The sequence below is a fragment of the Oryx dammah genome, unplaced genomic scaffold, assembly GCF_014754425.2.
Source record: "Oryx dammah isolate SB20612 unplaced genomic scaffold, SCBI_Odam_1.1 HiC_scaffold_16, whole genome shotgun sequence".
In the NCBI taxonomy this organism is placed as follows: domain Eukaryota; kingdom Metazoa; phylum Chordata; class Mammalia; order Artiodactyla; family Bovidae; genus Oryx; species Oryx dammah.
In genome coordinates this window covers 66261932-66334020 of record NW_024070200.1, presented here as the reverse complement: position 1 = coordinate 66334020, position 72089 = coordinate 66261932, and the positions used below count along the sequence as shown (strand labels likewise).

Sequence of the window (72089 nt, the reverse complement as noted above, 5' to 3'; positions counted from 1 at the left end):
ATAATAGAAAAAAGCAAGAGAATTTCAGAAAAACATCTACTTCTGCTTCACTGACTATGCTAAAGCCTTTGACTGTGTGGATCACAACAAACTGTGGAATATTCTTTAAAGAAACAGGATGCAAGATACAGGATGCTTGGGGCTGGTGCACTGGGATTACCCAGAGCGATGGGATGGGGAGGGAGGTGGGGGTGGTGGTGTTCAGGATGGGGAACACATGTACACCTGTGGTGGATTCATGATGATGTATGGGAAAACCAATACAATATTGTAAAGTAATTAGCCTCCAATTAAAATAAATAAATTTAAATTTAAAAAAAAGAAATGGGAATACCAGACTACCTTACCTGCCCTCTGATAAACCTTTATGCAGGTCAAGAAGCAATAGTTAGAACCAAACATGGAATAACACACTGGTTCCAAATCGGGAAAGGATCACATCAAGGCTGTATAATGTCACCCTGTTTATTTAACTTATATGCAGAGTACATCATGTGAAATGCCAGGCTGGATGAATTACAAGCTGAAATCAAGATTGACAGGAGCAATATCAATAACCTCAGATATGCAGATAGCACCACCTTTATGGCAGAAAGCAAGGAGAAACTAAAGAGCCTCTTGATGACGGTGAAAGGGAAAAATGAAAAAGTTGGCTTAAAACTCAACTTTCAAAAAACAAAGATCATGACATCCTATCCCATCACTTCATGGCATATAGATGGGGAAACAATAGGAATAGTGAAAGATTATTTTCTTGGGCTCCAAAATCACTGTTGACAGTGACTGCAGTCTTGAAATTAAAAGATGCTTGCTACTTGGAAGACAAGCTATGACAAACATAGACAGTGTATTAAAAAGCAGAGACATCACTTTGCTGACAAAGGTACATCTAGTCAAAGCTATGGCTTTTCCAATAGTCATGTATGGATGTGAGAGTTGGACCATAAAGAAAGCTGAGCCCTGAAAAATTAATGCTTTTGAACTGTGGTGTTGGAGAAGACTCTTTAGAGTCCCTTGGACTGCAAGGAGGTCAAACCAGTCAATCCTAAAGGGAATCAACCCTGAATATTCATTAGAAAGACTGATGCTGAAGCTCTAATACTTTGGCCCCCTGATGTGAAGAGTCAACTTATTGAAAAGGTGCTGGTGCTGGGAAACACAGACGGCAGGAGAAGGGGACAACAGAAGATGGAATAGTTGGATGGCATCACCAACTCAAAAGACATGAGTTTGAGCAAGCTCTGGGAGATGGTGAAGGACAGGGAAGCCTGGCGTGCTACAGTCATGGGGTTGCAAAGAGTCAGACACAACTGAGCGACTGAACAACAGGGGCCTGCTGCCAGGAGTCTTATTGAAAAGATTCCTCAGAATAGACCAATGTGGGTGCCAGCAAGATCTGTCTTGGAATACTTAGGACTATGCTCATACTTTCATGGTCAAAGCTGGCTTGTGGCTGCTGTCAGTCCCATACAGCTGTGTTTTTCTCCCTGCTTGAGAAGCCAGAAATGGATGCACACCTGAGCTCTCGACATATTGAAAAATTTCCTCAAGGAAAATTTTCCTTGAGTGAAAATGATAGCAATTATTTCAGTTAAGATGTAAGGTACTTTTACACATGTACCCTGATGTTCATGGCAGTACTGTTTACAATATCCAGAACTTGGAAGCAACCTAGATGCCCATCAACAGATGAATAGATAATGACGTTGTGGTATACACACACACACACACACACACACACACACACACAAAGGAATATTCCTTAGCTATAAAAGGGAATGAATTTGAGTCAGTTGAACTAAGGTAGATAAACCTAGAGCCTGTTATAGAGTGAAGTAAGTCATAAATAGAAAAACAAATATCATATATTAACACATGTATATGGAAACTAGGAAAATGGTGCTGTGGGGCAGCAATAGAGACATAGACATAGAGAACTGACTTGTGGACATAGCAGCAGGAGGATAGGGTAGGACAAACTGAAGAGTAGCACTGAAACATGTACATCACCATGTGAAATAGACACCCAGTGGAGTTTGCTGTATGATCCAGGGAGTTCAACCTGCTGTTCGGTGACAAATTTTCAAGTTATTGACCCAGCTTATTTTTCATCAAAGTATAAAAGTGTAACTTGCCTCAAATCTTCACCAATACTTGGTATTGCCAAACTTTGCATTTCACTGATGAGTAATGATAGTGAAAGTGAAAGTGAATGTCGCCTAGTTGTATCCAACTCTTTGCGACCCCATGGACTGACTATACAGTCCATGGAATTCTCCAGGCCAGAGTACTGGAGCCTTTCACTTCTCTAGGGGATCTTCCTGATCCAAGGATTGAACCCAGGTCTTCCGCACTGCAGGCGGATTCTTTACCAGCTGAGCCACAAGGGAAGCCCAAGAATTCTGGAGTAGGTAGCCTATTCCTTCTCCAGTGGATCTTCCTGACTCAGGAATCAAACTGGGGTCTCCTGCATTGCAGATGGATTCTTTACCAACTGAACTGAAGGAAGCCTGATGAGTAATGATGATGAACATTGATTTATATGATTATTGGGCATTTGGATATACTCTTTTGTAAACTGCATGTTCAAGTCTTTTGCCCGTTTTCATTTGAGTTGTTCATATTTTTATTGTTCATAGGAATTATTTATATATTCTAGATGAGTCTTTTATCATGTTTATTTATTGCAGATATAGTCTTCCATTTGTCTTGACTTTTTCTTTTCTTAATGATGTCCTTTGTTGAACAAAAGGCCTTCATTTTAGGAGTCCAAATTGCCATATTTTTCTTTTGTGGTTTGTGCTTTCTATAGCATTATGAAATTCTACTATACTTTCTCCTAAAATTTAGGGGTTTTTTAAGTTTTTATGCTGAGATAAATGATCCATCTTGAATTAACTTTTGTTTAAAATGTGAGATAAGATTTGAGGTTTATTCTTGTCAAACAGATAGCTAATTGATTTATTTATTAGAAACACCATCTGTTTCTGACTGACTAGCAGTGGCACGTTTGGCATAAGTCATGTTTGTGTCTATTTTTGGACTGTGTATGGGTTATGCTTTTCTCTATCCATCTTCCCTCCACTACCACTCTATCTGACTTCCTGTAACATTAAAATATCTTGAAATTCTTGAATTTTGCTTTTATTCTTTAAGTGTGCTGTTTCTTCTAGTTCCTTTCCATTTTCACATACATTTTTTAATGAATTTGTCTATTTTCTTCCCAAGAACAAAAACTACTAGGATTTATTTGAATTCATCAAGCAATACGGCAAGAATTGAAATCCTAACAAGTGATCTTCTCAATCTTATGAACATGGAATAGCTTTCCATTTATTCAATCTTTTTCATTTCTTTTAGTGAGATTTTCTAGTGTATTAGGAAATTCTCCAGAGAAACATAACCAACAGGAAGTGTGTGTGCACACATTCACACACATATAAAGATATTTATTTTAAGGAATTGACTCATGTGATTGTGAAGTTTGGTAAGTCCAAAATTTGCAGGGTTTCAGTTCAAACCTAAAGACAGTCATCTGGCAGAATTTCTTCCTGCTCAGGGGAAGTCAGTCTTTGTTTTATTAAGGCTTTGATTGACTGGATGAGGTCCATTAACATTATGGCATGTAATCTGTTTTACTCAAAGTCTATCAATTTAAATGTCAATTTCATTCTAAAAAGGCCTTCAGAGAAATATCCAGCTATTTGATCAAATATCTGAGGGGTATGATCCATCTAAGTTGACACATAAAATTATCCATCACAATTTCACCCATTGTCAACTTGGCACCCATATGAATTTCCTTAAACCATGTCATTGTTTTTGTTCAGTTGCTCAATTGTTGTCTGACTCTTTGTGACGCCATGGACTGCAGCATGCTAGCCTTCCCTGCCCTTCATTGTCTCTCAGAGTTTGCTCAAGCTCATGTCCATTGAGTTGATGACACCATCCAAACATCATATCCTCTATCATTCACTTCTCCTCTTGCCCACAATCTTTCCCAGTACCAGGGTGTTTTCCAATGAGTCAGCTCATTGCATCAGGTGGCCAAAGTATTAGAGCTTCAGCTTCAGCATCAGTCCTTCTAATGTATATTCAGGATTGATTTCTTTTAGGATTGACTGGTTTGATCTCTTTGCAGTCCAAGGGACTCTCAAGAGTCTTCTCCAGCACCACGATTTGAAAGCATCAATTCTTTGGTGTTCAGCCTTCTTTATGGCCTAACTCTCATATCCATACATGACTACTAGAAAAGCCATAGCTTTGACTATATGAATCTTTGTTGGCAAAATGATACATTTGCTTTTTAATACACTGTCTAGGTTTGTCTTATCTTTTCTTTCAAGGAGCAAATAAATGTCTTTTAATTTTATGGCTGCCATCACCATCCACAGTGATTTTGGAGTCCAAGAAAATAGTCTGTCACTGTTTCCATTGTTTCCCCATCTATTGGCCATGAAGTGATGTGATCAGATGCCATGACCTTTGTTTTTTAAATGTTGAGTTTTAAGCCAGTTTTTCACTCTCCTCTTTCACCTTCATCAAGAGGGACTTTAGTTACTCTTTGCTTTCTGCTATAAGATTGATGTCATCTGCATATCTGAGGTTACTGATATTTCTCCCAGCAATCTTGATTCCAGCCTGTGACTTACCAGCATGGCATATTGCATGATATACTCTGCAGATAAGTTAAACAAGAAGGTGGCAATGTACAGCCTTGGCCTACTCCTTTCCCAATTTTGAACCAGACGTGCCAAAGCTATCAGGAAAAAAAAAAATCTAAAGCTAAAGGCATAACCATTCCAGACTTCAGACAATGCTAAAAGCTACAGTAATCAAAACAGCATGGTATTGCCATAGAAATAGACATAATGATTAATGAAACAGAATTGTTGTTGTTTAGTTAATAAGTCATGCCGACTCTTTCGTAACTACATGGAATGCAGCCCACCAAGCTCCTCTGTCCATTGGATCTCCCAGGCAAGTGTACCAGAATGGGTTGCCATTTCCTTCTCCAGGGAATCTTCCTGACCTAGGGACTGAACCAGCCTATCCTGCACTGGCAGGCAAATTCTTTACCACTGAGCCACTAGGGCACAATAGAATGTTCAATTCAGTTCAGTCGCTCAGTTGCATCCGACTCTTTGAGATCCCATGAACTGCAGTTCGCCAGCCTCCCTGTCCATCACCAACTCCTGGAGTTTACCCAAACTCATGTCCATTGAGTCAGTGATGCCATCTAACCATCTCATCCTCTGTCATCCCCTTCTCCTCCTTCTTTGAATCTTTCCCAGCATCAGGGTCTTTTTAAATGAGTCAGCTCTTCTCATCAGATGGCCAAAGTATTGGAGTTTCAGCTTCAACATCAGTCCTTCCAGTGAATATTCAGGACTGATTTCCTTTAGGAGTAACTGGTTGGATCTCCTTGCAGTCCAAGGGATTCTCAAGAGTCTTCTCCAACACCACCAATCAAAAGCATCAATTCTTTGGTGCTCAGCTTTCTTTACAGTCCAACTCACATCCATACATGACTACTGGAAAAGCCATACCTTTTGACTAGAAAAACTTTTGTTGGTAAAGTAATGTCTCTGCTTTTTAATATGCTGTCACCATTGGTCCTAGCTTTTCTTCCAAGGAGCAATCGTCTTTTAAATTCATGGCTGCAGTCACCATCTGCAGTGATTTCAGAGCCCCCCCAAAATAAAGTCTGTCACTGTTTCCATTGTTTCCCCATCTATTTGCCATGAAGTGATTGGATTGGATGCCATGATGTTAGTTTCTTGAATTTTGACCTTTAAGCCAACTTTTTCACGCTCCTCTTTCACTTTCATCAAGAGGCTCTTTAGATCTTCTTCACTTTCTGCATAAGATTGGTGTCATCTGCATATCTGAGGTTATTAGTATTTCTTCCAGCAATCTTGATTCCAGCTTGTGCTTCATTCAGCCTGGCATTTTGCATGATATACTCTGCATATAAGTTAAATAAGCAGTATGACAATATACAACCTTGACGTACTCCTTTCTTAATTTGGAACCAGTCTATTGTTCCATATCTGGTTCTAACTATTGCTTCTTGACCTACATACAGATTCCTCAAGAGGCAGGTAAGGTGGCCTGGTATTCCCATCTCTTTAAGAGCTTTCTACAGTTTGTTTTGACCCACACAGTCAAAGGCTTTGGCATAGTCAATAAAGCAGAAGTTTTTCTGAAACTGTCTTACTTTTTTGATGAGCCAACAAATGTTGGCAATAGGATCTCTCGTTCCTCTGCCTTTTCTAAATCCAGCTTGAACATCTGGAAGTTAAGGGTTCATGTACTGTTGACACCTGGCTTGGAGAATTTTGAGCATTATTTTACTAGTGTGTGAGATGAGTGTAATTGTGTGGTAGTCTGAACATTCTTTGTCATTGCCTTTCTTTGGGATTGGAATGAAAACTGACCTTTTCCAGTCCTATGGCCACTGCTGAGTTTTCCAAATTTTGCTGGCATATTGAGTGCAGCACTTTCACAGCATCATCTTTCAGGATTTGAAACAGCTCAGTTGGAGAAAACATATAACCCCAAAGTCAAATTTGTAAAACACACTAAACTGAGAACAATCTATTGTTTATTTTGTATTCAAAAATATAAGCTTACATATACATACATACCTATATATTACATGTAATATGTATATATTTTACCTCTACCCTTACCAAATAAATGAAGCATGCTACATGGGACAGATTTTTTCCATCTTTCTTTTCCCTTAAAAAATACATCCTGGAGTTTACTCTCCAGCATAATCTCTTTTAATAGTAAGACAGTACTCCAATTTCTGGATGCAGCATCTATTTATATGTCAGGATTTGGATGTACCACTCAGCTAGGACTCCTTATATCCTATTCAAAGCCTAAGGTTCCTTTGGCACATAGACAGATCAAAGGCAAGCTGCAAGTCTAGGCACAGGTTTATTTATGTCCACTTCACTCTCACCCTGGAAGTGTTGGCCTTTAGAGCCCTGATTCTGTGTCGATGTAGTCTATTTGCAGTCCTATTTTAGGAGGCCTGGAGTTTTTACTTGAATTCCTTCTGACCTAAAAATCAGTTTTCTTGCTGTTTGTGTATAGAGAAGATTCTTAGGGGAAAATACCTCTGAGTCTTTGGCTTACCTTTTCTGGTTTTTGTCTTTTTTTTAAAGTGTGGTATGAATGGTTCTTTACTTTCTAGTTAGCTCTTGGATGGGGCTTCCCAGGTGGCACTAGTCATGAGGAACCTTCCCATCAATGGGGGAGACATGAGATCTGGTTTCAATCCCTGGGTTGGGAAGATACTCTGGAGGAGGGCATGGCCACCCACCCTAGCATTCTTGCCTGGAGAATCCCCTGGACAGAGGAGGTTTGTGGGTTACAGTCCATAGAGCCACAAAGAGTTGGACACAACTGAAGTGACAGCGTGCCCACATATATAACTCTTGGATGTTTTTAAGATGATATGTCTTAACACCATCCAGATAGTTTAGTTTTTCCTAGAACAAGAGCTGGTCTGAATTGCTCAGTTTATCATTGCTAGAACAATTTATTACTTCTATAGTTGGGAAAAATTAAACAGAAACATTTATAATAATTTGGGTTATAAATGTCAGTTCTGACTATGAATACTGAATCAAAAAAGTCATGTTAGCATCTTCTCTCTTTGTGTAGGGGCTTCCCAGGTGGTATGGTGATAAAGAATCAGCCTGCCAATACAGGAGATGCAAGAGATGTGGGTTTGATCCCTAGGTCAGAAAGATTCCCTGAAGTAGGAAGTGGCCCTACTCCTGTATTCTTGCCTGGAAAATTCCATGGGCAGAGGAGTCTAGTGAGCAACAGTCCATGAGGCTGCAAAGAGTAGGATACAAATGAGCAACTGAGCACTCTTTGTCTATATAGTTCTTTTCAATCGTATAAGTTTAAGCACCTTAGAAAATAAAGCTTCTGTATGAGCCTTGGGATGTTCCAAAAGAAGTTACAGGTTAATGGACCATGACTTGTAGGGAGGTACTGCAGATATTTTTAAAGAAAGTCTTCCAGTACATCCAAATCTCATTATCCAAAGCTGAGAGAGACTGCAGAAGCAAGGCAGTTTCAGAGCCCAGCCATCATTTCTCAGATAGAGATGTGAGGAAATGAACAGATATATAGAAGGAAAAAACCAGAGGTCACTTGTTTCTAGGCCTGAACTTCGCAAAAAGGAGCCCAGTGCTACACGTGACCTGAGTGGTCGCTGGGAGAACATCAAGGACAATTTACATGGACTATGCATGCAATTAACATGTGCCCAATTGTGCGCCTCATTTTCTACACTAAGGCCCTCTTCAGGAGATGCTGTAACACTTGATATAAAAAGTCATGCAGATGACCTCTGCAGAAGGGCCTTTTGTCCAGTGCATCTGTGCCTAGGACCAGAGTGAGGTGAGAGACATGGGCCCACAGTGTAGCCAGTTGTCTCCCAGGAGAGCTTAAGGGAGTGTTAGCAGCAGCTGCTGAGGAGGGAGGAAGCACAGTGAGAACAGAACTGAGTCAAGCCCCATCTGTCCCCACCAGTATCCTGGGCACCATGGACCCCAGCAGCAGACACTCAGCCTTGTTCCCTAGACCTGAGTTTCCATGCTATGATGGTCCCCAGGGCTGAAAGAGCACTGACAGCCAGGGGTCAAGAAGAGCAGGAACAGTAAGGCAAAAGTGTGTCTAATTTTGTTGAAAAGATATGCAGGGCCCCATCTGGTATTTGCTGCTGATTCTATATGGCAGAAAAAGTGGCATGTGAAGGGGCTTGTGGATGGTGCAGCATCTGTGTGAACACCAGCTCCTCTGTGTGACTCCAGCTATTATCCACGTGGTGAGCAATGGAGTGAAAATTAAAACAGTGGAAGAAGGCCATGCTGGTGTTTGTGATCTAGTCTTGCCTCAGGAGGAAAGCTCTCTCATGCTGAAGTGACTTCTGTTTATAGTCCTCCTTCTCAGCCACCCATGTCCTGCTTGGTGATTGCTGCTGTCCATGGAGAATCAGAGTTCTGTTGGGATGGTATATGGGTCAACAGCTCCCTGAGCACCGTGTCTGGAGAACATCTTAACCCCAGATTCTCAGATCTTAAGCTGGGTGAGCAAAGTATCTCTTGTTGTTCAGTCCCCAAGTTGTGTCCAACTCTTTGTGACCCTATGGACTACAGCACACCAGGCTTCTCTGTTCTTCACTATCTTCCAGAGTTTGCTCAAACTTATGCCCACTGAGTCAGTGATGCTATCCTACCATCTCTTTGAATACTTTAGCATTGCCCTTCTTTAGGATTGGGATGAAAACTGACCTTTTGCAGTCCTGTGGCTACTGCTGAGTTTTCCAAATTTGCTGGCATATTGAGTACAGCACTTTCACAGCATCATCTTTCAGGATTTGAAATAGCTCAGCTGGAATTCCATCACGTCCACTAGCTTTGTTTGTACTGATGCTTCCTAAGGCCCACTTGGCCCACTTGACTTTGCACTCTAGGATGTCCGCTTCTAGGTGAGTGATAACACCATCGTGGTTATCTGGGTCATTAAGATCTTTTTTGTATAGTTCTTCTGTGTATTTTTGATCTCTTTTCTTAATATCTTCTGCTTCCATTAGATCCATGACATTTCTGTCCTTTATTGTGCCATCTTCACATAAAATATTCCCTTGGTATTTCTAATTTTCTTGAAGAGATCTCTAGTCTTTCCCATTCTATTGTTTTCCTCTATTTCTTTGCATTGTTCACTTAGGAAGGCTTTCTTATCTCTCTCTGCTATTCTCTGGAACTCTGCATTCAGATGGGTATGTCTTTCCTCTTCTCCTTTGCCTTTTGCTTCTCTTCTTTTCTCAGCTATTTGTAAGTCCTTTTTAGTCAACCACTTTGCCTTTTTGCATTTCTTTTCCTTGGAGATGGATTTGGTCACCGCCTCCCGTACACTGTTATGAACCTCCATCCATAGTTTTTCTGGCACTCTATCAGATCTAGTCCCTTGAGTCTATTTGTCATTTCCATTGTATAGTCGTAAGGGATTTGATTTAGGTCATACCTGAATGATCTAGTGGTTTCCCCTACTGTCTTCAATTTAAGTTTGAATTTTGGATTAAGGAGTTCATGATCTCTGGATGACTCTATGTTCCAGAGTGAATAATTCAGTTTCTCCTATTTGCAGAGGCAGGCTGCTGGCCTTCCCTGTCCTGTCTCTGGGTTTTAGGACCACCCCCCCACCTTGATCATGCAGAGGACTGGCTGATTGTTCCCTACCTTCCTGCTGCAGAGTTCAGTGACAGCTTTCAGAGTATCTGCTGGCATTGGAACCCACTGGTTCCAGAGAAGTAGATACTTACAGGGCATATACATACATGTAAAGCTATCCATTTACTTATTAGATTCTGGTTCATCTCCATTTCTTTTGTTTTCTTTGTTATTTTTTTCCTCCTTCAGATTTCAGTTTCTTCTCCTCCTTCAGAAATCCTTTTTCCAGCAACATAAAAGAGTAAATTCCCTCAGACTAGTCTGAGTAAAAACCAAAAATGAATTAAAAAAAAGAGAGAGAGAGAGACTGGCCCAGTTTCTGACATGCTGAGTTCTCTGTTGCCGTCATTAAAAAAAAAACAGGCCAGTATAACATAGAGAGTTGCATTCTCAAAGTCGGCATGATTTCTCCCTGAGTTAGCATATCTGAACCAGTAGCTAAAATTTACCTCTTTTCATACTATTAATAACACCTTTGGAATTTGTACATTGCTGGACCTGGCAGCTTTGATGAATGTTTTTGTCATCTCTTCTATTGATTCTCATAATTCACTGTCCATCTGCCTGGACTATTCCCTGCAGATTGGCCCACTTTGGAAGCGTTTACATGGGTCCTAATGAAGATTATGCACCAATCACTGAGATGCTGGTCTCAGAAACTGAGATCAAGAAGCTGCTTCACAGATTCTATTTACCTGAGGAAAATATGACCTTAACTAAAATGTGCAAATTGTCCTTGTGATTTCTTTAATATTATGTATAGAAATTTCACCATACTTTTATTTGCCACACTTAAAGGTTATGATTATCCTCAATAAGTTTATAAAAAACATAAAATTACCATAAAATCCATCAATTCCACTTCTAGGTATATACTGCAAAGCTTTAAAAGCAGGAACTCAAACAGATATTTGCATGTTTATGTTCATAGTAGCATTACTCACAATAGCCAAAAGAAAATAATTCAAAAGATAAATGGATAAACAAAATGCGTTCTATATATACAATGGAATAGTATTCAGTCTTAAAATAGAATGGCACATGCTACAGCATAGATTAGCTCTGAGAACTTTATGCTAAGTGAAAATTAGCCAGTCACAAAGGGACAAATATTGTATGATTCCATTTATGTGAAGTACCTAGAGAAAACAAACCCATAGAGATAGAAAGCAGAATGGTTGCCACGGGATGGGGAGTGAGAAGAAAATGGGGAGTTGTACATTAATGGGTACAGAGTTTTAGTTTGGGAAGCTGAGCAGTTGGAAGACAGATGATTGTTGGTGATAGTTACATGACAATGTGAATGTCATTGCTAAAGAAAACTCAAGAAGCTAAAGTGCTAAACTGAAGCTTCAGGGTTATTTTGATTCAAAAACATCTTGGAATCCATATCTGCACTGTTCCACCACCTAGAACAGTGGTGATGTTCGTGGATTTTTCAGTGAAGTAATTTACCATAGTTCTGACACTCAGACACAGACAGAGGAGTCCAGAAGATGTTCAACATGGCTACATGACCTCATTGTATTCTTGGGGCTATCAAACCCAATTTGGCAGTTTTAAAATGGGAAATATTTTAGCCAAGTTAAAGTATTCTTGATGGAAATGTCTACACTAAATCCAAGTGCAGCTTTTGTTTTGACTTCTAGTTTATAGGAGAGTGTCAAAAGATGCCACAAATGACATCACCATCAAATCTGGAACTTGGACATCTCATGAGGCAATTGTCCTAGTCTCTTCCAAATATCATGATCAAAAAGGACTGAGAAGATGCAGTCACCAAATGCAACATGTCAATCTTGGTTGCATCTACTTTTTTTTTTAATTGAGCTATAAAAAATATTTCAGAGGGGGGTGGTCCCAAGATTGTGGAGGAATAGGATGGGGAGACCACTTTCTCCCCCACGAATTCATCAAAAGATCATTTGAATGCTGAGCAACTTACACAAAACAACTTCTGAATGCTGGTGGAGGACAACAGACACCCAGAAAGGCAGCCCAATCTCCTCAACAGGATACAGGATGCTTGGGGCTAGTGCACTGGGATGACCCAGAGAGATGATATGGGGAGGGTGGTGGGAGGGGGGTTCAGGGTTGGGAACTCATGTACACCTGTGGTGGATTCATGTCAATGTATGGCAAAACCAGTACAGTATTGTAAAGTAAAAAAATAAAATTTAAATTAAAAAAAAAAGAAGGTAGGACAAAATATAAAAAGACAAAAAAAGAGACAAAAGAGTTAGGGACAGAGACCCGTCCTGGGGAGGGAGTCGTGAAGGAGGAGAAGTTTCCAAACAGCAGGAAACCCTTTCACTGACGGGTCTGTGGGGAGTTTTGGACTCTCGGAGGGCAATGTAACTGGGAGAAGGAAAAAAAAAAAAAAAACCCGCAGAATACACGCCTAACCACAAGGGCCAGTGGAGAATTAGCCCAGACGCTCGTGTATGCCACCTGCGAGTGAGAGGGCTGGACAGAGAGGCATGGGCTGCATAATCAGTGCTTAGGATAAGAACCGGGCCTGAGTGCCCTGAGGACAATCTGAGGGAGCCAACGTGAGACAGCAACCCAAACTGTGGGATTGCCAGAGAGAAAAGAAAGAGAACTTTCCCGAGAAAGGCTCTAACGTGCACACTGGCCTGCTCACAGAACAAAGGATTGCTCCAAAACCAAAGGAGAGCTAGCCAGCTGCATACAGGCCCCTCCACCCCTCACTCTATCCCACCCCAGCTGGAGGCTGAGAGGCAGGAGACCCACACTGAGAGCTAGAAGGCAAGGGGCTGCTGCAATCTCGGCCTCAGAGACTGGCATCCTCCACCAAACTGTGAGCAGGCTCCCAGTTGTTAACCACATCTTCCTGGGATCCTAGACGATTGACATCTGCCAGTAGGGTCACAGCCCGAGATAAGCTCCCCAGAGGAGATACACATCACATCTGAGACAGTGCTCTCACAGTGCACCCTGGAACCAAAGTGGCTGGAACAGGGGAGGTGATTAAGATGTAGGGACCACCTGCAACAGTACACTCACCAAGCCCCTGGTCGCCTGAGCTGCTCGGACCTGGGAAGGGCACAAAACGCAGGCCCAACTGAGTCTGTGCCCTTGTGGATTACCCAAGAACCTGAACCTGAGTGGCTTAGACCTGGGAAGTGCACAAAACCCAGGGCCCACTTTGGACAGTTCCCCTGCAGAGCAACCTGGAGCCTGAGCAGTGTAGACTGGGGAAGCACACGCCCTGTGAGTGGGAGCAAACCCACTGTGGCCAAGACACTGCGAGCACTCCCCACACATACCAGTGATAATTTCTCCCTCCCCACAGCGCAGCTGAACAAGTGAGCCTAAATAAGTGACCAACTTTGCCCCCTTGTGTCAGGGCAGAAATTAGACACTGAAGAGACTTGCAAAAAGAGGATCCAAAATAAACAAAGAAGAAGGAACTTCTCTGGAAGTGACGGATGCAGATTAAAACCCTCTCATTAACATTGACTAAAGGAGCTTATGCTTGAGAACAAGCACAAGCTGGAACAAGGTAACTATCTGAAACTGAACTGATCCCACACTGCCCAAAACAGCTCCAGAGAAATTCCTAGATATATTTTTACTATTATCACTTTAATTTTTTAAAACATTTAAGTTCTTTATTACTCCTTTAATTTTCATATTTATAACCTATTACCTTGCAAAAAAAGACCCTATTTTTTATGATGCTACCTATTCAATTTATTAAAAATTAAAATAATCAAAATAAACAAACTTATGCTCCAAACTTATGCTGCTCCTGTGGAAGACACAATAGAGGCTGCCTTGCAATAATAAGTACAAATTCTTACTACAGAGATGGAGAAATAAAAGGACAATTCTAGTTGCCCAAAAGAAAATTCACTGTACACATTTTATTTACAGTTTCATACACTGTCTTAATATGACTGGGACTGCCCTTCTACTTGACCCAATTTTTTAACCAAAACAAAATAACTTAAGTAATACAAAGTGTTAAAACACAGCATAAAGATACAAAGACAGACATACTAATTCTAATTAGGAATGAATTATGATGTTACATTTTTTTATACTCCACAATTAAGTTTAGGAAATCACAAAAACATAGATCACTGATTTGAATGAAATGCATAAGTTTTTAGCAAAGTGTTGTAGTTAAGTTACAAAAGAAAATTACCAAAGAATGCACAAAATTGATGTTTATTCCACTTTTGTGTCATATTTCTGGATCCTTCACCAATGTTACATGAGAAAGAAAAACTAAAGCAAAACAAATGGAAAAACTGAAATCAGAATCACTAATCTTATCAAGTGGGAAAAAATAAATTAAAATCTAGCAGCCATCAGCAAGAGTATAGCAAGGATAATGCTGTAAAAAGAAACAAAGAAAATTGCCAGAAAACGGTATGCATCATACTGTTTCAAACCAGCAAAATATGCTCCTGCATACAATGGAATATAAACAAAATCATTTTCTTGTCAGTAATAGAAATGAAAGCTTTTTTTTTTTTTTTTTACTATTGTAGATGGGGCAAATGTGTTTGTAATGGTTAATTCTATTAAGCTATTACAGAGTGGACCAGGAATACATTTATGGATTCTGGGGATGATGTGTACTGTAATTCTTTGATTGGAATAATGGACACTCTAAAAAAAAGAAAAGAAAAGAAAAGAAAATATGGACACAGAAGTACAAGACAAAGGCAAATGAGACTTCTCTTGTATCTTAGTCACATTTAGGTGGAAATCAAATTTACATGCAGTCCACGCTTCTTTTGAAGAGGATTTGGTTCAGCTCCAAAATCTCAATTGCTTGAGGCAGTCTCCTATGAGACTACTCAGAAGGTGTGTTCTTAAACAACCAACCTATTTTTAGTGGTGGAGCCACTCCGAGTAGCTGTGCCTGCATGGGGCTGATAACCAATCACTGTCATTGGAGGAAGTCCTAACCTTTTCTTGTACACCTTCTCAATGTGTGTAGCAGCTTCTCTGTTTTCACATTCAGTAGCCCATATTGCTATTTTATCACCTTTAGCTCTAACGTTAACAATAACTCTACATACATCATCACTGTAGTCATCAAAAGATTCTCCAATAAGGCACACCAGTGTCTCTAGTCAAAAACAATCGAGGTCACTTCATCTCTGCTATTTGTTCAGAGTAATTAGCCATCGTCTTCCTCGTTTGTTTTTCTCATTTTCCCACATAGACTCAATACCATCCTTTAAAAATGAGTAGTCACAGCCAGGCATTAAATTACTAGACAACTGGATACGGTTGTATGGAGCCCAAAAGTCTTCAACAATATCAAACTTAGACATCAATCAAAGGTTTGCTTGCCAAGTTTTGCTTTTATCATTTTTTAAAAACCAGAGTGCCCATCTGTTCTGTGAAGGGTGTTTAGTGTTCTGGGTTAGCAACCTCCTGATTAGAGTCTGTTTTCTCTTCTACTGTAGGCAGGGGATTCGGTGTAGGGGTGGTTTCCTAAATTGGGAGGGAAGCCAGTAGAAGAGATAAAGAGAAAATCAAATGGAAAATTAACTTGAAAATTTAAGTTTCTATTTCCAATAAACTGTGTCTGTGAAATCTTCCAGATGGAAAAGACTTGGAAGAACAGACAGATCTAGACCCATTTTCATTCTCTGAGGCATGCACACAGCATGGAAAGGATGAGTGGATGGAAGACAGGCACGTGTGAAACCCAGCAGGTCCTGCTGGCAACCACACCAGCAGCAGCTCTCCATAGGCCTCGCTCCTCCCCAAAAAAGACCCTATTTTTAATGTAAATTTCATATATATATATATATATATATAATATATATATTTTACAATTTTTGTGATTGGTTTTGTTTTATATTTTTAATATTGTATTTTTGAGAGTCTAAACTCTACTCTGGATTTTTAATCTTTGCTTTTTGGTATTTGTTATCAATTTTGTACCTTTAAGAATTTAATCTTCAGTATCCATTTTCACTTAGGGGTATGATTACTGGTTTGATTGCTCTCTCCCCTATTGACTCTCCCTTTTCTTCCCTAGGTCACTTCTATCTCCTCTCTCCCCCTTCCCTTCTCTACTTAACTCCGTGAATCTCTCTGGGTGTTCCAGGCTGTGGAGAACTACTGGCTAGATTGGTCTCTCCTCTTTTGACTCCCCCTCTTCTGATCACCTATATCTCCTTCCTCCCTCTTCTCTTCTCCATGTAACTCTGTGAACCTCTCTGGTTGTCCCTTGTTGTGGGGAATTATTTTACCATTAACCTAGAAGTTTTATCATCTGTGCTGTATAGATGGATAAGTCTTGAGGCTACTGTAAGAATAAGACTGAAAGCCGGAGGCAGAAGGCTTAATTCCAAAACTTGAGAACATCAGAGAACTCCTGATTCCAGGGAACATTAATTGACAAGAGCTCACCCCAAAGTCTCCATACCTACACTGAAACCAAGCTCCACCCAAGAGTCAACAAGTTCCAGAGCAAGACATACCAAGCTAATTCTCCAGCAGAACAGGAATACAGCCTTGAGCATTAAAAGAAAGTCTGCCCAAAGCCATGCCAAAGCTATAGACACCCTAAAACTCACAACTGGACACTTCATTGCACTTCAGAGAAGAGATCCAGCTCCACCCACCAGAACACAGATGCAAGCTCCCCTAACCAGGAAACTTTGTCCAACCCCGCATACAGAGGGCAGGCTCCATAATAAAGAGAAACCATGAACTTCCAGCCAAAGAAAGGACACCTCAGACACAGAAATCTAAACAAAATGAAAAGTCAGAGAAATATTTGGCCGGTAAAAGAACATGATAAATGCTCACCAAACCAAACCAAAGAGGAGGCGATAGGGAGTCTACCTGAAAAAGAATTCAGAATAATGATAGTACAGATGATCCAAAATCTTGCAAACAAAATGGAGTTACAGATAAATAGATTAGAGACAAGGATTGAGAAGATGCAAGAAATATTTAACAATGACCTATAAGAAATAAAGAAGAGTAAATCAATAATGAATAATGCAATAACTGAGATAAAAAACACTCTGGAGGGAAACAACAGTAGAATAACTGAGGCAGAAGATAGGATAAATGAGGTGGAAGATAGAATGATGGAAATAAATGAAGCAGAGAGGGGGAAAAAAAGAATTAAAAGAAATGAAGACAACCTCAGAGACCTCTGGGACAATGTTAAATGTCCCAACATTCGAATCATAGGAGTCCCACAAAGAAAGGGCATGAGAAAATACTTGAGGAGATAATAGTTGGAAACTTCCCTAAAATGGAGAAGGAAACAGCCACCCAAGTCCAAGAAACCCAGAGAGTCCCAAACAGGATAAACCCAAGGTGAAACACAACAAGACATGTATTAATCAAACTAATGAAGATCAAGAACAAAGAGCAAATGTTAAAAACAGTAACAGAAAAGCTGCAAATAACATACAAGGGGATTCCCATAAGGGTAACAGCTAATCTTTCAATAGAAACTCTTCAAGCCAGAAGGGAATGGCAGGGCATACTTAAAGTAATGAAAGAGAAAAACCTACAATCCAGATTACTATACCCAGCAAGGACCTCATTCAAATATGAAGAAGTCAAAAGCTTTACAGACAAACAAAAGCTGAGAGAATTCAGCAACCATGAAACCAGCTCTTCAACAAATGCTAAAGGATCTTTTCCAGACAGGAAACATAAAAAAGTTTTATAAACTCAAACCCAAAACAACAAAGTAAATGGCAATGGGATTATACTTATCAATAATTACCTTAAATGTAAATGGGTTGAAAGCCCACCCAAAGGACAAAGACTGGCTGAATGGATACAAAAACAAGACCCTTATATATGCTGTCTACAGGAGACCCACCTCAAACCAAGAGACATATCAGACTGAAAGTGAATAGTTGGAAAAACATGTTTCATGCAAATGCAGACCAAGAGAAAGCAGGAGTAGCCATACTCATATCAGATAAAAGAGACTTTGAAGTAAAGATCATGAAAAGAGACAAAGGAGGACACTACATAATGATCAAAGGATCAATCCAAGAAGATATAACAATTATAAATACGTATGCATCCAACATAGGAGCACCTCAATACATAAGGCAAATGCTAACAAGTATGAAAGGGGAAATTAACAGTAACACAATAATAGTGGGAGACTTTAATACCCCACTTGCACCTATGGATAGATGAACCAAACAGAAAATTAGCAAGAAAACACAAACTTTAAATGATACAATAGACCAGTTAGACCTAATTGATATATATAGGACATCCCCCCCCCTCCAAAATGAATTTCACCCTTTTCTCAAGTGCACATGGAACATTCTCCAGGATAGATCCCATCCTGGGCCATAAATCTAGCCTTGGTAAATTCAAAATATTTGAAATCATTTCAAGCATCTTTTCTGATCACAACGCAGTAAGATTAGATGTCAACAACAGGAGAAAAAAACTATTAAAAATACAATCATACGGAGGCTATACAACACACTTCTCAATAACCAACAAATCATGGAAGAAATTAGAAATGAAATAAAAATCTGCATAGAAACAAATGGAAATGAAAACATGACAACCCCAAACCTATGCTGCTGCTGCTGCTAAGTCGCTTCAGTTGTGTCGAACTCTGTGAGATCCCATAGATGGCACCAGACTTCTCTGTCCCTGGGATTCTCCAGGCAAGAATACTGGAGTGGACTGCCATTTCCTTCTCCATCCAAACCCTATGGGATTCAGTAAAAGCAGTGCTAAGGGAAGGGTTCATAGCAATACAAGTTTACCTCAAGAAACAAGAGAAAAAAACAAATAAATAACCTAAAGCAACTAGAAAAAGAAGAAATGAAGAACCTCAGCGTTAGTAGAAGGAAAGAAATAATAAAAATTAGAGCAGAAACAAATGAAAAAGAAACAAAGGAAGCAAAAATCAGCAAAACTAGAAGATGGTTCTTTGAGAAGATAAAGAAAATAGACACACCATTAGCCAGACTCATAAAGAAAAAAGGAGAGAAGAATCAAATCAACAAAATTAGAAATGAAAAAGGAGAAATCAAAACAGACAACAGAAATATAAAGGATCATAAGAAACTATCAGCAACTATATGCCAATAAAATGGACAACTTCAAAGAAATGAATGAATTCTTAGAAAAGCATAACCTTTCAAAACTGAACCAAGAAGAGATAGAAAATCTTAACAGACCCATTACAAGCACAGGAATAGAGACTGTAATAAAAAATCTTCCAGCAAACAAAAGCCCAGGACCAGACAGCTTCACAGCTGAATTCTACCAAAAATTTAGAGAAGAGCTAACACCTATCCTACTCAAACTCTTCCAGAAAATTGTAGAGGAAGGTAAACTGCCAAACTCATTCTATGAGGCCACTATCACCCTAATACCAAAACCAGATAAAGATGCCCCCAAAAAGAAAACTACAGGCCAATATCACTGATGAACATAGATGCAAAAATCCTCAACAAAATTCTAGCAAACAGAATCCAACAACATATTAAAAAGATCATACATCATGACCAAGCAAGCTTTATCCCAGGCGTGCAAGGATTCTTCAATATTCGCAAATCAATCAATGTGATACACCACATTAACAAATTGAAAGATAAAAACCATATGATTATCTCAATAGATGAAGAGAAAGACTTTAACAAAGTTCAACATCCATTTATGGTAAAAACTTTCCAGACAGCAGGTATAGAAGGAATATACCTCAACATAATAAAAGCCATATATGATAAACCCACAGCAAACATTATCCTCAATGGCAAAAAATTGAAAGCATTTCCCCTAAAGTCAGGAACAAGATAGGGGTGCCCACTCACTACTACTATCCAACATAGTTTTGAAAGTTTTAGCCACAGCAATCAGAGAAGAAAAAGAAATAAAAGGAATCCAGATTGGAAAAGAGGAAGTAAAACTCTCCCTGTTTGCAGATGACATGATCCTTTGCATAGAAAACCCTTAAGACACCACCAGAAAATTACTAGAGCTAATCAATGAATATAGTAAAGTTGCAGGATATAAAATTAACGCACAGAAATCCCTTGCATTCTTATACACTAACAATGAGAAAACAGAAAGAGAAATTAAGGAAACAATCCCATTTGCCATAGCAACAAAAAGAATAAAATACTTAGGAATAAATCTACCAAAAAAACAAAAGACCTATACATAGAAAACTATAAAACACTGATGAGAGAAATCAAAGATGACACAAATAGATGGAGCAGAACATAGAACAGAAATAAATGAAAAAGAAACAAAGGAGACTGTAGCAAAAATCAGCAAAACTAAAAGCTGGTCCTTTGAGAAGATAAAGAAAATAGGCAAACCATTAGCCAGACTCATAAAGAAAAAAGGGGAGAAGAATCAAATCAACAAAATTAGAAATGAAAAAGGAGAAATCACAACAGACAACACAGAAATGCAAAGGATCATAAGAAACTACTATCAGCAACTATATACCAATAAATTGGACAGCTTTTATTGTCTTTTATATACTATGTTCATGGATTGGAAGAATCAATACAGTGAGAATGTGTATACTACCCAAAGCAATCTACAGATTCAATGAAATCCTTATCAAGCTACCAATGGTATTTTTCACAGAACTGGAATAAATAATTTCACAATTTGTATGGAAATGCAAAAAAACTAGAATAGCCAAAGAAATCTTGAGAAAGAAGAATAGAACTGGAGGAATCAATGTGTCAGACTTCACACTATACTACAAAGCTACAGTCATCAAGACAGTATGGTACTGCCACAACAGCAGAAATATAGATCAATGGAACAAAATAGAAAACCCAGAGGTAAATCCACACACCTATAGACACCTTATCTTTGACAAAGGAGGGGAAAATATGTAATGAAGAAAAGACAATCTGTTTAATAAGTGGTGCTGAGAAAACTGGTCAATAACCTGTAAAAGAATGAAACTAGAACACTTTCTAGCACCATACACAAAAATAAACTCAAAATGGATTAAAGATTTAAATGTAAGACCAGAAACTATAAAACTCCTAGAGGAAAACATAGGTAAAACACTCTCTGACATAAAGCACAGCAAGATTCTTTATGACCCACCTCCCAGAGTAATGGAAATAAAAGCAAAAATAAACAAATGGGACCCTATTAAACTAAAAGTCTTTGCATGATGAAGGAAACTATAAGCAAGGTGAAAAGACAGCATTCAGAATGGGAGAAAACAAGAGCACATGAAGGAACTGGCAAAGGATTAATCTCAAAAATATACAAGCAGCTCATGGAGCTCAATATCAGAAAAATAAATAACCCAATCAAAAATGGGCCAACAACTAAACAGACGTTTCTTTAAAGAAGACATATAGATGGCTAACAAACACATGAAAAGATGCTCAACATCACTCATTATCAGAGAATTGCAAATCACAATGAAATACCATCTCACCCCAGTCAGAATGGCTGCTATCAAAAAGTCTCAGTTCAGTTCAGCTCAGTTCAGTCACTCGGACGTGTCCAACTCTTTGAGACCCCATGAATCGCAGCACACCAGGCCTCCCTGTCCATCACCAACTCCCGGAGTTCACTCAGACTCACGTCCATCGAGTCAGTGATGCCATCCAGCCATCTCATCTTCTGTCTTTCCCTTCTCCTCCTGCCCCCAGTCCCTCTCAGCATCAGAGTCTTTTCCAATGAGTCAACTCTTCGCATGAGGTGGCCAAAGTACTGGAGTTTCAGCTTTAGCATCATTCCCTCCAAAGAAATCCCAGGGCTGATATCCTTCAGAATGGATTGGTTGGATATTCTTGCAGTGCAAGGGACTCTCAAGAGTCTTCTCCAACACCACAGTTCAAAAGCATCAACTCTTCAGCGCTCAGCCTTCCTCACAGTCCAACTCTCACATCCATACATGACCACTGGAAAAACCATAGCCTTGACTAGACAGACCTTAGTCAGCAAAGTAATGTCTCTGCTTTTGAATATGCTATCTAGGTTGGTCATAACTTTTCTTCCAAGGAGTAAGCGTCTTTTAATATCATGGCTGCAGTCACCATCTGCAGTGACTTTGGAGCCCCCAAAAATAAAGTCTGACACTGTTTCCACTGTTTCCCCATCTATGTCCCATGAAGTGATGGGACTGGATGCCATGATCTTCGTTTTCTGAATGTTGAGCTTTAAGCCAATGTTTTCCCTCTCCACTTTCACTTTCATCAAGAGGCTTTTTAGTTCCTCTTCACTTTCTGCCATAAGGGTGGTGTCATCTGCATATCTGAGGTTATTGATATTTCTCCTGGCAACCTTGATTCCAGCTTCTGTTTCTTCCAGTCCAGCGTTTCTCATGATGTACACAGGGTGACAATATACAGCCTTGATGTACTCCTTTTCCTATTTGGAACCAGTCTGTTGTTCCATGTCTACTTCTAGCTGTTATGTCCTGACCTGAATACAGATTTCTCATGAGGCAGGTCAGGTGGTATGGTGTTCCCCTCTCTTTCAGCATTTTCCACAGTTTATGGTGATCCACACAGTCAAAGGCATTGGCATAGTCAATAAAGCAGAAAGAGATGTTTTTCTGGAACTCTCTGGCTTTTTCCATGATCCAGCGGATGCTGGCAATTTGATCTCTGGTTCCTCTGCCTTTTCTAAAACCAGCTTGAACATCAGGGAGTTCATGGTTCATGTATTGCTGAAGCTTGGCTTGGAGAATTTTGAGCATTACTTTACTAGCATGTGAGATCAGTGCAATTGTGCAGTAGTTTGAGCATTCTTTGGCACTGCCTTTCTTTGGGATTGGAATGAAAACTGACCTTTTCCAGTCCTGTGGCCACTGCTGAGTTTTCCAAATTTGCTGGCATATTGAGTGCCGTGCTTTCACAGCATCATCTTTCAGGATTTGAAAGAGCTCAACTGGAATTCCATTACCTCCACTAGCTTTGTTCATAGTGATGCTTTCTAAGGCCCACTTGACTTCACATTCCAGAATATCTGGCTCTAGATGAGTGATCACACCATCATGATTATCTGGGTCATGAAGGTCTTTTTTGTACAGTTCTTCTGTGTATTTTTGCCACCTCTTCTTAATATCTTCTGCTTCTGTTAGGTCCCTACCATTTCTGTCCTTTATCGAGCCCATCTTTGCATAAAATGTTCCCTTGGTATCTCTAATTTTCTTGAAGAGATCTCTAGTCTTTCCCATTCTGTTCTTGTCCTCTATTTCTTTGCATTGATTGCTGAAGAAGGCTGTCTTATCTCTTCTTGCTATTCTCTGGAACTCTGCATTCAGATGTTTATATCTTTGCTTTTCTCCTTTGTTTTTCACCTCTCTTCTTTTCACAGCTATTTGTAAGCCCTCCCCAGACAGCCATTTTGCTTTTTTGCATTTCTTTTCCATGGGGATGGTCTTGATCCCTGTCTCATCTACAATGTCATGAACCCCATTCCATAGTTCATCAGGCACTCTATCTATCAGATCTAGACCCTTAAATCTATTTCTCACTTCCACTGTAGAATCATAAGGGATTTGATTTAGGTGATACCTGAATGGTCTAGCGGTTTTCCCTATTTTCTTCAACTTAAGTCTGAATTTGGAAATAAGGAGTTCATGATCTAAGCCACAGTCAGCTTCTGGTCTTGTTTTTGTTGACTGTACAGAGCTTCTCCATCTTTGGCTACAAAGAATGTAATCAATCTGGTTTTGATGTTGACCATCTGGTGATGTCCATGTGTAGAGTCTTCTCTTGTGTTGTTGGAAGAGGGTGTTTGCTATGACCAGTGTGTTCTTTTGGCAAAACTCTAGTAGTCTTTGCCCTGCTTCATTCCATATTCCAAGGCCAAATTTGCCTGTTACTCCAGGTGTCTCTTGACTTCCTACTTTTGCATTCCTGTCCCCTATAATGAAAAAGACATCTCTTTTGGGTGTTAGTTCTAAAAGGTCTTGTAGGTCTTCATAGAACCATTCAACTTCAGCTTCTTCAGTGTTACTGGTTGGGGCATAGGCTTGGATTACTGTGATATTGAATGATTTGCCTCAGAAATGAACAGAGATCATTCTGTCATTTTTGAGATTGCATCCAAGTACTGCATTTTGGACTCTTTTGTTGACCATGATTGCTACTCCATTTCTTCTGAAGGATTCCTGCCCACAGTAGTAGATATAATGGTCATCTGAGTTAAATTCACCCATTCCAGTCCAATTTAGGTCACTGATTCCTAGAATGTCGACGTTCACTCTTGCCATCTGTTTGACCACTTCCAATTTGCCTTGATTCATGGGCCTGACATTCCAGGTTCCTATGCAATATTGCTCTTTACAGCATCAGACCTTGCTTCTATCACCAGTCACATCCACACTGGGTATTGTTTTTACTTTGGCTCCATCCCTTCATTCTTTCTGGAATTATTTCTCCACTGATCTCCAGTAGCATGTTGGACACCTACTGACCTGGGAGTTCCTCTTTCAGTATCCTATCATTTTGCCTTTTCATACTGTTCATGGGGTTCTCAAGGCAAGAATACTGAAGTGGTTTGCCATTCCCTTGTCCAGTGGACCACATTCTGTCCGACCTCTCCACCATGACCCGCCCATCTTGGGTTGCCCCACAGGCATGGCTTAGTTTCATTGAGTTAGACAAGGCTGTGGTCCTAGTGTGATTAGATTGACTAGTTTTCTGTGAGTATGGTTTCAGTGTGTCTACTCTCTGATGCCCTCTTGCAACACCTACCATCTTACTTGGGTTTCTCTTACCTTGGACATGGGGTATCTCTTCATGGCTGCTCTAGCAAAGTGCAGCCACTGCTCCTTACCTTGGACGAAGGATATCTCCTCACCACTGCTTTTCCTGACCTTCAACGTGGGATAGCTCCTCTAGGTCCTCCTGTGCCCACGCAGCCACCACTCCTTGGATGTGGCGTTGCTCCTTCCAGCCACAGACCTTGGCCTCTGGCGCAGAGTGGCTCCTCCTGGCCACCGCCCCTGACCTCGGACGCGGGGTGGCTGCTCTCGGCTGTTCCTGCGCCGTCGCAGCCTGGCACTCTCAGCTGCTGCCCCTGACCTCGGACATGGGGTAACTCCTCTTGGCTGCTGCCCTTTGGGCATGGGGTTCTCCCAGGTTCTGCCTCTGACCTCGGACGTGGGGTAACTCCTCTTGGCTGCTGCCCTTCGGGCATGGGGTTCTCCCAGCTTCTGCCTCTGACCTCGGACATGGGGTAGCTCCTCTTGCCCACACTTAGTGCGCCAGTTGCAGCTGCCCAACAATAAATGCTGGAGAGGGTGTGGAGGAAAGGGAACTCTCTTACACTGTTGGTGGGACTGCAAACTAGTATAGTCACTATGGAGAACAGTGTGGAGATACCTTAAAAAACTGGAAATAGAACTGCCATACAACCCAGCAATCCCACTGCTGGGCATACATACACACCAAGGAAACCAGAATTGAAAGAGACACGTGTACCCCAATGTTCATTGCAGCACTGATTATAATAGCTAGGACATGGAAGCAACCTAGATGCCCATTGGCAAAAGAATGGATAAGAAAGCTGTGGTACATATACACAATGGGATATTACTCAGCTATTAAAAAGAACACACTTGAATCAGTTCTAATGAGATGGATGAAACTAGAGCCTAGTATACAGAGTGAAGTAAGTCAGAAAGAAAAACATCAATACAGTATATTAATGCATATATAGGGAATTTAGAAAGATGGTAAGGATGACCCTATCTGTGAGACAGCAAAAGAGTCAGATGTAAAGAACAGACATTTAGACTCTGTGGGAGAAGGCGAGGGTGGGATGATTTGAGAGAATAACATTGAAACATGTATATTACCATATGTGAAATAGATTGCCAGTCCAAGTTTGATGCCTGAAACAGGGCACTGAAAGCCAGTGCCCTGAGACAACTGAGAGGGATGGAGTAGGGAGGGAGGTGAGAGGGGTTTTGGGATGGGAAACACTTGTACAGCCATGGCTGATTCATGTCAATGTGTGGCAAAACCACCACAATATTGTAAAGTAATTAGCCTCCAATTAAAATAAATTAATTAATTAGAAAACATTTTAGAGACAACTGGTAAATGCTAATATGTAGAAGATATTAGATTATATTAGAGAATTAAAGTTAAGTGTAAGTATGCTGTTGAAGGAATACCAGGCCACCTTACTTGCCTACTGATAAATCTGTATGCAGGTCAAGAAGGAAGAGTTAGAACTGAACATGGAACAACAGTTTGGTTCCAAACTGGGAAAGGAGTACTTCAAGGCTGTATATTGTCACCCTGCTTATTTAACTTATGTGCGGAGTACATCATGCTAAATATCAGGCTGAATGAAGCACAAGCTGGAATCAAGATTGCCAGGAGAAATATCTATAATCTCAGATATGCAAATGACACTACCCTTATGCCAGAAAGTGAAGAGAAACTCTTAATGAAAGTGAAAGAGGAGAGTGAAAAAGCTGACTTAAAACTTAACATTAAGAAAACTAAGATCATGGCATCCAGTCCCATCATTTCATGGCAAATAGATGGGGAAACATTGAAAACAGTAGAGATCTTTTTTTTGTGGTAGTTGGGGTGGAGATCTCCTAAATCACTGCAGATGGTGACTGCAGCTATGAAGCTGCAAGACGCTTGCTCCTTGGAAGAAAAGTTATAACCAACCTATACAGCATATTAAAAAGCAGAGACATTACTTTGTTAACAAAGCTGTCTAGTCAAAGCTATGATTTTTCCAGTAGTCATGTATGGATGTGAGAGTTGGACTATAAAGAAGGCTGAGCACTAAAGAACTGATGCTTTTGAACTGTGGTGTTGGAAAAGACTCTTGAGAGTTCCTTGGACTGCAAGGAGATACAACAAGTCCATTCTAAAAGAAATCAGTCCTGAATATTCATTGGAAGGACTGATGTTGAAGCTGAAGCTCCAATCCTTTGCCCACCTGATGTAAAGAACTGACTTCTTGGAAAAGACACTGATGCTGGGAAAGATTGAAGGCAGGAGGAGAAGGGGATGACAGAGGATGAGATGGTTGGATGGCATCACCAACTCGATGGACATGAGTTTGAGCAAGCTCTGGAAGTTGGTGATAGTCAAGGAAGCCTGGCATGCTGCAGTCCATGGGGTTGCAAAGAGTTGGACACGACTGAGTGACTGAACTGAACTGAACTGATGCTGTTGTAGTCATAGAGAATTATTTTTTCCCCAAGAGATGCATGCTGAAGAGGTAAAGTAGTGTAATGTTCTTTCTAATAGGTCCAAAAACAGTGCAGCTAGGTTAGGTAGAGAAGTTCGCATGACAAAGTGTGGAATATTGAATATTGTTGGTGGATATGTGAATGTTCACTGTAGTAGCCTTTCAATTCTTCTTTATGTTTAAGTTTTTCATAATAAAAATTTGGGAGGAAAATTGATTACCAGTTTACCATCATATAGTCAACATAATATTGCTAGGTAGTCAAGTCCAGGTTTGTTTTTGGCCTCCTGAGGAACCTGTTTGTTGATATAAAAAGGAACAGAAATCCAATTTGAGCAAGAGTAATGAAACTCACAAGCAAGTTCCCATGTTAAATTTTGAAGCTAAGAAAAACAACAACAAAAAGAGAATTTAGAGCATGTAAAGGTAGGGCTACTCTCACTCCAAGTCTGAGTGAGAAGAGATGCTAACCCAGAGCCCTGCCATTAAAATCTACAGTGGACTGAGCCTACACCATGGTCAGAACAGAGGGGACACCTTTCTGTAGGCAGTGCCTGAGAGGGAGGGTGCAGAGCAGAGCAGAGTGTAGGCTAGATCTCTGCAATTTCACCAGGACTGATCTAACACAGTTCCATTACACTGTTGGGGTCTTTTTGCACACACTAAGTTGGTGTTTTCCTTTAATTTACCACAAATTTCTAACCTGAAAAAAATGTAACTGGAGAAATGCCAATTAGGATGGATGAAAAAAATATTTTCAACATGCAGTCTTGATTCTTGAAGAAACATAACGCATCTTTAAGCAATATGACATGCCTTTTTTCTGCCCTGCCCTCCCTCCACCCCTGCCTGCCTGGCCTGACCACCCTGCTCAATGTGCCATGCTGTTCCAGCTTTCCCAAGTTTTCTAAAATGGTCTGCAAGCACATATCCTGTCCAACCCTCCAACTCCCTTTTCTGCTCCATGTCCATCTGGCCTACCACTTCCAGGGCAATTTTTCTAATATGTAACACCAACCATGTGTTCCCTCCTTCTTAAAACACTCTAAGAGTTCCCATCACCCCTTCAGAATGAAGCCTAGCTCCTCACTATGCCACACCAGACTTTTGCCTCTCGGTTCAGGTGAGTTCAGTTCAGTCACTCAGTTGTGTCCGACTCTCTGCGACCCCATGGACTGCAGCACACCAGGCCTACTCTTGCCTCTGCCTCCCCTGAATTTATAATTTCACCTCCTTCCTTGGTTTTCCCACTTCAGCTCTACCAGACTAGCCTGTCTCCCAGCTGAAGGGTGTTTCCTTGTGTGTTTTCCTTCTCTTCTTCCTCATAATAAGTATTTACCTAGCACTGACTGTCCTCATCCTGTAGGGACTAATGAGGGAGTGGACAAGGTAAATGGGGACCTACCCATCTGCAGGTGATCAGGTAAGAATGGAGAAAGTGTTTGAGTGTTTCCTTTGCTTGAAGCTCCTTGTCTCCCTCGTTTACCTGAGGAACGCTTATCTTCCTCTCTATCATTTCCTTTGACAGTCCTCCCCTCCACATACCCTTCCACACACTCCAGAACCTTCAGCTGTCTCCAACCCTTCCTCCCGTGTTTGGGACAGTTTGCATCTTTCCACCACAAATGTAACCCTGTCAGGACCAGGATTTCTGTCTCATTCACCAAGGAAGGGAGTCTGTTTTGCAGGGACCTAGTGACGTGTGCCATTGGGACATTCTGGTAAATCCCTTAGAGAAGACTTACTTTCCACAGCAGTGAGACCTGGATGCAGACATGGGAGTGTGAATGTAGGAACAGGACCCAGTGGGCTCTGCTGAAGACCGACTGGACCAACACATTAGTTCAGTAAATTATGTGGCTGATTGTTGGGAAAATTAAGGGAGAGTTTTGGATTTCCTCCCTGGCGCCCATCACATACATTCACCTCTCAGTACCCACAAAACCCTCTCCCCCGACCCTCACTCATAAAGATGCTAAAATCCATGGATGCTCAAATTCCTTTTATAAAATGATATGATATTTGCATGTAATCTGGGCACATCCTACCATATATTATAAACTGTCTCCAGATTACTTATCTAGGATGGGCACAATATGGGACAGGAACAGTAAGGACCTAACAGAAATGGGAGAGATTAAGAAGAGGGTAACAATACACAGAAGAACTATACAAAAAAGTCTTAATAACCCATATAACCACAATGGTGTAGTTACTAACCTAAAGCCAGACATCCCAGAGTGGGAACTCAAGTGGGCCTTAAGGAAGCATTACTATGAACAAAACTAGTGGAGGTGATAGAATTCTAGTTGAGCTATTTCAAATCCTAAAAAATGATGCTGTACTCAATATGCCAGCAAATTTGGAAAACTCAGCAGTGGCCACAGGACTGGAAAAGGTCAAAAAGGTCAGTTTTCATTCTTATCCCCAAAAAGGGCAATGCAAAAGAATGTTCAAACAACCATAGAATGGTACTCATTTCACATGCTAGCAGGGCTATGCTCAAAATCTTTTGAGCTAGTCTTCAACAGTACGTGAACTGAGAAATCCCAGATGTACAAGTTGGGTTTATAAAAAGCAGAGGAACCAGAGATCAAATTGCCAACATTCATTGGATCATAAAGTAAAAGAACTCAAGAAAAAAAATCTACTTCTGCTTCATTGACTATGCTAAAGCCTTTAACTGTGTGGATCACAACAAACTGTGGAAAATTCTTAAGAGATGGGAATACCAGACCACCTAATCTGTTTCCTCAGAAACCTGCATGCAGGTTAAGAAGTAACAGAACTGGACATGGAACAATGGACTGGTTCAAAATTAGGAAAAGTGTATGTCAATGCTGTATATTGTCACCATGCTTATTTAACTTATATGCAGAGTGCATCTAATGAAATGCTTGGCTGGATGAAGCTCAAGCTGGTACCAAGATTGCTGGGAGAAATATCAACAATCTCAGATATGCAGATGATACCACTTTAATGGCAGAAAGTGAAGAGGAACTAAAGAATTTCTTGGTGAGAGTGAAAGAGGAGAGTGATAGAGCTGGCTTAAAATTCCACATTCAAAAAACTAAGATCATGGCTTTCTGTCCCATCACTTCACAGCAAACAGAAGGAGAAAATGTGGAAACAGCACCAGATTTTATTTTCTTGGTTTCCAAAATCACTGCGGACTCTGACTGCAGTCATAAAATTAAAAGATGCTTGCTCCTTGGAAAGAGAGCTATGGCAAACCTAGACAGCATATTAAAAAGCAGAGACATCACTTTGCTGAGAAAGGTTAGTATAGTCATAACTATGTTTGTTTGTTTGTTTGTTTTCAGTAGTTAGGTATGGATGTGAGAGTTGGACCATAAAGAAGGCTGAATGGGGAATAACTGATGCTTTTGAATTGTGGTGCAGAGAAGATTCTTAAGAATCCCTTGGACTGCAAGGAGATCAAACCAGTCAATCCTAAAGGAAATCAGTCCTGAATAATCCTTTGGCCATCTGATGCTAAGAGGCAACTCATTGGAAAAGACCCTGATGCTGGGAAAGATTAAATGCAAAAGGAGAAGGCGGTAGCAGAGGATAAGATGGTTAGAGAGCATCATGGACTCAATGGACCTGAATCTGAGCAAACTCTGGGAGACAGTGAAGGACAGGGAAGCTTGGCTTGCTGCAGTCCATGGGATCTCAGAGTTGGAGATGACTTTATGACTGAACAGCAACAACATAACTACTTATAACATCTGATACAATATAAATACTATGTGAACTGAAGTAAAGTGAAGTTGCTCAGTCCTTCCGACTCTTTGTGATGGTAGCCTACCAGGCTCCTCCCTCCATGGGATTCTCCAGGCAAGAGTACTGGAGTGGGTTGCCATTTCCTTCTCCAGGGGATCTTTCCAACCCAGGGATCAAACCTGGGTCTCCCTCATTCCAGGCAGATGCTTTAACCTCTGAGCCACCAGGGAAGCCAATAGTTGTAAATATAATGCAAATAACTGCTACATGTGGCCAGTTTTGCTCTTTGGAACTTTCTGGAGTTAGTTCTTTTTTTTTTTTCCCAGAATATTTTTTATCCAAAGTTTGAAGATTGAATCTGCAGAGAGGAACACACAGACTCCAAGGGCAGACTGTACTTCTATCCCCTTGCCCTGCTCTATTATTTCTCAAGCACTGACCACCTTCAACACAGCACATCATTGATCGTCTGTTTTCTCTTTGCAAAAAATAGATCTTCACAGGTAGGAATTTTTATTTATTTTTTGTTGTTACTGTTAACTGGGGTATCCTGAGTGCCCACAGTTGTGCCTAGCACCTAGTAGGTGCTTAATAAATATTCCATGAGGACAGAGTGGATGACTTATAAACAACAGAAGTTTACTTCTCATGGTTCTGGAGGCTGGGAGTCCAAGATTAAGGTGTGGGTGGAATCTGGGTCTGCTGACAGCCTGCATCCTGGTTCATAATCTGCACCTTCTTGCTGTGTCCTCACATGGAGGGGCTGAGACATCTCTCTGGAGCCTCTTTTATAAAAATCCAATCCCATCCCTAAAGGTTCCATCCTTATAGTTTAATCACCTCCCAAAGACCCCACCTCCTAATGCTATTATGGTTAGCATTAGGGTTTAGCATATGAACTTTGAGGAGAGATAAAATTCAGATCATAGCAGTATGAAAATATAATCTGAGTTTGGAAATACCTTCAGACACTTTGGCCGCACCAAGAAGGATCCCCATCCAGATGTGCTCTGCTCATGGCTCAGGCTGTGATGGGCTTTGTGACTGCGGCTCAGAAGCAGAAGCCAGTGGGGATGACAGACAAGGACATGGTTACTCTGGTTTCCACTTAGTTCATATTCATGGTGTGGCTGCATCCCTTGAAAACACAGGATGGTGAAGTTTGTCAATAACTTAGATTCCTGGGCCTGGCCATCTACATCCCACTTCCATCCAACAGGATGGCACAATAACACCCAGTGCTTCCTGAAGCTTCCCCCTGCTCGGTGATTCCTTGTCCTTCCTCTCCGTTAAGACCTGTTTCCTGTTCTGTATACTGTTAAATGTCCCTTAAGGAGTCAGTCTGTCCCTGCTGTCTTTGGAAGACTGGGAGGATAGGAGCAAGGCCAGCGTCGTGAGGTGGGGCATATGGTGAGGTGGGGCATAAGAGGCAGGGAGCACCTCCTGGACCAACAAGGAAATAGAGCACAGAGGCACCCCCTCCCCAAGAGCAGCAGGAACCTTCAACCCCTGACTGTCTCAAATGCAGGGGTTGCCCTCTCTAGGGATGGTGCCTAGTGGATGTCACACTCCCTCCCTCGCCCCTGCAAAACTGAGAAGAGTGAAAAGCTACCTCCAAACACAAAGACAGTCCTTGTGGAGTCCTCACCACATAGTGTCACTTTTCCCCAGAAGTGGGCTGAGTTTCTGGGATGGCTCAGGAGAGTGACTGTGCTCATCCCAGCCCAAACCCATCTTCAGGGACCTCCTGTTGTAGCTTGATATAGGCCACAGTGGAAGTATTTACACCACAGAAATTGGCAGATGCTATACATAATCAGAGCCAGTTTCCCAGAGAGTCCCAGTTAAAAAAGCATGTAAAGTTATGGCCATCTCTGCACAGTTGCTACATTACAGTGGAGTGACAGTGAAAGGCATCCCCATAGTAATTCCCCCAGGTCACAGATACAGACCAGGATTCTGATGGACAAATCGGAATCTGTATCTAACTCTTTACCAGGTTTGTAATTATTATTCCAAAGCAAAATAATCTTTTAGCTGCACAGCACCCCTTCATCTGGAAACTTGGAAGATTTTTCCTTATTGAACTGTGTATAATTTTCCCAAGTTAAATGTATTTCAATAAATGTGTATTAGAATAAATTCCTAAGAGAGTAATTCCTGGGCAGAGGGTATAAACATTATCAAAGTTCTAAATACATGTGATCAAATTGCTTACCCAGAAGCTATCAACATATACACTCTCTTTGCAGTCAGCCCAATTCACCAATGCCTTTCCAGCTCTTGTAATCAGAACAGAGAGAACATTTTTCAGCCACCTCCGTTCATTCCTGGGCAAGCTCTGCTTTCCAATTAAGCTGGATAGATTCTGGGAAACCAGCAGATTCTGTCCCTCTGACCTCCGTCTGCTCCTCTCCTTCTGTGTCCCTCCCATATAGAGGCTGTCCCTGTCTCTCTTCTGCCCAACTCTCTGTCTCTCTTCTGTGAGTGCTGCAGGAAACCTCACATGTCACAATAGGCTGCAAAATAGAAATGTACAGATGTAAACTACAATATATAAAATAAACAAAAGTGAGGCCCTCAGGATGGCAGAGAAGACACAGAGATCCCCTTCCTTCCTACAAATACACCAAAAATACTTCTGCATGTGGAACAGCTCCTACAGAACACCTCCTGAATGCTGGCAGACTGTCAAAATGGTGAGATAATCTCCACATAACAGGGTAGGCTAAAGAACTTAAAAAAAATAAAATGAGAGAGAGACAAAGGAATCCAGACAGGACCTGCACCTCTAGGAGGGAGCTGTGAAGGAGGAAAATTTTTTGCACACAAGGAAACCCCCTCACTGGTGGGGACAGGGGGAAGGTTCAGAGCCTCAGAGGAGAGTGAAGCAACAGGCATGTTGAGAGCAAAGCAGAGAAAATTCTGCACAGATGTTGGTGCCAACCAACACCCCTCAGTATGAGACATTTGTCTGCATGCCTGCCAAGGTGGTGGGGGCTGGGTGCTGAGGCATAGACCTTGGAGGTCAGAACCCAGGAAGATGATGGGGATTGACTGCTGTGAAGACAGCCTGGGGATGTTAACATAACATACCTGAGGGAATCCAGGGAAAAGGCTGGGCTTGCTGGACAGGCAAGAGATCATTGTCTTGGGGTGCATGGAAAGGGTGGGCCAGCCCAGGAATCTCTAACTCCATGCACTCGCAGACAAAAGGGTACCATCTACATAGGCTCCAGAGGCGATGCAAACCTTGGCTGCTATCTGCAAGTTCAGAAGTGGGCAAGACACCTGCTTCAGCTGCCACAAACCTGTGAGCAAGTGCAGGTCACCACCCACAGCTTCCCAGAAGCCTGCAGCCTGGCACTGCTGAGCATCCCTCGGTCCAGGTACGACTCCCCCAGGAGAACACAAGGCCCACCTCAAGCTGTAGCAACTCCCTGGAAGTCTCTGCCACCACAGGCATGCCCCACACATTCCGACTTGGACTGTCGTATCTCTCCCTCTGCCTGGCCTGAATGAGCCACGGAGCCCCAGGCTTTCAACCTTCTCATCTGGGTGGGGAACAGCCATCAGAGGACAGCACACAAAGAGAGGCAGGTCCAAAACTGAAACTGAGTTCTGGAAGTGTGACCAACGAAGAGGAATAGTCTCACGTGCAGCTGCAGGAGCAACAGGTCAAATTCACGCAATTGGCTTGGTAACCTCTACGTCTACCAGCCGTGTGCTTGTTCGCTCAGTCTGTCTTGTCCAACTCTTTGTGACCCCATGGAATCCAACCCGCCAGGCTCCTCTGTCCATGGGATTCTCCAGGCAAGAATACCGGAGTGGGTTGCCATGCCTCCTCCTCCAGGGGATCTTCCCAACCCTAGACAATATGTGTTCTCACATTTGAGGCTATGAACTTTGGGGGCAATTGCAGATTTTGGAGTCAAGCACAGGCTGGCATAAGGCCAGATCAGAGCCTGAGCTGGCCCCACGTTGTGCACAGCAGGTCCAGAGACCTTCCAAGAAATACTGAAGGACTTCCTGGGTAGGCTAAGGCTCACTGTGGGGGTAAGGGCACTGCCAGCTGAGGCCACAGGAAAATATTCTTCTTGCTACTACTCTCTCTATGTGTATGTTTCCATTCTACTGATGTTCTTTTTAATTATTCTTTTAATCTTTATTTTATTTCCATTTTATTTCTTATGCTGTAATTTTAAAATATATTTAAATTTTACTATTACTACTGTACATTTTTGTTATATTGCCTTTTCCTATGTTTTTTCTTTTATTATTATTATTTTTTAATTTAATTTTTTTACTTTTTTCTTTTGTTTGAATCTTATTTTAACTATATTTTATATTTTTCCTATTTTTACTGTACTTCTTTGATATTTGGTAACTTTTCCTTTTGTTTCCATCTCTCTTCTGTTTTTAGATTTTTTCCTTTTCATTGTATTTTTGCTTGCTTTATGTTTTCTCTGCCCTTTTTTAGTTTGTTTTCTGTGTTTGATTTCCTCTTCATTTTTTGTTTTTGCTAGTTTAGTTTTTAGTTTTGTTTCCCTTTATGGGTTGTCTTATTAATTTGATTACTCTCTTCTTATTTCCTCTTTTTTCTTTCTTTCTTTCTTTTTTTTTTTTCCTCTCTTCTTACTTTTTCTGAGTGTATTTCTTTGTGTGTTTTTGGCTATTTAGTTTTTCTCTTACCATTTGTCTTGGGGTTTTCTCTCTCCACTTTTTGTTTGTTTGTTTGTTTGTTTGCTTGTTTTTTTTTTTTTATTCCTCCTTTTCCTTTGTGCTGTGTGGCTTGCAAGCTCTTGGTGCTCTAGCCAGGGGTTAGGTATGAGCCTCCAAGGTGGAAGACCCGAGTCCAGAACGTTGAAGTGCCAGAGAACTCCCAACTCCACAGAATATTAATTGGTAAGAGCTCTCCCAGAAGCCTATATCTCAATACTAAGACCTAGATCTCAACAGCCAGCAAGATCTAGTGCTGGATGCCTCATACCAAACAACTAGCAAAATAGGAATGCAACCCTGCCCATTAGCAAAAAGTCTGCTATACTAAGCTCATAGACAGCCCAACCCAAAGCACACCACTGGATGCAGCACTGCCCAACAAAGAGACAAGATCCAGGTCCATCCACCAGAACACAGGTACAACTTCTCCCCACCAGGAAGCTCACACAAGGCTCACTGGGGGCAAACACCACAAGCAAGAGGGACTATTACCTTGCAGCCTGCAGAAAGGAGACCTCCAAACAGTAAGTTAAACAAAACTAGAAGATAAATAAATATGCAGCAGGTGAAGGAGAAAGGTAAAAATCCATGAGACCAAACAAATGAAGAGGAAATGGGCAGTCTACCTAAAAAAAATTCACAGTAATTATAGTAAAAATGAACCAAAATCTCAGAAATAGAATGGAGGCACAAATAAATAAAATGGAGGCACAGATTAAGAAGATACAAACAATATTTAACTAGGACTTACAAGTTGATCAGTCAGTTCAGTCACTCTGTCGAGTCTGACTCTTTGTGATCCCATGGACTGCAGCACGCCAGGCCTCCCTGTCCATCACCAACTCCTGGAATTTACTCAAACTCATGTCCATTGAGTTGGTGATGTCATCCACCATCTCATCCTCTGAGATGTATGAAACTAAATAACAAATGATCATTGATGAACAGCACAGCAACTAAAATAAAAAATACAGTAGCTGTAACAAATAGCAGAATAACTGAAGCAGAAGAGTGGATAAGTAAGATGGAAGATAGAATAGTGAAAATAACTGAAGCAGAGTAGAATAAATAGAAAAGAATGAAAAGAAGTGAAGACAGTCCCAGAGACCATTGAGACAACATTAAGCACACCAACATTCAAGTTATAGGGGTTCCAGAAGAAGCAGACAAAAAGAAAGGGTATAAGAAAATATTTGAGGTGATTATACTTGAAAACCTCCCTAACATGGGAAAGTAAATAGCCACACAAGCCCAGGAAGTCCCACACAGGATAAACCCAAGAAGAAAAATGCCAAAACACTTAATAATCAAACTAACAAAAATTATACACATATAAAAATATTAAAAGCAACGAGGGAAGAGCAACAAATAACATGCAAGGGAATCCCCATAAGGTTAGCAGCTGACCTATTAGAAGAAACGGTGCAGGATAGAAGTGAGGGCAGGATATACTTAAACAGATGAAAGGAAAAATCCTACAAGCAAGATTATTTACCAAGCAAAGATTTAATTCAGATTCAATGGAGAAGTCAAAAGCCTCACAGACAAATGAAAGAGAATTCAGCATCACCAAACCAGACTTATAACAAATGTTAAGGAACATAAGAGAAGGAAAAGAAAAGGACACGGAAGAAAAGGAAAAGACATGAAAAAACAAACCCCAAACAATAATGTAAATGGTAATAGGATCAATTGTAAATATACATACACCCAACATAGAACCATATATAAGTTAAATAAGCAGGATGACAATATACAGCCTTGACATACTCCTTTTCCTATTTGGAACCAGTCTGTGGTTCCATGTCCAGTTCTAACTGTTGTTCCTGACCTGCATAGAGATTTCTCAAAAGGCAGGTCAGGTGGTCTGGTATTCCCATCTCTTTCACAATTTTCCACAGTTTACTGTGATCCACACAGTAAAAGGCTTTGGCATAGTCAATAAAGCAGAAAGAGATATTTTTCTGGAACTCTCTTGCTTTTTCAATGATCCAGTGGATGTTGGCAATTTGATCTCTGGTTCCTCTGCCTTTTTTAAAACCAGCTTGAACATCTGGAAGTTCACAGTTCATGTACTGCTGAAGCCTGGCTTGGAGAATTTTGAGCATTACTTTACTAGTGTGTGAGATGAGTGTAATTGTGTGGTATATTGTCAAGGCTGTATATTGTCACCCTGCTTATTCAACTTATATCCAGAGTACATCATGAGAAACGCTGGGCTGGAAGGAGCACAAGCTGGAATCAAGATGCCCGGAGAAATATCAATAACCTCAGATATGCAGATGACACCACCCTTATGGCAGAAAGTGAAGAGGAACTAAAAAGCCTCTTGATGAAAGTGAAAGAGGAGAGTGAAAAAGTTGGCTTAAAGCTCAACATTCAGAAAACGAAGATTATGGCATCTGGTCCCATCACTTCATGGGAAATAGATGGGGAAACAGTGGAAACAGTGTCAGACTTTATTTTTTTGGCTCCAAAATCACTGCAGATGGTGATTGCAGTCAAGAAATTAAAAGATGCTTACCCCTTGGAAGAAAAGTTATGACCAACCTAGATAGCATATTCAAAAGCAGAGATATTCCTCTGCTAACAAAGATCCATCTAGTCAAAGCTATGGTTTTTCCAGTGGTCATGTATGGATGTGAGAGTTGGACTGTGAAGAAGGCTGAGTGCCGAAGAGTTGATGCTTTTGAACTGTGGTGTTGGAGAAGACTTTTTTTTTTTTAAGGTTTCATTTTTATTTTATTTTATTTTTTTACTTTACAATATTGTATTGGTTTTGCCATACATTGACATGAATCCACCACAGGTGTACATGAGTTCCCAACCCTAAACCCCCCTCCCACCACCCTTCCCATATCATCTCTCTGGGTTATCCCAGTGCACCAGCCCCAAGCATCCTGTATCCTGTATCGAACCTAGACTAGTGATTCATTTCTTACATGATAGTACACATGTTTCAATGCCATTCTCCCAAATCATCCCACCCTCTCCCTCTCCCACAGAGTCCAAAAGTCTGTTCTTTACATCTGTGTCTCTTTTGCTGTCTCACATATAGGGTTATCATTACCATCTTTCTAAATTCCATATATATGTGTTAGTATACTGTATTGGTGTTTTTCTTTCTGGCTTACTTCACTCTGTATAATTGGCTCCAGAGAGTCCCTTGGACTGCAAGGAGATCCAACCAGTCCATCCTAAAAGAGACCAGTCCAGGGTGTTCATTGGAAGGACTGATGCTGAAGCTGAAATTCCAATACTTTGGCCACCTCATGCGAAGAGCTGACTCATTGGAAAAGACTCTGATGCTGGGAGGGATTGGGGGCAGGAGGAGAAGGGGACGACAGAGGATGAGATGGTTGGATGGCATCAGCGACTCGATGGACATGAGTCTGAGTGAACTCTGGGAGTTGGTAATGGACAGGGAGGCTTGGCGTGCTGCGATTCATGGGATCGCAAAGAGTCGGACATGACTGAGCGACTGAACTGAACTGAACATAGAAGCACCTCAATACATAAGGCAAACACCAACAGCTACAAAAAGAGGATTTGACAGTAACACAAAATAGTGGGGAACTTTAACACCCCACTGACACCGATGACAGATCATCCAGACAGAAAATTAACAAGGAAGTGCAAGCCCTAATGACACATTAGACCAAATAAATTTAATTGATATCTACAGGACATTCCATTCAAAAGCAGAAGAATACACTTCTCTCTCAAGTAAACATGGAACAATCCCCCAGACAGATCACCTCTTGGGACACAATTCAAATCCCAGGAAATTAAAGAAAATTCAAATCATATCCAACATCTTTTCTGACCACAATGCTATGAAATTAGATATCAATTACAGGGAAAAAAAATCTATGAAAAACACAAATGCATGGAGATTAGCAATATGCTTCTAAATGACCAACAGGTTACTGAAGAAGCCAAAGGGGAAATAGTGAAGTTGATCAGTCGTGTCCGACTCTTTGCGACCCCATGGACTGTAGCCTATCAGGCTTCTCCATCCGTGGGATTCTCCAGGCAAGAGTGCTGGAGTGGATTGCCCTTTCCTTCTCCAGGGGATCTTCCCGACCCAGGAATCAAAGCCGGGTCTCCTGCATTTCAGGCAGACGAAATTTCAGGCAGATGCAAAGGGGAAATTAAAAACATACCTAAAAACAAATGACAACAAAACATGATGACCCAAAACCTATCAGTTCAGTTCAGTCACTCAGTTGCCTCTGACTCTTTGTGACCCCATGGACTGCAGCACATCAGGCCTCCTTGTCCACCACCAGCTCCTGGAGTTCACTCAAATTCATGTCCGTTGAGTCACTGATGCCATCCAACCATCTCATCCTCTGTTGTCCCCCTGTCCTCTTGCCTTCAATCTTTTCCAGGATCAGTGTTTTTCCAAGGAGTCAGTTCTTTATATCAGGTACCCAAAGTATTGGAGTTTCAGCTTCAACTTCAGTCCTTCCAATGAATATTCAGGACTGATTTCCTTTAGGAGTGACTGGTTTGATCTTGCAGTCCAAGGGACTCTCAAGAGTCTTCTCCAGCACCACAGTTCAAAAGCATCAATTCTTTGGTGCTCAGCTTTCATTATAGTCCAACTCTCAAATACTTACATAACTGCTGGAAAAACCAGAGCTTTGACTAGACAGACCTTTGCTGGCAAAGTAATGTTTCTGCTTTTGAATATACTATCTCCGTTGGTCATAGCTTTTCTTCCAAGGAGCAAGTGTCTTTTAATTTCTTGGCTCCAATCACCATCTGCAGTGATTTTGGAGCCCCTTCACCCCCCCCCCAAAGTCTGTCACTGTTTTCATTGTTTCCCCATCTATTTGCCATGAAATGAGGGGGCCAGATGCCATAATCTTAGTTTTTTGAATGTTGAATTTTAAGCCAACATTTTCACTCTCCTCTTTCACTTTCATCAAGAGACTCTTTAGTTCTTGTTCAATTTCTGTCATAAGGATGGTATGATCTCCATATCTGAGGTTATTGCTATTTCTCCTGGCAATCTTGATTCCAGCTTGTGCTTCATCCAGCCTGGCATTTTGCATGATGTACTCTGCATGTAAGTTAAATAAGCAGGGTGACAATAACAGCCTTGATGTACTGCTTTTCCTATTTGGAACCAGTCTGTTGTTCCATGTCCAGTTCTAACTGTTGCTTCTTGATCTACATACAGGTTTCTCAAGAGGCAGGTCAGGTGGTCTGGTATTCCCATCTCTTTCAGATTTTCCACAGTCTGTTGTGATCCACACAGTCAAAGGCTTTGGCATAGTCAATAATGCAGAAGTAGATGTTTTTTTCTGGAACTCTGTTGCTTTTTTGATGATCCAGTGGATGTCAGCAATTTAGATTTCTGGTTCCTCTGTAATTTCTAATTCCAGCTTGAACATCTGGAAGTTCTTAGTTCACGTACTGTTAAAGCCTGGCTTGGAGAATTTTGTGCATTACTTTACTAGCATGTGAGACCAGGGCAATTTTGCAGTAGTGTGAACATTTTTGGCATTGCCTTTCTTTGGGATTGGAATGAAAACTGACCTTTTCCAGTCCTTTGGCCACTGCTGAGTTTTCCAAATTTGCTGGCATATTGAGTGCAGCACTTTTACAGCATCATCTTTTAGGATTTGAAATAGCTTAACTGGAATTCCATCACCTCCACTAGCTTTGTTCCTAGTGATGCTTCCTAAGGCCCACTTGACTTTTCATTCCAGGATGTATGGCTGTAGGTGAGTGATCACACCATCGTGAGTATCTGGGTCATGAGGATCTTTTCTGTATAGTTATTCTGTGTATTCTTGCCATCTCTTCTTAATATCTTGTGCTTCTGTTAGGTCTGTACCATTTTTGTCCTTTATTTTGCCCAGTTTTGCATGAAATGTTCCCTTAGTATCTCTAATTTTATTGAAGAGATCTCTAGTCTTTCCCATTCTATTGTTTTCCTCTATTTCTTTCCAATTGATCATTAATCTCAAAGCCTATGTGATGCAGCAAAAGCAGTTCTAAGAGGGAAGTTTGTAACAATACAATTATACCTCAAGAAAGAAAAAAGCATAAAGCAACCTAACTTTACACATAAAGAAACTAGATAAAGAAGGACAAAAAACCTCAAAGTTAGTAGAAGAAAAGAAATCATTAAAAATCAGAGCAGAAATAAATGAAAAAGGAGTGAAGAAAACGCTAGTAAAGATCATTAATACTAAGAGCTGTTTCTTTGAGAAGATAAATAAAATTGACAAAGCATTAGTCAAACTCAACAAAAAAGGGAAAAGACTAAAATCAATAATATTAGAAAAGAAAAAGAAGTTACAGCAGACCACGCAGAAATAAAAGGATCATAAAAGACTATTATGAGCAACTATATGAGAATAAAAATGACGACCTGGAAGAAATGGACAAATTCTTATAGAAGTACAACCTTCAAGACTGAACCAAGAAGAAATAGAAAATATGTACAGATCAACCGCAAGCACTAAGGTCAAGACTGTCATCAAAAATCTTCCAACAAACAAAAGCCCAAGACCAGATGGCTTCACAGGTGAATTCTATCAAATGTTTACAGAAGAGCTAACACCTATCCTGCTCAAATTCTTACAAAAAATTGTAAAGGGAGGAGCACTCCCAAACTTAATCTATGAAGCCACCATCATGATACCAAAACCAGACAAAGATGCCACAAGAAAATTACAGACCAATATCACTGATGAATGTAGATGGAAAAATCCTCAACAAAATTCTGGCAAACAGAATTCAACAACACATTAAACTGGACAATCAACATAATTAATTGGGGTTTATTCCAGGAATTCAAGGATTCTTCAATATACACAAATCAATGCTTGTTATTTAATAATATACCATATTAATGAATTGAAAAATAAAAATCATATGATAATCTCAATACATGCCAAAAAAGCGTTTGACAAAGTTTAATACCTACTTGTGATTTTTTTTTAAGTCTCCAGAAAGTAGGCATAGAATGAGCTCACCTCAACATAATAAAAACCATATATGACAAATCCATAGAAAACACTATTCTAGATAGTGGAAAACTGAAAGCATGTCCTCTAAGATCAGGAACAAGACGAGGGTGCCCAGTCTTGCCACTGTTATTCAATATAGGTTTGGAAGTTCTAGCCATGGCAAGCAGAGAAGACAAAGAAATACAAGGAACCTAGATTGGAAAAGGGGAAATAAAACTTTCACTGTTTGCAGATGACATGATACTCTACATAGCAAACCCTAAAGATGCCACCAGAAAATTACTAGAGCAAATCAGTGAATTTAGAAAGGTTGCAGGATACAAAATCAATACACAGAAATTCCTTACATTCCCATAGACTAACAACAAAAAAATCAGATAATAAAATTAAAGAAATAATCCCATCCACCATTGCAGCAAAAATAATAAAATATCTATGAATAAACCTACCTAAAGAGACAAAAGGTCTGTATGCATAAAAGTATAAGACACTGATGAAAGAAATCAAAGATGACACAAACAGGTGGAAAGATATACCATGTTCTTGAACTGGAAGAATTAATATTATGAAAATGACTATACTACCCAAAGCACTCTACAAATTCAATGCAATCCCTATCAAACCACCGATGATATTTTTCACAGAACTAGAACAAAATATTTTGTAATTTGTATGGCAACAAAAGACCCTGAATCACCAAAGCAATCCTGAGAAAGAAATGTGGAGCTGGAGGAATCGATTTTCCTGACTTCAGATTATACTACAAAGTCACTGTCATCAAGACAATATTGTACTGGCACAAGAACAGAAATATAGATCAATGGAACGAGATAGAAAGCCTAGAAATAAACCCAAGTATCTATGGGGACCTTACCTTTGACAAAGGAGGCAATAACATACAATGGAGAAAAGACAACCTCTTCAAAAAGTGATGTTTGGAAAACTAGATGGTTACATGGAAAAGAATGAAATTAGAGAACTTCGCAACACCATACACAAAAATAAACTCAAAATGGATTAAAGACCTAAGTATAAGAACAGAAACTATAAAATTCTTAGAGGAAAACATAGGCAGAACATTCTTTCAATATAAATCACAGCAATATCCTCTATGACCCACGTCCTAGAGTAATGGAAATAAAAGCAAAAATAAACAAATAGTTTTACTTAAACTGAGATAGAAAACAGATTTTAATTAAACTTAAAATCTTTTGCACAGCAAAGGAAGCTATAAGCAAAATGAATAGATAGCCCTCAGAATGTGAGAAAATAATTACAAATGAAGCAACTTACAAAGGATTAATCTCCAAAATATACAAACAGCTCATGCAGCTCAATATAAGGAAAACAACCCAATCAAAAAATGGGTGGAAGACCTAAACAGACATTTCTCCAGAGAAGACATACAGCTGACCAACAAACTTATGAAAAGATGCTCAGCATTGTTCATTATTATAGAAATGCAAATCAAAACTACAATGAGTATACTGTATTGGTGTTTTTCTTTCTGTCTTTTGGACTCTGTGGGAGAGGGAGAGGGTGGGATGATTTGGGAGAATGGCATTGAAACATGTAAAATATCATATAAGAAACGAATCGCCAGTCCAGGTTCAATGCATGGTACTGGATGCTTGGGGCTGGTCCACTGGGATGACCCAGAGGGATGGTATGGGGAGGGAGGGGGAAGGGGGGTTCAGGATTGGGAACACGTGTATACCTGTGGTGGATTCATGTTGATATATGGCAAAACCAATACAATATTGTAAAGTAATTAACTGCCAATTAAAATAAATAAATTTGTATTAAAAAAAAAAAACCTACAATGAAGTATCATCTCACACCAGTCAGAATGGCCATCATTAAAAAATCTATAATAATTGCTGCAGAGGATATAGAGAAAAGGGAACCCTCCTGCACTGTTGGTGGGAATGAACAATGATACAACCACCATGGAAAACTATATAGAGGTTTCTTTAAAAGCTAGGAACAAAGTTACTATATGACCCAGCAATCCCACTACTGGGCATGTACCCTGAGAAAACCACTATTCAAAAAGACACAGTACCCCAGTGTTCACTGCAGCACTATTTACAATAGCTAGAATTTGGAAGCATCCTACACGTCCATCAGCAAATGAAAGCATAAAGAAATTGTGGTACATATATACAATGGAATATTACTCAGCCATAAAATGGAACGAATTTGAGTCAGTTGAAATGAGGTAGATGAACCTAGAACCTGTTATACAGAGTGAAATAAGTCAAAAAGAGAAAAACAAATATCATACATTAATGAATATTATGGAATCTAGAAAAATGGTACTGATGAAACTATATGCATGGTAGAAACAGAGACACAGTCATAGAGGAGGATGGTCTTATGGACACAACAGGAGAATGAAAGGGTGGGACAAATTGAGAAAGTAGTGCTGACATATACACCACCATATGTGAAACAGATAGCTAACGGTAAGCTGCTATATAACACAGGGAGCCCAGCCTGACACTCTGTGATGACCTAGAGGGGTGAGATGGGAGTGGGTGGGAGGCAGACTCAAGAGGGAGGGGAGATATATATATATGTACTTATGGCTGATTTGCGTTGTTGTGCCAGCAGAAACTGGCACAACATTGTAAAGCACCTATCTTCCAATTTTAAAAAGTAAATTACAAGGATTTATTGTACAGTACAAGGAATATAGCCAATATTTTATAAGAACTATAAATGGAGTATAACTTCTAAAACACCTTTCTGTTTTGTTGACAGAAAACCACAAAATTCTGAAAAGCAAGTATCCTTCAATTAAAAATAAAGAATTTAAAAAAGAAAAAATCATAAATAGCTATGCTATACACCTGAAACTTATATACTACTGTATATCAACTATACCTCAATATTAAATACAGATAATTTTTTAAAGTAAAATAAACAAGCTATAAGGAGGTGATGTATAGTACAGCACATATAGCCAGTATTTTATAATAACTGTAAATGAAGTATAATCTTTAAAAATTTTGAATCACTATATTGTATACCTGAAACTAATATTATATTGGAAATATGCCATACCTCGATTTTTAAAACTATGGGAACGGGTAAACTGGTGAGGGAAACGTGTGATCTTCATTTTGATGGGGCTGACACATAAGAAATATTTCTGGTGACAAATCTCCTGACTCATTCATTGCAGGAAATGGTGATTCCAGCACACTCAGCAAACAAACCCTGAAGTACAATGCTCTTCTGTTCAAAGCTCAGAGATGTCTCTGGAGACTGCCCAGCACCCTCCACCTACTCCAGCACCTACCCTTACACATTAAGTGAAGGTGGCAGACATCTGCATCTCTGCCCAAGGCTTTCTCTCATCATCCCTCTGGCACGGCATGGGTGTACCACTGGAGGGCTGTGATGGGTAATATCCTAGCCAGAACCAGCCTTCCAAGGTTCTCACCTTCAGAAGGACCCTGCTCTGGGTTGAATGCCTTTCTATCCTTGTCATGAGATTAGAGTAGCTCTATCCTTGGGCTTTTGTAAGCGAAATTGATGAGGCCTGAGCAGAGGAAATTCCCATGGCATATGTAATCCAGACTTGTTCCTTGCTTTCCCAGTTTCCACAGAGCTCTCCCAATTGCCCACAAGCCCAGAATTTAGGGGTCCAGGATGCCAGGAGAGAGTAAGTACAAGGGAAGTGTGTCATGTCCCTGACTGAGTAAAGAGGTGCCAACAGTCCAAGAGGTCACATTTTCTGATCACATCACAACTTGCTTCTTCTGCAGAGAGCAGATTCAGGAGCAACTAGGGAACCAACCTTATCACATCCTTTCTTACTCTTGCTACTTCCCCATATTAGCCAATCGATTACGCTGACAGTGAAGAGCCAGAAGGAAATGGAAAGATATGCCAACCCACCACTCCCTTGGGGCCGTCTTTATTCACCAGTGAGCCGAAGGTAGCCAGTGGAGAATGGAAGAAATGGATGAAATAAAGCCAGATGAGTTAGTTTCATGTGGCCACCACTCTGGTAAGAGATATAAATGTATTGTCAACTACCAAAGACAAATTGCATAATTTTGATGATTCTGTATGAGTTAAATGCTGATATTTGCATTTAAAGCCTTGCATAGGATAAAGATGAACATTAAAATTTATGGTAATAATTTACAATGCCTCCTCACCTCTTGGTTGCAATAACTTTGAGGTATCTTTTCCACTGTGGGTAGAGATCCCTATTGAGATAAGCACCAGCTGTCCCTGTGATTATTTGTTTGATTATACCCCACTCCCCACTCTCCCACCCTCTACCCTGGAGACTGTCTTTCCTCCCTTTTGACTTCCCCACCCCCTAGCAGTCAACTCCTCAAAACACTACCTGCATTTAAATCCTTGAATCAGGGTCTCTTCCACAAAATCCATGAAGAAATGTTTCTCTACACAAGACTTCTGCAGGGATGTCATCTCTGTAATTTTGCTTTGGCCAGTAAGTCCTTGACAAGCCAATAGATAGATAAATTTGGTGTATGTCTTCTCAACTCACTTTGGAGCTTACTGTAGACCAGACAGGCCAGGACTGCAGCATTTTTTGAAAGTTTGTTGACATTTTCAAGGAAATGTTACGTTGCTAGTTTTAGAAGTAGTGAAGTCTACATTCAAAATATTTGTGTGTGTGTGAATGTCAGGAAATCCTAAAATAAATACCCTTTCATCATTTCATCACTTTTTGGAACTTGTAAAACACCTGAAAGACTGTTAGCCTCCTGAGGCCTTGAACTTCAATGGACGTAGCCAAAGTAAACCAGTTCGGTTCAGTCACTCAGTCATGCCCAATTCTTTGTGATTCCACAAACTGTAGCAAGCCAGGCTTCCCTGTCAATCACCAACTCCTGGAATTTACTCAAACTCATGTCCATCGAATTGGTGATGCCATCCAGCCATCCCTGTCGTGCTCTTCTTCTCCCACCTTTATTCTTTCCCAGCATCAGGGTCTTTTCCAAGGAGTCAGCTTTTTGCATTAGGTGGCCAAAGTATTGGAGTTTCAGCTTCAGCATCAATCCTTCCAATGAATATCCAGGACTGATTTCCTTTAGGATGGACTCATTGGATCTCCTTGCAGTCCAAGGGACTCTCAAGAGTCTTCTCCAAAACAATAGTTCAAAAGCATCAGTTCTTCAACACTCAGCTTTTTCATAGTCCAATTCTCACATCCATACATGACTACTGGAAAAACCATAGCTTTGATTAGATGGACCTTTGTTGGCAAAGTAATGTCTCAGTTCTTAATACACTGTATAGGTTAGTCATAGCTTTTCTTCCAAGGAGCAAGCATCTTTTAAATTCATGTCTGCAGTCACCATCTACAGTGATTTTGGAGCCCAAGAAAATAAAGTCTGTTACTATTTCCCCATCTATTTGCCATGATGTGATGGGACTGGATGCTATGATCTTCGTTTTTTGAATGTTTGGTTTTTAAGCCAACTTTTTTACTCTCCTCTTTAACTTTTATCAAGAGGCTGTTGAGTTCCTCTTCACTTTCTGCCATAAGAGTGGTGTGATCTGCATATCTGAGGTTATTAATATTTCTCCCAGCAATCTTGATTTCAGCTTGTGCTTCAACCAGCCTGGAGGAATTGGAGAATTCCATCTCTTGAAGGATTTTCCACAGTCTGTTGTGATCCACACAGTCTGTTGGCCACCTGATGCGAAGAACTGACTTATTTGAAAAGACCCTGATGCTGGGAAAGATTGAAGGCAGGAGGAGAAGGGGATGACAGAGGATGAGATGGTTGGATGGCATCACTGGCTCAATGGACATGAGCCTGAGTAAACTCTTGGAGTTGGTGATGGACAAAGAGGCCTTGTATGCTGCAGTCCATGGGGTCACAAAGAGTCGAACATGACTGAGTGACTGAACTGTAGAGCTCATGATGAAAGTGAAAGTGAAAGTCGCTCGGCTGTGTCCAACTCTTTGTGATCCCTATGGACTGAATTCTCCAGGCCAGAATACTGGCATGGGTAGTCTTTCCCTTCTCCAGGAGATCTACAAAAGATAAAGAGATCTCTCTGGCCTGTGTCTATCATGGCACAACAGGTCACCCCACATTTAATACAGGCTCTGCTTCACTTTTTTCAGCTTTTCTCAGCTGAGAAGCTTCCAAATTGGAAAAGGACTATGTCAAGGCTGCATATTGTCACCCTGCTTATTTAACTTATATGCAGAGTACATCATGCAAAATGGTGGGCTGGATGAAGCACAAGCTGGAGTCAAGATTGCAGGAATAAATATCAATAACCTCAGATATGCAGATGACAACACCACTCTTATGGCAGAAAGTGAAGAAGAACTAAAGAGCCTCTTGATGAAAGTGAAAGAGGAGAGTGAAAAAGCTGGCTTAAAACTCAACATTCAAAAATGAAGATCATAGCATCCACTCCTATCACTTCATGGCAAATAGATGGGGAAAATGTGGATACAGTGTCAGATTTAATTTTCTTAATCTCCAAAATCAATGTGGATGATAACTGCAGCCATGATTTAAAAAATACTTGCTTCTTGGAAGAAAAGCTATGACCAACCTAGACAGCATATTAAAAAGCAGAGACATAACTCTGCTGACAAAGTTCCATATAGTCAAAGCTAGTTTTTTCCAGTAGTCATGTAGGGATGTGAGAGTCGGACCCTAAAGAAGGCTGAGTGCTGCAGAATTGATGCTTTTGAACTGTGGTGTTGGAGAAGACTCTTGAGAGTCCCTTGGACTGCAAGGAGATCAAACCAGTCAATCCTAAGTGAAATCAACCCTGAGTATTCATTTGAAGAACTGGTGCTGAAGCTGAAGCTCCAATACTTTGGCCACCTGTTGTTTTGAGCTGACTCATTAGAAAAGACCCTGATGCTGAGAAAGATTGAGGACAAGGAAAGAAGGGGGTGACAGAGGATGAGAGGGTTTGATGGCATCACAGATTCAATGGACATGAGTTTGAGCAACCTCAGGGAGATGGTGAAGGACAGGGAATCCTGGCATGCTGCACTTCATGTAGTCACAAAGAGTGGTACACTATTGAGCAGCTGAACAACAACAGCAACAAATATATAATCCCCAAATTCCTAATTTAACCCTCCCACTCACCTGTCTCCTTTGGGAACCATAAGTTTGTTTTCTATGTCTGTGAATCTGTTTCTGTTTTGTATATAAGTTCATTTGTGTTTTTTAGATTCCACATATAAGTGATATCATATGATATATGTCTTTCTCTGACTTACTTCACTTAGTATAATCATTCCAGGTCCATCCCTGTTTCTGCAAATGGCATTATCTCATTCTTTTTTATGGTGGTGGTTTAGTAGTTAAGTCATGTCTGACTCTTGCGACCCCATGGACTGTAGCCTGCCAGCCTCCTCTGTCCATGGGATTTTTCAGTCAAGAATACTGTGGTGGGTTGTCATTTCCTTCTCCAAGAGGTCTTCCCAACCCAGGAATTGAACCTGGGTCTCCTGCATTGCAGGCAGATTCTTTACAGACTGACCTATGAAGGAAGCCCAACTTTATCCATTTATCTGTCAATGTAAATTTAGGTGCTGTACTCTTCTGAGATTTGACACCTTGGCCTTGCCACATGGTTTAACAACCACCCTCCTCCAAACTTGCTTTATCCCTTGTGTTAAGTGGAGAACCCGCAGTCCAGCCGTAGACTCTGACCACCTTCCCTGCACTCGAGTTTCACAATCAGGGCCCTGCTCCAGCAGCACCTGACCCTTCCTTGCAGAAACGTGAGGACTTGGACATGTTGGCTGTAAGGTCCATCTCCAGTGCAAGTGAGTTGTGACTTGAGCTGACTCTTCCAGGCATTTTCCTGAACCTTTTTAGGTTGAAATTAATGGCTGATGATTTGAAAGTCATCCCCAAAGTGCAGCCTAGTGGGATGAGCAGACACAGCCCTCCCCGTCACCGTTCAGATGGGCTCCCTGCATGCTCTGAAGCTCATTCTCTCACACGAAGTTCATTTCCTTAGCAGGCACTCCTGCCTTTCACTAACCTGTCTGTGGCAATTTGGAAACATTCCAGCTTAGAAAGAGAGTTATTTATGCTTCCCTGTGGGTTTAGGGCAGAGATGGGACCAGGCAGCAGGGATGAGAAATGCTTCATCTAGTAGTCCACAGCAACTCTCACGAGGCAATGTAGCAAGAGAAGACAAAGTGTTTTTCTGTTCTGTGCGAAAAGCCCGTCTATGGACAAGAAGGGTGTGGAGAGCTTGGTGGAAGCTGGATGCATCTGGGGAAAGTATGTCTGGGTTCAAGAGCTTAGGAAATGCACCATTCCATGTCCCCTGCTGTGTGCCAGGCTCTTTACTAGGACTTGGGAATGTAGCGATCACAGTGACAAGCCTTGTAGGCTTCTCAGTCTGAGACAGTCAAACTTACAGATGCATATGAGCAAGCACGTATCTTAGGAATATGAAATACAGTACTGAGGAAGGGACTGCTATGTCTACCCAGCACTCTGCTCATTTAGATTCTTTGGCCCTAAGCATAAGCACTCCCCTACTTCCTTTATTTAAGGATCAAAAATTTATATGCATTTGATTGCACTCATGTGAGATCACTAGAATAGTCACATTCACAGAAGGAGAAATCAGCTAGTGGTTGCCAAGGGCTGGGAGAGCAAAGAATGGAATTTGTGTCCAATGGGGATGAATTTCAATCAGAAAAGATGAAAACTTTTGAGAGATGGCTGGAGGGGGTGGGTGTACAACAGTGTGAATGTACTGAAACTCATTACAGCATACACTTTAAAATGATTCCAATGGTAAACTTTATGATATATGTATTTTGCCACAATTTAAAAATAAAAAATATATTCTGTACACGGGGATGACCCAGAGAGATATTGTGGGGAGGGGGGTGGGAGGGGGGTTCATGTTTGGGAACGCATGTACACCCGTGGTGGATTCATGTCAATGTATGGCAAAACCAATACAGAATTGTAAAGTTAAAAAAAAAAAAAAAGCTGTGGGAAAAAATAAAACATTTTTTAAAATTTAAAGAGGAAAGAGTGATTTTCTGAGGTGGTAAATCTGCCAAGACCATGATCAGATTGCCCTGACCAGGTCCAGGCTGGCAGCAAGGCTAAGCTGTTCTGTGCCTGGGTGTGGGCTCAGTGGCATAGACATCAGGCTTGTCAGTCTGTCTTCTCTTCTTTCCAGAGAGTCTCGGCCACAGCCAGCTGCCCAGCTCCTAGGGGTCCTGCCCACTCTGAAGCCAAGGTCTCTCCATCCTGGCCTGCATGTTGGCAGCAGACCCTTACCAGCTACTGGGGCCCACAAGCTTCCTGTTCACCTGCTGCTGGCAGGTGAACCAAAAAGGAGACTCGGGACTCTGAGTAAATGGGAAATTGCAGAAAGGGTTAAGTGAAGAATTAAAGTGGTTTGGCAATGTGGGTTGAGATAATGAGCGTTTTAGGGTTTGGCAGCATTGTGTTTTCTTGAGCAAAGACTCAACATGGTGGCTGAGGTCACTTTCAAGGACCAACCTAGTGCAGTTGCAAGCCAAGCACAAGTTTGGTTAGGACTCTTAGCACAGCATTAGAGCAAATACTTTGTGCTGTCGGGAGTTCACAGTTCACAGCTGAGAGCAGCTGTGGTGGATGATGTCTCATTGGAAGGTGCTGCGAAGTGGAAATGTTTCCTTTCACACCTGGATTCTTCTTGAAGCTGCTTCCAGGGAAATAGTCTTACAGGGTTCTGACTACAAGTTCTATGTGAACCATCTTGGGAAAGTAGTCACAGGGATACATACTGGAAAACAAGGGGCTGGTAACTCACAGTAAGCAAAGTGTAAAAAGGGACAATGTCTAGACCTGAGAAGGGGACAAGATGGTCTATAGGACTGAAGGTGCTGCGCAGGGGCTCACTGAGGGTCTAGCTGTGAAGGGCACAGCAAAAGTCATTTGGAGTCTGTGTTTACTTTTTTTAAACTTCTTTTTAAAATTTAACTATAGATGATTAAAAGACCCTTGTTCCTTGGAAGTTCCTCAGACAGTCCCTGGTGAGCTCCACAATTGTTGCTGCCTCATCAGCACGTGCGTGCTCAATCGTGTCCAACTCTTTGCGACCCTGTGGACTGTAGCCTCTCAGGCTCCTCTGTCCATAGAACTCTCCAGGCAAGAATTCTGGAGTAGGTTGTCATTACCTAGACAGCATATTAAGAAGCAGAGACATCACTTTGTTTTTCCAGTAGTCTTGTACACTCGGTGAGAGTTGGCCCATAAGAAAGTTGAGTGCCAGAGAACTGATATTTTCAAACTGTGGTGCTAGAGAAGACTCTTGAGAGTCCCTTGGACTGCCAAGAGATCCAACCAGTCCATCCTAAAGGAAATCAACCCTGAATATTTATTGGAATAACTGATACTGAAGCTGGAGCTCCAATACTTTGTCCATCTGATTTGAAGAGCTGACTGATTGGAAAGGACCCTGATTCTGGGAAAGATTGAAGGAAAAGGAGAAGGGGACAACAGAGGATGAGATATTTAGATAGTATCACTGACTCAATGGACATTAATTTGAACAAACTCTGGTAGATAGTGGAGGACAGAGGAGACTGGCGTGCTACAATCCATGGGATCACAAAGAGTCGAACACAACTTGACTGAACAACAGCAACAAATAGGTGATTTATTATATTGTGTTAGTTTCAGGTGTACAGCAAAGTGATTCAGTTATGTGTGTGTGTATATATATATATATATATATATATTCTTTTTCATTATTGTTACAAAATATTGTTCCCTGTGTTATACAGTAAGATCTTGTTGTTTATCTATTATAAATATAGTAGTGTATCTCTCAACTGAGCAACTTTCACTTCACTTCACATGTATATATTGGACTTCCCTGTGGTTCAGCTGGTAAAGAATCCACCTGCAATGCTGGAGACCTGGGTTCAATCCCTGGGTTGGGAAGATCCCCTGGAGAGGGGAAAGACTACCCACTCCAGCATTCTGGCCTGGAGAATTCCATGGACTAGTCCATGGGATCGCAAGGAGTAGGACACGATTGAGCGACTTTCACTTCACTTCACTTCAGTGTATCTCTTAATGTGTCTGTTATTTTTAAACTCATAATTTGTCCTTTCCCTCCTCACTTTCCCCCTTGGTAGCCATGTTTGTTTTCTCTGTCTGTGAGTCTGTTTCTGTTTTGTAAATAAACTTGTTTGCATTATTTTCTTAGATCTATTTGTCTTTCTCTGTCTGACTTATTTCACTTGTATGATAATCTCTGGGTCCATCCATGTTTCTAAAAATCACAGCATTGCATTCTTTTTTATGGCCAAGTAGTATTCCACTGTATATATGTACCACATCTTCTTTACTCATTTACCTATCCATGAACACTTGGGTAGCTTCCATGGATTTACATTTGAGCTCATGGGACAAACGTATGATTCAGCATTTCCCTGTACTCACCATTTGTCATCTGCTTCACTGTGATTATATTGCAAAAAAGGCTTCTCCCACTTTTACTTTGCTTAGAATCCAACAAACGCTTTTGTGAGTCAACTGTAAGGAACTTAATCAAGGAAGCATAAAACCGTGGTTCAGGGCACATGGATACCTCTGAACAGGCCTGGGAGTGTCATTTGCTGTGTCCCAGGACATGCCCTGCATCCTTCCTTCTTTCATCTTAACTTCTCCTACCCATTGTCTGCTCCTTCCAACCTGGCCATCCTCCCTGACACTCTTCATCACTGGCTCCTCCGATGTCTGAGAAGGGGACAGACAAGAAGAAGGAAGGCCTCGCTCTATAGAGAACAGGGATGGGAGACTGGAGAGAAAAGCCCAGAGCAGCAGCTCCGGCAGAAGGAAGCGGAGCTTGGGGCTATGGGAAAGGGAACCCACAGTTGAGGGATAGCATGGGGTGGGTACAAGTGGGTGTACATGTCTTTGGTTTCAGGTACAGAGACTGAGGGTGGAGTGGAGAACAGCTGAATTCAACTCTGGGGTAAAATGACCATAAACCCTGGGGCATGCATGCGAAACTTGGCTTCAACAGAAGCAGTATTTGCTTTGCCCATCTGGTGTTACTCAATGTTGTCTGTGGCCTTGTGCCAGCTCTGCATGACCTGTCTGGCACTCTGGATCACTGGGTCACCTCTGTGGCCTCAGCTCATGGCTGATGACATGAAGAGCTGCCCCCAAGGAAGTGATGACTCTGTAAAGTGCCAACACTGCAGGAAGGTGGCTTTGAGCCCCAGCCTCATCCAGCAGTGACTGAGAGGCGGATTGCAGGCTCACAACATCAGCCATCTTCCCTGCCTGTTTAACTGACTAAGTAGTAGGGTAAGGCCTCCAGCACAGGGCAAGGGACAAAGGAGGAGACATAAGACTCTAAAGGTTAAAATACTTTGAGATAAGCACAGTCTGGACACAGTTTAGTTCTCTTAATTCCCTTCTTTCCCTCCCCAAGGTGGTATGACTTTAGGAAAACCCTTCAAACTTACATTGCTGAAGTTTCAGAGAAAACTATTTCTAAGAAGACTTCATAAATATGAATGAGGATACCGGGTGAACGCTCTTGCGGTCTCCACAGACTCACAACCTGCATCTATGAACAGTTGTGGAGCAAAAGGGTGTGCCCACTCTTCCCCCCACCGCCACCTCCAGCCAACCACTGCCCTCTGCAGCTTGGTGCAGAGTTTCTCTTCCACTTCAGAATCAATGTCACTCCAGGTGTCCTGAGTGGCACAAATCTGAAACCTGTAGTGTGAGCAGCTAGACCGTGGCCTATGAGGGGATGCTGCTGTATGATGATTCCCTCTCTGAACAACCAGTAGTCAACAGAGGATCATCATCATAAAGGAACAAAATGTTAATGAATGAAATAAAAATGTGTCGGCCTAGGTGGTTATACTCTCTGACTCCTAGGGAAAACATGAAAACTTTGAGAATACCTTCAACTTCTGGATGAAATGGTGAGGGCATGTACGTGGTAGTGAACCATTAACTTTTGCTTTATGATTTTTTCTTTTTTTACTATGTCACTTTTTACTAGAAGTATGCTTTGTTAAATTAAAAATAAAATAAAGGCAATTGGAAGAGAGAAAAATGACGTCAAATTTTTAAAAGAAAAAAAGAAGGAAAGGTGAGGTGACATGATTATGAATTGCCTAGGGAGGAAGATTCTCCAGGCAAGAACTTGGAGGACAGAGGATCCTGGTGTGCTACAGTCCATGGGGCACAGAGTCGGACACAACTTAGCTGCTTCTGAACAGCAGCAACAAGGAGGACGGCGGGGACAACCAGAGACCTGAGGGCAACCTCACCTGGAGTGAGTCTGTGGCTTCCAATCCAAGCTACAGAATGCATTTTGCAAAGTTGCATAGGTTCAGCACAGAGGTGGTCTTCAAGACAAGCTTGTCCAAATTTCGAGGTATGAAACCTCATGATCCTCACTATCTCAGGATTTGGGAGTTCCCAACACAGCTTGGCAGCCCCATGTGAACACTCAGCCCTTCTCCTAGGCAGCCTCCGAGAGCACAGCCAAGGTCACACAGTGACCAGAGAGCTCGCTGGGGCCAGACCATTCCAATGGCAGCAGCAAGTGGACCTCCTCTGTACTGGCTAAGTGGTACCATTCTTTGAATAAATTGTATTTGTTTCTTCTTAAAAGAGAAGTAATTGGGTGCTGAAACTTATAAATGAGCTGGGGGAAAAGTGTGGGTTCACCTGATGACTTGGGGCCCAAAAACATTAGCCCTGTCTCCTACAGCATGTTAGCCACTGTTCCACAGCTAAGGCAAGTAATCCGGCCTCTCTGAGATCTCCTGGTCAAAGTGGCTTCATGATACTTTCTCCTTCCTGAGGTGGGCGAGTCAGGCCACAAAACTGACTCTTCTGTTGGCTTCGCCCACTGCAGAAAACAGTATGATTTTTAACCTTAATTAATTATGTTTTAAATTATTTTTCTCCCACCTCCCACCCCATATCATCTCTCTGGATCATCCCCATGCACCAGCCCCAAGCATCCTGTATCCTGTATTGAACATAGACTGGCACTTCATTTCTTACATGATAGTATACATGTTTCAAAGCCATTCTCCCAAATCATCCCATCCTCTCCCTCTCCCTCAGAGTCCAAAAGTCCGTTCTATACATCTGTGTCTCTTTTGCTGTCTTGCATAAAGGGTCATCATTACCATCTTTCTAAATTCCGTATATATGTGTCAGTATACTGTATTGGTGTTTTTCTTTCTGGCTTACTTCACTCTGTATAATCGGCTCCAGTTTCATCCATCTCATTAGAACTGATTCAAATGTATTCTTTTTAATGGCTGAGTAATACTCCATTGTGTATATGTACCACAGCTTTCTTATCCATTCATCTGCTGATGGACATCTAGGTTGTTTCCATGTCCTGGCTATTATAAACAGTGTTGTGATGAACATTGGGGTACATGTGTCTCTTTCAATTCTGGGATTCAGGATTGGGAGCTTGTATACACCCGTGGTGGATTCATGTCAATGTATGGCAAAACCAATACAGTATTGTAAAGTACAGTAAAGTAAAAATAAAATTTAAAAAATAAATAAATAAATTATTTTTCTTTCTGAATACCGATGTAATATCTCTTGAAAAAATTCATGGGGAACAATTTATGTGAAAAAAATTCTCCCGTGATCTACCCACCCAGTAATAACCACTGTTCACTTTGGTTTTCTGCACACACATATTTATGTATTTGAGCATATTTGAAGATAAACAGTAGCTGACAATATAGCAACTGCTTTCCTAAACTTGGCTCTCACCGGGCAGCATGCACTTTAGTATGAATGATCTCACTGTTCACTGTATAGAGCTGGGAAACAGAAAAAAAGGCTCAGAGAGGGAAAGAAACTTGTCTCACGCAACCAAAATTCCCACCCAGGCATATTACCAGGCTTTCAACACTTGTAACCTGTCGTCACTGGTGTAGTTTTTGTCTCCCACCCAACAGTGGAGCAGCCACTCCTCTCTAAGACTGTGGACTCATGGAATCCGTGAGTAGGATGAAGAGCTAGGAGGCTAGAATTTCCCCCCTCCCAGCTCCATGTAAGAATCTGGGTGTCGTTAGCAGGGCAGAGCCACTTTGCATTGCCTGAGTGTATGTGTTCATGTGTGTGTCACTGTGTGTGTGGGTACTGTGAGGTTTCAGTCCAAATATTCTTCAGCCCCTTGATAAGAAGGAAGTTCTTCCCTATAGCGTGCTCATCACTGGTGGCTGGATCTGTCCTCTGTGATATTTTGAGATGAAGAAAGAGAAACGGCATGAAAATAAGGAAAGGACCAGTTTTCCATCCAGGCGCTCTTAGGCGGGCTTCCTTGGTGGCTCAGCGGTAAAGAATTCCCCGGCAGTGCAGGAGCTGCGGGAGACGTGGGTTTCCTCCCTGGCCGGGAAGATGCCCTGGAGGAGGGCATGGCAACCCGCTCCAGTGTTCCTCCCTGGCGAATCCCCGTGGACAGAGGAGCCTGGCAGGATCAGTTCATAGGGTCGCAAAGAGTGGGACACGACTGAAGTGACTCAGAATGCAGGCACGTTCTGGTAAGTACTGTGGAATCCCCTCCATGTGATGGAGGAGTCTCACTCTAGAACAAAGCCAACCACTCCTGCCATGGATCCTGGGCTGTGCTGCTTGGAATCCCTGCATCGAGGCTCACTGCCTGACCTCAGGGGGGCTGAGGGCAGTCGGCTTCTAGCCTTCAGCCCCTTGGCAGCAGGGCCTCCCAGCTCGATGGCTCCCCAAAAGCCTCACCCCGCTGCACAGCCCACTTCCTGCTGCAGGTCTAGGCCCTGCCACCTCCTTCCCTTTGGGATGACAACGACCTCTACAAGCCCAGAGCACCCAGGACCGCTGCGCTGCTCGGCTTCTTGTCATCCCGGCTCCTCCTCATCCCAGCTCCTCCTCTCCTGATCCAGCTTCCTGTCTCTCTTGCACAGGCTATGCTCCCAAAGGTTTTCCCTATCTGACTCTACCTCAGAGCTGGCTTCCTGGGAATCCAGCAGCTATAGACATCTATCCTAGAAATGAGGAGGAAATACTTTTTTTTTAAACTTATTTAATTTATTAGTTGGAAGCTAATTACTTTACAATATTGTAGTGGTTTTTGCTATACATTGATATGAATCAGCCATGGATTTACAAACACAAAAATACAAAATACAAAATATTGAAAAAGAATAGGCACATGTATATGTATAACTGAAATCACTTTGCTGTATTCTTGGAACTAACAAAACATTGTTAATCAACAATACTCCAAAGCAAAAACCAGTGTTCAATTTATATACTACTTATCTATATGCAAAAAAAGTATTCGGTATACAAAATATATTCACACAGAAGTATAATGTTTAATGTATACACATAAATATTTAAAATCTGTATTTATATATTGTGTATTTATTTATATAAATTATGTATTTAGTAAGAGCTCTCTTATCTAACACATATAAGACAAGTAGCTTGTAAGTAAAGAGCCAAAATCATTTAATCATATATTAAAGTAGAAAATCATTATACGTGTGTGTGTGTGTGTGTGTATGTACACTCATGCCCACACAAACATACATATATACTGCTGCTGCTGCTGCTAAGTCACTCAGTCATGTCCGACTCTGTGCGACCCCATAGACGGCAGCCCACAGGGCTCCGCCATCCCTGGGATTCTTCAGGCAAGAACACTGGAGTGGGTTGCCATTTCCTTCTCCAATGCGTGAAAGTGAAGTCGCTCAGTCGTGTCCGATTCTTAGCGACCCCATGGATTGCAGCCCACCAGGCTCCTCCATCCATGGGATTTTCCAAGCAAGAGGACTGGAGTGGGGTGCTATTGCCTTCTCCAGTGCATATATACACATGTGTATATATGTAAGTGTATATATGTGTGTGTATATATATATATATATATATAAAACACCTGTACACTCATGCCCACACAAATATACATATACACTTATGCATATAAATGTGTATATATGGAAGCGTATGTATGTGTGTGTACACATAACACATACATGTGCATATATACATATATGCATGCATATGTGCTAAATTGCTTCAGTCGTGTCCAACTCTGTGCGACCCTACACTGTAGCCCACCAGGCTCCTCCGTCCATGGGATTCTCCAGGCAAGAGTACTGGAGTGGGTTGCCATTTCCTCCCCCAGGGGATCTTCCCAACCCAGGGATCAAACTCACATCTCTTAAGCCTCCTGCTGTGGCATGTTTGCTTAGTCACTTCAGTTGTGTCCGACGCTCTGTGACCCTATGGACCAAGGCCTGCCAGGCTCCTCTGGCCATGGGATTCTCCAGGCAAGAATACTAGAGTGGGTTGCCATTTCCTTCTCCACCTGCATTGGCAGGCAGGTTCTTTACCACTAGCACCACCTGGAAAGCCCTATATATATATACACATATATACATTACATATATGTGTGTGTGTGTGTGTATATGTTAATATATAGTCAAGGACAGGGAAGCCTGGTGTCCTGCAGTTCATGGGATGGCAAAGAGTCAGACACAATTTAGCAACCAAAGAAGCAACAATAATATATATATATACATATAATATTTTATTTTAGCTTGAAATTTAAATATGTAGATGTACATGCTGATCATCTGATTTGATAATTTTCAATCCACATTTCCTGTCCAAAGCACACACAGCCATAACGTTTCTATACAGACCAATTTCAGCTTATTTAAAGTGATGTGAGAAACTAAGACATTTGCACACGACCATAAATGCAGATTCTTATGTAATTTTGCTCCCTCTCACATCTTTGAAGAGTTCGCCCATGCACACATGATGAAACATTATTTTCTTTTTCATGATTTACAATTACCGAGTCTTTCCAAAGCTTTGGAATTGTTTTTCATAGAAACTACTACTCTGTTTTTCCACTCTTATGTCATGGCATTCAGTTCAGTTCAGTTCAGTTCAGTTCAGTTCAGTTCAGTTCAGTCTCTCAGTCATGTCAGACTCTTTGCAACCCCATGAATCGCAGCACACCAGGCCTCCCTGTCCATCACCAACTCCCAGAGTTCACTCAGACTCACGTCCATCAAGTCAGTGATGCCATCCAGCCATCTCATCCTCTGTCGTCCCCTTCTCCTCCTGCCTCCAATCCCTCCCAGCATCAGAGTCTTTTTCAGTGAGTCAACTGAACCCCATGAACAGTATGAAAAGGCAAAATGATAGGATACTGAAAGAGGAACCCCCCAGGCCAGCAGGTGCCCAATATGCTACTGGAGATCAGTGGAGAAATAACTCCAGAAAGAATGAAGGGATGGAGCCAAAGCAAAAACAATGCCCAGTTGTGGATGTGACTGGTGATAGAAGCAAGGTCTAATGCTGTAAATAGCAATATTACATAGAAACCTGGAATGTCAGGTCCATGAATCAAGGCAAATTGGAAGTGGTCAAACAGGAGAGGGCAAGAGTGAACATCGACATTCTAGGAATCAGTGAACTAAAATGCACTGGAATGGGTGAATTTAACTCAGATGACCATTATATCTACTACTGCGGGCAGGAATCCCTTAGAAGAAATGGAGTAGCCATCATGGTCAACAAAAGAGTCCAAAATGCAGTACTTGGATTTGGTCTCAAAAACGACAGATTGATCTCTGTTCTTTTCCAAGGCAAACTGTTCAATATCACAGTAATCCAAGGCTATGCCCCAACCAGTAATGCTGAAGAAGCTGAAGTTGAACAGTTCTATGAAGCCCTACAAGACCTTTTAGAACTAACACCCCAAAAAAGATGTCATGGCATTAGGTAATGTTTAATTAAAAGTACACAGTAATATCAAAGCACACTGGGATTGGCCAGCAAAGCTGCCAACTCCAGGAAGGCACGAATGTTGAAGAATCAGTCAAGGGCCTGGGGATCTCAACAGCAACCCATGGATTTCCTGAGGGGAGGTGGAGCCTGGAGTGCCCAGTCAGGGGGTCTAGGCTTGTAATAGGGAGGGTTGTGACAGTCCAGGGCTGCGATAGTGAGCTAAACTCACTCAGGTTTGGATGGCTACCCACTACAACATCCTGTGTGTTTTAAACACAAGCACATGCTTTCTCCTTTTATTAGGCACACACTGGTTGGTTCCTGCTTTGTGCTGGGTACCAGGAACACAGTCCCCCAAAATGCAAATTCTACACCCAGCAGAGACTCACAGATGCATGGAGGCCAACCCCTACAACCTGCTCATTTCAAGCATTGTGACGGGTACTGTAAGAACACACAGGTTGGGAGTTAACAGCTGGTTCACAGGGATGAGGCACCTATTCACTGTGGATCCTTCAGAGTGAGGAGGAGTTGTTGGAGGTGGATAATACAGGGAAGCACTTCTTGGCAGAGACATACGGCAAAGCTGCTGACATGTACAAGGGCTCAGTATCCCCAGGGATGGTCAGCAGCCCCGTGTGACTGGAGCGCAGGACATTTGCATATTTTTGCTATGGAACAAACAATAGTTCTTTTTACCTGAAATTTTTAAATATTAAAAAAATTATTTATGTATAGTTGATTTACAACGCTGTGATACTTCTGCTGTATTGCAAAGTGACTTATATATATATATATATTTTTTTTTTTTAATATTCTCTTCCATTATGGTTTGTCACAGAATACTGAATATAGTTCCCTGTGTTATATGGGAGGACCTTGTTGTTTATCCGGACATATTTTTAACATGCAGCTGTAATCCACCTAGACTTTATTTTGTTTGTCAGAAAGAAAGGCATCACGCTTTTTAGCACCATCTTCACTGTTCCCTCATTAGTTAGCAAAGGCAAGTCCATCATTTACCTGTGATCCTGGTTCCACAGGGTCTCCATCATAAGGCTCTGGGGAATGGCTCACACCAAAGTTCCTGCACTGTGCAGTGAGACACCATTGCACACGTATGAGAACAGAGTGGACCTTACAAGCACTGGCAAGTGTGTGGCACAACCAGAATACTCATGCATTCCTGGTAGACACATAACAAGCTATAGCATTTTTTAAAGTCATCTAGTGACCTCCTAAAAAGTTAAACACATGCCATATGAGCCAGCCATTCCACCCCTAGGTATTTACCCTAGAGAGAAGAAACCTTTGTCCTTGCAAAGACTTAATGCACAAATGTTCACAGCAGTACGTTTGGATAGCCTAAAACTAGAAATGTTGCAAATGCCTGTCAAGAAATTAATGAATAAAGTCATATCCATATGATAGACTACTACTCAACAGTAAACAGGAATGAATTATTGATACATGCCATTACTTTGGCCACCTCATGCAAAGAGTTGACTCACTGGAAAAAACTCTGATGCTGGGAGGGATTGAGGGCAGGAGGAGAAGGGGATGACAGAGGATGAGATGGTTGGATGGCATCAGCGACTCAATGGACATGAGTTTGAGTGAACTCCGGGAGTTGGTGATGGTCAGGGAGGCCTGGCGTGCTGCCATTCATGGAGTCGCAAAGAGTTGGACATGACTGAGTGAATGAACTGAACTGAACTGAACTGAAGCTCATAGTAGAAAAACATCTCAAAATAATTAAGCTGAAAGAAGTGAAGCGAATATTAAAATGCCATGCCATAATTCCATTTATGTAAAATTCTAGAAAATATAGAAAGCAGATCACTGGTTTCTTGTGACTGGAGGAGAGGAAGGAAGGGGACAGGAATGGGATTGCAGAGGTAACAGAAGAATCTTCTGGAAGAGATGGTTCTGTTCACTGTCTTGGTTGTGCTCAACTTTCCCAGTTTACAGTTAAGTATACAGTTTGTATACTTATCATGTGTGAAGCTTATTGTACATCAATTATACCTGAATAAACTCTTGAAAGAGACACTGTGTCTAATCCATTTTTGCACATAATGTACCAGAATAAAGTTTCTCAGTCAAGGGTGTTTTGGAAAGAAATTTATTTTAATTTTAGATTATGTGATGGAAATGTATCCTTGAGTTATGTTGTTGTTGTTTAATTGCTCAGTCATGTCCCACTCTTTGTGCCACCATGGACTGCAGCATACCAGGCTTCCTTGTTCTTCACTATCTCCCAGAGTTTACTCAAACTCATGTCCATTGAGTCAATGATGCCTTTCAACCATCTCATCCTCTCTTGCCTCCTTCTCCTCCTGCCCTCAATCTTCCCCAGCATCAGGGTCTATTCCAATGAGCTGTCTCTTCACATCAGGTGGCCAAAGTGTCAGCGCTTCAGCTTCAGCATCAGTCCTTCCAATGAAGTCAAGGTTGATTTCCTTTATCATTGACTGGTTTGATTTCCTTTCTATCCAAGTGACTCTCAAGAGTCTTCTCCAGCACCATGATTCGAAAGCATCAATTCTTAAGCACTCAGCCTCCTTTACAGTCCTACTCTCACATCTGTAATGACTACCGGGAAAATAATAGCTTTGACTATACAGACCTTTGTTGGCAAAGTAATGTCTCTGCTTTTTAATACACTGTCTAGGTTTGTCATAGCTTTCCTTCCAAGAAGCAAGCATCTTTTAATTTCATGGCTGCAGTAACCATCTGCAGTAACCATCTTTACAGCCCAGGAAAGTAAAGTCTGTCACTGTTTCTATGGTTTTTCCATCTATTTGCCATGAAGTGATGGGACTGGATGCCATGATCTTCATTTTTTGAATGTGGAGTTTTAAGCCAGCTTTTTCACTCTCCTCTTTCACTTTCATCAAGAGGCTCTTTAGTTCCTCTTTGCTTTCTGTCATTAAGGTGGGGTCATCTGCATTTCAGGCAATTTTTTTTTATTGTACTTGTTTTCTGTTTTAAATTAAAAGCTTTTTTTTCTTCATGTGTATCATAAAGAATTTACATGAAGCATATACTTGTGGGCTAGGAACTGCCACAGATGGGCAGGCTTAAACAGCAGAAGGATATTGCCACACAGTTCTCAAGGCCAGGAGTCTGAGATCAAGGTATGACCAGGGTTGGTTCTTTCTGAGACCTTGGTCTGCCCACAGCCTCTTCTCTCTGTGTCTCTCTCCATCTCCTTCCCTTTGTGTGCATTTTCTCTTTCTCTTCGTGTGGTGTTCTTTTTTGTTAACAGTCATATTGGTTGAGGGGCCCACCTCACTCAAAAGTGACCTCATCTTTGCTAATCACCCTAGGTCACTGTAGACAAGATTCTCAGGTTTTGGCAGTAGGATTTCTATACGGAGCAAGTCAACTCATAACAAAGCTCCACCTCATATTTTCATTGTTACAAAGCAAGAAAGGAAGAATTTTAAAAGCTAGCCTGTTTTTTTGTAAACTGTAAGTCTGCTTCAGTCACTTGGAAACCCAGCAGGCAGCAAAAGAATCTTCTGTTGGGATTTTTGTGCATCTCCTCAATTGGTCCACCTGCTGCTCCTCTGGGCTGCACTCTGTAACTATGGGGCACAGATTTCCACCAGGTTGGTCCTTACAGTTCTGCCACTTTGGGCCGGACCTTTGTAACTCTTTGCACCTGCTCCTGTAGGCAGGGGTCTGTGGGTGTGTGCAGGTAGAGCTGCTTTTATTATTTCTGCTTACTTTGGTCCTTCCTCTGGCCCAACCAGCATCAAGTTTTCCACATGAATGAAATCCACTGGAACACCTGTTGGAGATCTGCATTCAAACTTTGAATCGCTCTGAAGACCACAACTCTTCAGAATGAATGTTGGATTTCGAAGCCTAATAATGGTAAAAATGGCACACTCTTCAGGAGAGAGAGGTTTTTCCCTTGATGTGGCCCTCACGTGGTGACATGGGGTGAGTGTCTTGCCACCACTGCAGAAGGCAGTCCCAGGGGCCTGTGGAGAGGAGGATCCTGGGAGGAGAGGAATAACTGGCGGAACTGCCCCAGGGCTTCTCTGCTGCATTGTCCTCATGGGGCCCTTCTTGGAGGGACTGTGAGAATCACAGGGTAGGGATCTTCTCAGCTTCTGACGGTTGTCTTAACCTCACATGGACAGCTTTGTATGAGACGCCTCACACCTGATGATTTGTAATGGATTTCATTCATTTATCAGTGATTCTCTCTTCAACATCCTGGCTGCCTAGCTCAGACAGCTTTGGGTTGGACAAACATCCTTTACTCCTGCAATTAGCACTCTCCCAGAACACTTGTTGGCTTAAAACAAATTGGTCACAACCTAAAAGTTGAGAGTTATATTTTATTCAGCGGGAATTTTTAGGGCTTCAAGTCCAGGAGACAGCATCTCACGTGACCTTGAGAAAACTGCTACAAGGAGGTGAAGGGGAGGAATCAGATTATACAGAAGTTTGCAACAAAGGGCAGGTTGTCTAAAAATCGAAAGTATTTTTGTGAATTAAAGAAAACTAGATTTCTGAAGTGAAGGAATTTAGCCCTTTTCTATGTATGGGAAGATGCAACAGTCTGGACTCACAGAAATCATTCCTTTTATATGCTCCTCAGCTGTCTGCAGCCAGCATCCTGTGCTTCTTCACTTCCTGAGTTCCTCAGTGCTCACTGTAGGGAGTGGCTGCAGGCAAGGGCGGCTGGATCACAGGAGGGCTAGCATCGCTGATGACTGTGACATCCTTGCTTACTGATACGGCAAGAAATACTCCATTTCTCATACCTACCAGCCTTTTCTTTATATCAACCTACTTTTATTGAATATTCTTCCCCCAACTTCAATGCTACTGTCATAAACGGTATTATAGTTCTTGCTTCTTCTGTCTGTCCTTTGATGGATGAGAGGCTTGTGGAAGCTTCCTGATGAGAGAGACTGGCTGTGCGGAAAACTGGGTCTTGCTCTAGTGGGCTGGATCACGCTCAGTAAATTTTTAATCCAATTGTCTACTAATGAGTAGTGCTGTGTTCCTTCCCTGTTGGTTGTTTGACCTGAGGTGACCCAGTCCGACCCAGACCTGAGTCCGCAGTCTCTATGGTAGGGCCACTGGTGACCTCCAAAAAGGACACACACCTCCTGTCCCCATGGCAGGCCGCTTCCACCCATGCCTCTGCAGGAAACCTCCAAACACTCACAGGCAAGTCTGCCTCAGTTTCATGTAGGGTCACTGCTCCTTTCTCCTGGGTCCTGGTGCACACAAGATTTTGTTTGTGTCCTCCAAGAGTCTCTGTCTCCCCTAGTCTTGCATAAGTGCTGCAATCAAATCTCACTGTCCTTCAAAGTCAGATTCCCTGGGGATTTCCAGTCCTTTTGCCGGATGCCCAGGCCCTAGAACCTTCACAACAGTGCAAGGACTTCTTTGGTATTATTGTTCTCTAGTTTGTGGGTTGCCCACCCAGTGGGTATGGGGTTTGATTTTATCATGATTGCACCCTTCCTACCACAAATGTCATAAAGAATCTACCTGTCGCCAAGTGGTAAAGAATCTAGCAGCAATGCAGGAGACAGGGGACATGCCGGTTCAGTCCTTAGGTCTGGAAGATCCTCTGGAGCAGGAAATGGCAACCTACTCCAGTACTCTTGCCTGGGAAATTCCATGGAGAGAGGAGCCTGACGGGTTATGGTCCATAGGGTCGCAAAGAGTCAGGCGTGACTGAATGACTGGGCATGCAAACATGCCCTGAAAATTATGTTGTGTACAAGTGGCAGAATGTACACCCTACTTTGGCCCTTCTTAGGGATTCGTAACCTTTTAAAAGGAGGTTTTTTGAATGAAAAGAAACAAAAAATGTGTGCACTTTCCCTAGACAGTGATTGTTCTTTCATTGCCTGCCAAATGAGAAAATATAGAACAACCAAGATATTCTGAATTCAGAATGAGTAGGCATTACTTTCATGACAAAAGCAGTGCAAGCTGAGGAAAGCCTTGCATATTCGCTGCTCTGAAGTCCCCTGAAACTCTGGAGATCCTGGCTCCTCCTCGTTGTGTGGTCTTAGCATGTTTGCCTTTTTTTCTGGTTTCAGGTCCCAATCTGTGAAATGGGGGTAAGAGTCCCTGCTTGCATGTTGCCTCACAGATGATGTTTATGTGAAGATAAAATTAATTAGTGCTAATGAAAGGAGGAAAACAAAACTTATTAAATGCAGAATATAAAATTATAACCCTTTCTGTAAAATATCAGAGGAAAACTAGGCCCCTGGGAAGAGGATGGGAGAGAAAATGTGGGCAGGGGAGTGGAGGCCAGAGGCTATGGAGACCCTGACCCATGGGCCTTGCATAACCTGCAGGCTCAGATGGCTGAGATTCAGACGGGACTCAGCTCAAATGAGGTCACCAACAGGTTGCAGGAAGAAAGAGGAGACCACGTGGCCCAGTGCTACCTCTAGGATCCTGGGGTCAACTCTGGCTTGGGGTTCTGCCTTTGCACTGAAGGGAGGGGTATGGAGGTACTAGGGGCACCTGGCTTCTCTGAAAGCCTGTCTGTTTGGGGGTGGGGAAGGGGGAGGGGAAACAGGTCAAGGCTGCATGTGGGGCTCCTTTTCCTTCTTTGTGAAACTCCACCAGGACCAGCCTCACTGCCCTGTGGCTGTCAGGAGGCATGAGAGGATGAGAGAAAGGCCAGGGAACAGCAGTGGGGACAGAGCTTGCCCCCAGGCCCCACCCTTGCAGCTCTAGCAAAGGAAAGGGCTGTGACAGCACGCTCCCTTTGTGTCTCAGGCTCCTTTTAAATCTGTGCTCCTTTGGAAGGCTGGATCTGTCAGCACGGTTCATAAAAGCCACCACTTGGACAGTATCAGGAACTAAATAAAAGTTCCTGGGCAGGATGGTATTATACAGCTCTTGGTATTATACAAACTGAGACCAAAGGTGACTTTGAAATAATAGGAAGTGACAATCAGGCAGACAGGAAGGGCCTTATAAATAGATTACAAGGCTTGCAGTGTGCTTATATTAGCTTTTCTGGTCCATAATAGTGACGACGTAACAGTGCTTGGTGCAAAAGACAATGTCTCCCCTTGACTTTCCCCCCTCTTTTTAGTTCAAAAGCTCAAGAATAGGTAAAATCTAAATTTATGAGTTTCTGTAATGAGTACAAAACTCCTTTTAGAAAAATTCTGCATGCGTGTGTGCTAAGTCACTTCTGTTGTGTCCAACTCTGTGCGACCCTATGGACCAGGCTCCTCGGTCCATGGGGTTCTCCAGGCAAGAATATTGGGTGGGTTGCATCCCCTCCTCCAAAGGATCGTCCCAACTGAGGGAAGGAATGTGTTTCTCTTAGTCTCCTGCATTAGCAGGTGGGTTCTCTACCACTAGCGCCACCTAGAAAACCTATCATACATAACAAGGGCTCCAGTGTGACCCCAATGGTCACAAAGGAAGTGACAAGCAGGCAGACATGGGGGGGTGCTTATAAATAGATTAGAAGGCTTGCAGTGAGCTTATTTTAGCTTTTCTGGTCCATAGTAGTGATGTGGTCATGTATGGATGTGAGAGTTGGACTGTGAAGAAGGCTGAGCACCGAAGAATTGATGCTTTTGAACTGTGGTCTTGGAGAAGACTCTTGAGAGTCCCTTGGACTGCAAGGAGATCCAACCAGTCCATTCTGAAGGAGATCAGCCCTAGGTGTTCTTTGGAAGGAATGATGCTAAAGCTGAAACTCCAGTCCTTTGGCCACCTCATGAGAAGAGTTGACTCATTGGAAAATACTCTGATGCTGGGAGGGATTGTAGGCAGGAGGAGAAGGGGACAACAGAGGATGAGATGGCTGGATGGCATCACCAACTCGATGGATGTGAGTTTGAGTGAACTCCGGGAGATGGTGATGGACAGGGAGGCCTGGGGTGCTGCGATTCATGGGGTCGCAAAGAGTCGGACATGACTGAGCTACTGTACTGAACTAAACTGAACAGCATTTGATGCTCTGATGCAAAAGACAATATCCTTACTTGAATTCAGGATCTCACTATTGGCCCAGTGTAGAGATCCTGGTTAAAGGACAGCTCTGTTGGAAAAATGTAGAGCAACACATTTGCTATCCTGATGCTCATCTATGAATCCCTGCTTCACACAAGGACGCACAATGGGCAGATCCTGGAGGGGAAGCTGAGCTTTGCAGTCTAGGAGCAGGACAAGCTACACGTTCACCACCTCACAAGGTAACAAAAGGGCAGCAGACTGCGGGGTCACACAAGCCCTTGTTATGCCTGATAGGATGTCCATTTGAGATCAACCAAGAAGGTTTTTTTAAGTCACCACCAATTTCCCTAAGTATACTTTTTAGGTGCCAAGCTGAGAAGGCTGGTTTGGGAGGCAGGGCTGCCCAAGGGAGGGACTTCCACCTGTGAAGGGGCAGGTGTCTGATTGCTGACAGTTCTGGCCGCTCCCACATTTTCATCTTTGTGACTGTAGCTGGGCTTCATGGTCCAGGAGGGAGACCAGCTCTAGCACAAAGATTGCATGGACCTTGTTTGGGTTGTTTCTGCAGTAGGAATCTGACATTTTAATTACAAAATCTTTTACATTTCTGCTGAGTACACCCTGTGACCCTGGAAGAGTCAGGAGAGTTGAGTGGCTACTGTTTTCAGTATTTGTCCACCACGGAACCTAACCCAGGAGCCACCTTTCTCAAAGTTGAGTACTGGGACTCCTGGGAAGCAGACCCAGGCCAGCCATGGCCAGGCACTCAGCCCCCTCCCTCTGGGCAGGGCCTCAGGGCACTTCTGGGCAGAAGGGTCTTGCTCTGCATTCCCCCCCACCCATCTCTGTCAGCTTGAGTCAGTTAAGGAGCCTGAGCCCTATAGGGCCAGAACCACCCCCTTAGCCAGACCCTCAGCTTCCATGCATACAGGGCCCAGTTCCATGATCTCATACGGGGTTAGCGCAGAGCCTCTGGAGACCCCAGGCCTCACCTTTGCGTTCTTCTGGGAGTGCCATTCACTGTCTGACTGCCACAGGGGGCCTCAGGAAGCACGTGTGGACCAGATGGCATGTGGTTTCTCAATGTAGCTGTCTGGGTGACTCGTGGTGAGTATGTCAATGTGGGTGAGCATATGTGTTTATGTGGTTGTGCATATGTGTGAGACAGGGCATGGCTGAGACAGTGCATATGCCAAAACATGCTTTGCTTTTTCTTCTTTGGCCATCCAGAAAGGCTGCCTTCTCCTCACACAGGTGGGTGAGGTTGAGTCTCTCATGGACGGTCTGACGTTCTAGAAGGTGGGCACAGGGAGGGTGCACAGATCCCAGGGTGCACAGTCCTTCTTGTGGCACATCCTCCTGAGGCTCTGCAGCCCCCGCTGGAAGTGGGCAGGCCTCCTGGTCTCCTGTGCTGCCTGGGGAGGCTGGCATCTGTAGCTGAGTCCCGAGTCCCAGAATGGCCTCAATCCCATCACCCAGCCCACAGGACCTAGGGGAAAGGCACATGTTGCCTCTTTCCTGTGACTCTGGTCTGGCATTCTCAGGAGGCCACCAAATCCAGAAGGCAGGTGTGGTTGTGGGGTCCCTGGGTATGGCCTTCCCTCTTGAAAGTTCTGTTTGTCCTCCTTCAGGATAACTTGTCCTCTGAGAGGGGCCGAGGTTCAGGCTCCTAGAGCCACAGGTCCCGTCTTCCACCCAGTCCCAGCAGGACCGTGGCCTCTGCAGATTGGACAGCCATCCTGTCTTTCCGGCTACAGACACTGTTGCCAGCATCGATAGTTCCCCTTCCAGTGGTCTCAAGTAGGCAGACTCACAGCATCAGGGCAGGGAGGAGGCTAGGGCAGGGTCAGCGCAGGGACATCCCTTTGAGCCAAGGCCCAGCCTAGTGAGTGCCAGCCGGCCCCAGGGTCACACACCTGCAGCCAGCGTGGGAGCCTCTTCTCCACCAGTGTTTCCACAAGCCAACAGCCATTCCTGACCCCACCTTTCCCCTCATCTCCACCTGAGCCCTCTGAGAACACCCCTGCTTGAAGCACTGCTGTAGTGGTCATTTAATCATTACATCTGGATACCAATTGGAGAGGTCAGCAGCATATTTAGGAATCGCTATTTAGTGTGTATGACGGTTTGCAAATTAATGAAAACATACCCTTCACCCAAAGCAGGGGAAGGGCTGAGGGAGGCGATGGGCTGTCAGGGACACCCTGAGCTGGCAAAAGTCCGAACACTGCCTGAGCACCCGCGGGGTGTCCCATGCACACCCTGGGGCCCTGGCTCTCCTCCCAGCAGGACCGCAGCCCCAGGGCACAGGCAGAGGACAGAGGAGACCTGACTGTTGCTTTGCTCCCTGGCTTCCTGAAACCTATGTGTGCGCCTGCTTTGAGCTCCCCCTCATCACCACCTGTTTCTGAGGAAGCAACAGGTTT

General features: G+C 42.1%; 1 pseudogene; it reads right to left on the bottom strand.

Annotated features, from left to right (window-relative positions):
- Positions 1-15115: 15115 nt before the first annotated feature.
- LOC120875382 lies at positions 15116-58776 on the bottom strand (annotated as a pseudogene).
- Positions 58777-72089: the final 13313 nt, after the last annotated feature.